Consider the following 71716-nt stretch of genomic DNA (forward strand, 5'->3'; position numbering starts at 1 on the left):
CCAATCCCTTCCTTTACCTAACTGACCCTCCTTCCCCCTCCCCTCCGTCGTCCAAAAAAAGAGAAATAACAAATACATTAGCCGTCCGTCACTGTTGATTCCTCGGCGGTCATTTAACCTCGTCCTCATTTTCCTTCTGTCAGGTGCGGTGCGGCGGCTCAGACACACACACACACACACACACACACACACACACACACACACACACACACACACACACGTTTATTTGGTTGTTGTTGCGTTTACTTTAGATGTATTTTTTTCTATATCATGAGCAAACTTTCTTTACTTTAGATATCAAATTTACTTCAGATATAATTTTTTTCTGTCATGAGCAAAATTTCGATAACCTTTCACTATTATGCGATGTGATGTGATCGTGTGTGTGTGTGTGTGTGTGTGTGTGTGTGTGTGTGTGTGTGTGCGATAAGAGAAAGACAAAAAAAAATATGCATGCTGATAATGTTTATTGTTTTACCGTTGCAACAGAATACATCGAATTAACAAAAAAACAACAACTTATTATTTACACATGTGAGAGAATGAAAGGAAATCTATTTGTTTGTTTATATATCAGAGAGAGAGAGAGAGAGAAAGAAGGAATGAAGTAGAGAAGACAAGGGTATCAAGATCTGGGCAGTTAGCGAGCATTTTTTAGAGGTGACTGGAGAAATCTGATTCCTCTTCCTCCCCCCCCCTGACCCCCCTGCCCACCCCCCTAATAGAGGCACTGAAAGACCCCCTTGTTCAGTGCCAGCAGCAGCAGCCACCGTGGGGAAGGGGGGGAGGGGGGTACGGAGCAATGGGAGGAGGAGGAATTGGAGAAGAAGAAGAAGAAGAAGAAGAAGAAGAAGAAGAAGAAAAGAATGCAGAAATAGAAAAAGGAGGAGAGGGTGAAGGAGAGGAACAAGAACAAGAGAAAGAAGAAGAAGAAGAAGAAAGAAAGAAGAGAAAAAAGAAAGAAAGAAGCAGACAAATAAACAGAGAAAGACATACATACATACAAACAGAGACAGAGACAGAGAATAATACCATACAAATATACACACATGATTTATATTTTATGCATACGTCGCTAAGCCTCATACATACAAATGAATATTCAGGACGAGTCTCTTTGGCACAGGCGGCGGCGAGCGGCTGAGGACACAAGGGGGGGGAGGGGGGGGGGCACGGGGGGCGGGCGGAGGTGAACTGGGCACTCCCGGACCTCTGCCCCGCCCGTAGGATGAGGATGGTCCCCCCCCCCACCCTCCCCCGACGACCCCCTCCTCCTCCTCCAGCCGTGGTTGGAGGAGGAAAGGGTTCATATTTTTCTAAACTATCATTTCGCCTCTCCTCCTCCTCCTCCTCCTCCTCCTCCTCCTCCTTGCCCTTCCTCGGCTCTTCCCTTCACTTCCCTTTTTCTCTTCCTTGACCCTTCCTCCGTTTTCTCTTCCTTTTTTCCTTCCCTCTCGCCACTTCTTCGACCCTCTCTCTCCCTTCTTCGACCCTCTCTCTCCCTTCTTCTTCGACCCTCTCTCTCCCCTCTTCGACCCTCTCTCTCCCTTCTTCTTCGACCCTCTCTCTCCCTTCTTCGACCCTCTCTCTCCCCTCTTCGACCCTCTCTCTCCCTTTTTCGACCCTCTCTCTCCCCTCTTCGACCCTCTCTCTCCCTTTTTCGACCCTCTCTCTCCCTTCTTCGACCCTCTCTCTCCCTTCTTCTTCGACCCTCTCTCTCCCTTCTTCGACCCTCTCTCTCCCCTCTTCTACCCTCTCTCTCCCTTCTTCTTCGACCCTCTCTCTCCCTTCTTCTTCGACCCTCTCTCACCCCTCTTCGACCCTCTCTCCCTTTTTCGACCTCTCTCTCCCTCTTCGACCTCTCTCTCCTTTTTCGACCCTCTCTCTCCTTCTTCGACCCTCTCTCCCCTCTTCGGCCCTCTCTCTCCCTTCTTCTTCGACCCTCTCTCTCCCTCTTCGACCCTCTCCCTTCTTCTTCGACCCTCTCTCTCCCCTCTTCGACCCTCTCTCTCCCTTCTTCGACCCTCTCTCTCCCTTCTTCTTCGACCCTCTCTCTCCCCTCTAAGACCCTCTCTCACCCATCTTCGACCCTCTCTCTCTTCGACCCTCTCTCCCTCTCGACCCTCTCTCTCCCTTCTTCTTCGACCCTCTCTCTCCCTTCTTCTTCGACCCTCTTCGACCCTCTCTCGCCCTTCTTCTTCGACCCTCTCTCCCCTCTTCGACCTTCTCTCCCTTCTCTCCTTCTTCGCCCTCTCTCTCTCCCTTCTTCGACACTCTCTCTACCCTCTTCGACCCTCTCTCTCCCTTCTTCGACCCTCTCTCTCCCTTCTTCGACCCTCTCTCTCCCCTCTTCGACCCTCTCTCTCCCTTCTTCGACCCTCTCTCTCCCTTCTTCTTCGACCCTCTCTCTCTCTCCCTTCTTCGACCCTCTCTCTCCCCTCTTCGACCCTCTCTCTCCCTTCTTCTTCGACCCTCTCTCTCCCCTCTTCGACCCTCTCTCTCCCTTCTTCGACCCTCTCTCGCCCCTCTTCGCCTTCTTTTTCTCGTCCCCTTTTTTTTCTCTTGCCCTTCCCCCTCGCCTCCCTTTTTCTCCCTCTCCCTTATCATCCTTTCCCTCTTCCTCGACCCTTCCTTCTCCTCCCTTTCTTTCTCACCCTTCCTCTACCCTCCTCTGATTATCCCTTCCTTTTCGCCCTTCTTTGACCTTCCCTTCTTCTCCTCTTCTTTCTTCCCTTCCTCACGTCTTTCCTTATCGCCCTTCTCTCCCTGTCTCCTTCTTCCCTCCAATTCTCCGTTCTTCTCTCCCTCTCTCCTTTCTTCTCCCCTCTTTCTCTCCCTTCTCCCCTCTACCCCCATGCCTCTCCCCTCCCTTCTTCCCCATTCTCGGTCAGCTCCCCAGCCCCCCACCCCTTCCCCTACCCCTTCACGCCCCAGTTATTTTTTTTTATTTTTTTCTTTCTTTTTTTCTTTTTTTTTGGCCAGTGGTTGCTAGATATGTGTAAACTCGCCTTTTTTTTTTTCCTCGCCTTCTTCTTCGGCTCTTGATCTTATCTCCGGGGCTCTCTGCGTCACGCCCGGCATTCCTTCGCATCCTTCATTCCCCTCTGAGCACGCGAGGACAAGGATTATGTTTTCCTTGTTGTTTTTTATATTAGTTTTTTTTATTATTTAGTTATTTTTTATATTATTTTCTTTTTTTTTTGTTATTTTATTATTTATTCACTTTTTGTTATATGCACTCGGAGTCAATAATGTCTTTTTTTATTGTTGTTATTTTTTACGTTATTTACTTTTTGGTTAATTCATTTATTATTAGTTTGTTTATCTGGTTTATCTTTATTGTCGTGTGTGTGTGTGTGTGTGTGTGTGTGTGTGTGTGTGTGTGTGTGTGTGTGTGTGTGTGTGTGTGTTATTGATACTCGTTATTCTGTCTTAAGTTTTATCACATCAAAACCTAAAAAAATAAATAAGTCCATCCCTCGTTATATTCCTCTCTCTCTCTCTCTCTCTCTCTCTCTCTCTCTCTCTCTCTCTCTCTCTCTCTCTCTCTCTCTCTCTCTCTCTTTCCTCTTACTCACCCCCCCCCCCCCAACGCCCATAAACGCCCCCTTTGCCTTTATCCCTCTATCACGCACACTGCAACCTTTTCCCTCCCCTTCCAATGCCTTCCCTCTACTATCAAACCCTTTCCTCTACTCTTATTCCTAAACCAGACAGCCTACAAACAGCCCTTGCTCCCCCCCCCGCCAGCACAATCCGCCTCACGCATACTTGGCATCAGCGTCTGCAGGGAAGGAGGAGTCGTTTCTTGGGAGCAAATAATAACTGGTTAGGTTGTGGGCTACTGTTGCGGGGAGAGGGTTCGGGGCGGGGCGGGCGGGGGAGAAAGGAGGAGGAAGAGGAGAGGGGAGATTATCGTTCCTTCTCTCTTTCCTTCTTTCGCATTTTCATCACCGTCATCATCATCGTCTTCATTTTCTTTTCCTTCTCGTTTTTCTCCTCCTCTTTTTATTCTCTACCTTCTCCTCTTGATTCTACTCCATTTTTTATCTTTTTTTGCTTACAACTATCCTTCCTTCTTTTCTTATCCTCCTCTTTCATGTTATTTTCCTTCTCCTCTTCCTTTTTTTGTATCTTCACCTCATCCGTCTATACAGTTTTACTCTTTACTCTTTTTGTACTTTCTCTTCACCCCTGCTGTATTTTCTCTTCACCCCTGCTGTATTTTCTCTTCACCCCTGCTGTATTTTCTCTTCACCCCTGCTGTATTTTCTCTTCACCACTGCTGTGTTTTCTCTTCACACCAGCTGTATTTTCTCTTCACCCCTGCTGTATTTTCTCTTCACCCCTGCTGTATTTTCTCTTCACCCCTGCTGTATTTTCTCTTCACCCCTGCTGTATTTTCTCTTCACCCCTGCTGTATTTTCTCTTCACCCCTGCTGTATTTTCTCTTCACCCCTGCTGTATTTTCTTCGCTTCACTCCTGCTGTATTTTCTCTTCACCCCTGCTGTATTTTCTCTTCACCCCTGCTGTATTTTCTCTTCACCCCTGCTGTATTTTCTCTTCACCCCTGCTGTATTTTCTCTTCACCCCTGCTGTATTTTCTCTTAACCCATGCTGTATTTTCTCTTCACCCCTGCTGTATTTTCTCTTCACCCCTGCTGTATTTTCTCTTCACCCCTGCTGTATTTTCTCTTCACCCCTGCTGTATTTTCTCTTCACCCCTGCTGTATTTTCTCTTCACCCCTGCTGTATTTTCTCTTCACCCCTGCTGTATTTTCTCCTCACCCCTGCTGTATTTTCTCTTCACCCCTGCTGTATTTTCTCTTCACCCCTGCTGTATTTTCTCCACTAATTTCACTTCTTGCCGTACGTAGCCTTGATTAACGAAAAGGAGTGAACGGAAGCGCAGGGTGGAGTGAGAAGAGATGGATGGTGAAATTTGATGGGAGCTATGGGGTTGGGATGATTGATTAAGGAGTGATGGGGGAAATGGGTGTTTTGTTGAGTAAGAGGGATAGCAATTCATGTTCAGTAATTTTGTTTTATTTATTTATCTATTTATTTAACTGTTAATTCGTTCATTCTATTTTCTCTCCTACTGTAAAAATAAAAATAAAAGAAATTAAAAAAAAACTGAAGATTAGAGTGAAGGAAGGAAAATGGATTTATTGTAGAGTAACAGAGAGCTTGTACAGACATATTTATTCATTCATTCATTCATTCATTTATTTATTTGTTGATTTATTTATTTTTGGGTTTCCTTCTCTTACCAAAAGAAAATAGAAAAAAGCAAATAATAAATGAGTCACTGGTTTTAGTTCTAAGTTTGGTTTCTTAGATTTTTTTCAGGTAATTGTTAAGACCAAAGTATTTATATGTACCTGCTTGCTTTCCTTCCACAGGTGAGCTCCCCCCCCCCCCCCCTCCTGCTGTGTGTGTTCAGGCGAGACATTTAATTCCGAAGGTGAGATATACACCTTGTTTTCCTTGTTTACGCATTTATTGTACTTGTATGCTTCCTTCCCTCTTTCCTTCCTTCCTTCTCCTCTTTATCGTCATCATCGCTTTTATTTTCCTTTTTCTTCACATTTTCTTTCTTTTTTTATCGTCCACCGTCACCTTATCCTTTTTTTTCTCATTATTTTTTTACTTTTATCCTTCCCTCTTTCCTTCCTTCCTTTTTTCTCCTCATCATCATCATCATTCTTCTTTTCCCTCTTGTGTATATTGTGAGGCACTTTTTGGACGCGTGGAATATGTTGTGAGTGCCAGTACGATAGATACATTCAAGAAAACGCTAGACAAATTCATAGATAGTGAGGGTAGGTGGGGTTACATTTACAGGAGCTGCCTTCTATAGATGTGTACCGGCCTCTTGCGCTAATGCTCTTATGTTCTTATTGTGCGACGAATTTCCGGCTCCCTCGCTACTAAGGGTTCAGGGCGTGTCATTGGGAAGAGGTTTGAGGCTCCACAGACCACGCGCCACACCAGCTTGCCTTGGCCATGTCTAGTCTCCTCCTCCTCTTATTTTCCTCCTTACTTCTCTTACTCTCTCGGTCTCCTGTCTTTTGTCTCCACTGCATGCCTATCCCCATCCTCCCTCTTTCTCTCTCTTTCTCCTTCTCTTGTCTCCACTCTGTATATCCTCCATCCTTCCCTCTCTCTCCTCTTCTGTTTCTACTTCGTATGGTCTTCCTTCCTCTCTCCTTTCTTTCTCTCTACCTCTCCCTTCTCTTCCATTTGTATATCCTTCCTCCCCTCCTCCATCTCTCTCTTTCTCTTCTTCTCTCCTGCCTCCACTCTATTATTTCCTCTCTCCCTCCAGTTCTCTCTTTCCTTCTCTTCTTTCTCCACTTTGTATACTCTCTCTCTCCCTCTCTCTCTTTCTTTCTTTCTCCTTCACTTCTTCTCTCCCCGCCTCTGTTGTTCGTCCTAACGGTGGTGATGTTGAGGGTAAGAGAAAGGTTTTATAGGCTGATGTTGATAGTGGTGGTGGTGATGGTGGTGGTGGTGGTGACTGTTTTGGTGAGGATAATGATAGTGGTAGTGGTGGTGATGGTGGTGGTGATGGTGGTGGTGGTGATGGTGGTGGTCACGACATTATGCTAACGAGACAATAATTTATACGTGTTTTCTTCGTGGTGTTCAAGGATGATGTTGGATGTTGGGTTTGCTCCCCGAACACACGTACACGATGGTTGCCGCGCCGCATATAAGTGAGACAAGTAATGTTTAGCTAGACTGGCAGAATAGGAAACACGAATAGAATAGGAAATGGATAGGATACGACAGGATAGGAAGGAAGAGAGACGACAAATCCGTACGTACGCTGGTAGAATAGCAAATAGGAATAGGATAAGAAGGATAGAAAATTGAATAGGAAATAGGTTGTACACACACACGCACGCACGTACACACAAGGAGAGAAGGGGGTGGGGAGGGGCACGTTATCAAATTATCGTACTCAGAACATTTGTTTTGGGGATTCTGACCCATAAATAAAATATAACTCCCACCCAAAAAAAACTATCAATAATTAAGTTTCAAATATAACTTTAGTTAAATATCATTATTGGCGCCGGTACGACAGTTTGGGGTCTGATTGAAGCCGATATATGCCGTGTTCTGAGTACGATAATCTGTTGGGGTTGAGTTGGAGGTTTCAAGAGGAGATAAAGAAAGATAGATAGATATATAGGTAGATAGAAAGATAGAGAGATAGGTAGGTAGATAGGTAGATAGATAGACAAATGGATAGATAGATAGATAACTAGATAGATAAAGAGAGAGAGAGAGAGAGCAATCAGTTTTTCATCGCACGTGAATAACCCAAACATAAATATAAACATGTCTTACTGCATGTTTGTGTGTATGTTTGTACTGACGCGAGGAGGAAAAAATATTAAGAAGTTTCTACGAAGAGGCGGAGGCGAGCGTCGTTCTGAAAGGTCAAGGCGAAAGGTTACTAAAAATCTTCTATAATACGCCCACACACACACACACACACACACACACACACACACACACACACACACACACCTACGCACATGTTTTTTTCGCCTCCTATTACGACAAAGTAGGAGATTGAAGCGGAAATAACAGACTAGAAAATAAAATAAAAAGACCCATACTTCTACTTTTTTTTTTTTTTTTTACAGGAAAGGAAGCATCTGAACTTCTAAAACACACACACACACACACACACACACACACACACACACACACACACACACACACACACACACACACACCTACGCACATGTTTTTTTTTCTCCTCCTATTACGACAAAGTAGGAAAGTAAAACGGAAAAAATTGCCTAGAAAATAAAATAAAATGACCAATACTTCTACTTTTTTTTTTTACAGGAAAGGAAGCATCTGAACTTCTAAAATACACACACACACACACACACACACACACACACACACACACACACACACACACACACACACACACACACACACACACACACACACACACACACACACCTACGCACATGTCTTTTTTTCTTCCTTATTACGACAAACTAGAAAAGTAAACCGCAAAAAGTAGACTAGACAATATAAAAAAGAATAGTTACTCCTTCTTCTCCAGCTTCAACTTCTAAAAAATATATTCATACACTCCTATACACACTCGTTTTTTTATATTATTATTATTACGACAAACTAGAAATGTAAAGCAGAAAAAAAGTAGACTCGAAAATTAAAAAAAAAAAACATTACTACTACTGCCACTACTGCTGCCTTCTTTATAACACGCAACAGACACGCCCACGTAACGAGAGTAGGTATAGGGCATAGAGTGTGGCGTGGCGTGGTGGGTGGACAGGTAGCTGCGTATGGCTGAGCAGGTGGGTTAAAATCATAAGCCAACCCTCACCTGTTAACTCATTAGGTATTGTTCTCGCCCCCCCCACCCCCCCACCCCCCCTCCTTCCCTTGTTTAATTGTTCTTACTTTTCTGTCATTTTTACTTTTCATATCCTTGTCTGCTCATCAAAAGGGACTGTTACTTTATTTATTTATTTATTTATTTATTTATTTTTTAAGATTGGCCTATAGTGCCGGTTGGTGGGTTTAGGTATGTTTTTATTTTCTCTTGATGTCCTTTTATGTATCTCAATAATAATAATAATAATGATAATAATAATAATAATAATAATAATAATAATAATAATAATAATAATAAGATAAAGAAGTAAGGGGAGGTTATGGGTGGATGTGTGTGTGTGTGCGTGCGTGCGTGTGTGTGTGTGGGGGGGGGGGGAGGTGGGGCTGTGGATGGGGAAGATTCAAAGCGCCACACCTTGCTTACTCTGTTCTCTTTCAAGTATTTTTTTTTATGTTCAGGCCTGGGCACACACACACACACACACACACACACACACACACACACACACACACACACACACACACACACACACACACACACACACACACCTCGTCCCTCCCCCTCCCCTCCCCACACACACACTCCGTTTTCTTCTTCGTTTTTTCTTCTCCTCGAGGGGCGTGTGTGTGATGGGCCTCATTAAGAACACTAGATGGGCTGGAACCTCTTCTCCCCACCCTCCTCCTTCCCCTCTCCGTCTCTTCTCTCTTTCTCCCCTCGCTTTGTATATACACCCTGCTATAAGCCTCCCTTCCTCCCCTTCCCTTCACTGTCACGTTTCCCATTCTTACCCTCTCTTGCCCTCTTTATCTCCCCTCGTTTTGTATATACACCCCACTAAAACCCTCCCTTCCGCCCCCTTCCCTTCCCTTTCTCTCCCTTCTCTTTCTCTCCCTTTTCATATTCTTTTTCTCTTCTTTTTATCTTTACACTTCATCCTAACCCTCCCTTTCTCTCCTCTTGCCTTCCCTTCCTTTCCTTTCTCTTCCCTTCCCTTCTTCCCTTCCCTTCCCTTTCCTTTTCTTTCCTTTCTTTTCCTTTCCTTTCCCCTCCTTTCCTTCTCTTTCCTTCCCATCCCTTTCTCTCCTCTTGCTTTCCCTTCCCTTTCCTTCCCTTCCCTTCCCTTCCCTTCCTTTCCCTCCCCTCCCCTCCCCCATTTTTTTCCTCTTTCTTCCCTTCCTTTCCCTTCCCCTTCCTTATTTCTACTCTCCCCTTAGTTTCTCTTTCTCTCCCCTTGTTTTATAACCCTCCCTTCCTCTCCATTCCCTTCCCTTCGCTGTCACATTCCCTATTCCACCGTCTCCTTCATTCTTCTCCCTCCTCCTCCTCTTCCTCCTCCTCCTCCTCCATCCCCATATCTATCTTCAGTCCTCGAGGGATCCCTTCTCCTGTGCTTCCCTTACCCTCCATCACTGTCCTCCCATCTCTCTGGTGTCCCGTCCCCTCACCCCTCCCCTCACCCCTCCCTTCACGTCTCCCCTCACCCTTCCCCTCAGCCTACCTACCTATCACCCCTTCTGTCACTCACTGGCACCTCATAGTTCACTCAGTTCCCCTCTTCCATCAAATCCACTTGCCTCGTACTCCCTTTCCCCCTCTCTTTCTCATCCCCTCTCTTTCACTCTCTCTCTCTCCCGCTCTCTGATATATAAATGGACGTCACTAAGGGGAGTAATGAAATAAAGATACGTTATTTGTTTCTACAGCGTACAGTTTTTTGGGGGAGGACCTTTTTTTTTTGTCTTTCTCTTGTATCTCTTCCTTCATTGTTGTTCCCATAATTTAGGTTAGGTTAGGTTAGGTTAGGTTAGGTTAGGTTAGGTTAGTTTTTCTCCTCCATCTCATCCTTTTTGTCCTATCCTTATTTTTTTCTTACCTATGTCATTTGCCCCCATAGTTATTTGAAATCTTAGCCTCCTCCTCCTCCTCCTCCTCCTCCTCCTCCTCTTCCTTATCCTGTTCTCATTCTTCTCCTTCGCCTATTCTTCTTGCTCCTCCTCCTATACTCCTCTTTTTCTTTGTCATTTTTTCTTCCCCATGTAGCGCCCCGGTCATTTTTCCCCTGTTCAAGATTTTATCCACTTTCCTCCTCCTCCTCCACCTCCTCCTCCTCCTTCTCCTCTTCCTCCTTCCCCTCCTTTTCCTGTTCCTCATACTTTTTTCTTCCTTTTCCCTCTCCTCCTCCTCTTTGGCATGTCTTCTACCCCTGTCATTTCCCCCTATTCAAGATTTTAGCCTCCTCCTCCTCCTCCTCCTCCTCCTCCTCCTCCTCCTCCTCTTCCTCCTTCCCCTCCTTTTGCTGTTCCTCATACTTTTTTCTTCCTTTTCCCTCTCCTCCTCCTCTTTGGCGTGTCTTCTACCCCTGTCATTTCCCCCTATTCAAGATTTTAGCCTCCTCCTCCTCCTCCTCCTCCTCCTCCTCATCCTCATCCTTATCCTCATCCTCATCCTCCTCTTCGCCACGCTGATGGGGCCCCGGGGATCGTGTGGGCAGGGCGGAGTGTGTTTGGATTGCTAGACCTCGGCCGACCCTGCTCACCCTTCCTTGCCCGCCCCTGCCTACTTGTTATTTATCCCCGTCTCCTTTCCCCTGCCACCCCTTCACCCCTTTCCCCTTCACCCCTTTCACCCCTCCCCCCTCCTGGCCACCCCTTCCCGTCACCCCCTTACCCTGGTGACCTCTCCCTCCTTCCCTCGGTTATCCTTCTTCAGTTTAACGTAATGGTGTCTTTTTCTTTTTTTCTTTTTTTGCCTTCTCGTGGTTCTTGTCATTTTGTTTTAGTTTGTTTTTGTTTTGTTTTGTTTTTTGGTGAACGTTTTTTTTTTCTCTATTACTTTATTTTCATCTCCTTTAGTTAGTGTTCATTTCCATTAGTTTTTATTCCAATGAGTTAGTTTTGATTTCCCCGAGTTATATTGTGTTTTAATTAATTACGATATGATTTTAACTTAAGAACATAAGAACGCAGGAGTCTACAAGAGGCCGGTAGGCCTGTACGAGGCAGCTCCTTTGACCCTAAGCTCCCGTGTATCTAACCCCACCTAATATCGCTGTCCATGAATTTATCTAGTCTATTTTTGAATGTGACAATTGTATTGGCACTCACCACATGACTGCTAAGCCTATTCCACTCATCCACCACCCTGTTAGTAAACCAATTTTTGCCTATGTCCCTGTTGAATCTGAATTTATCCAGTTTAAACCCATTACTTCGTGTCCTACCCGGTTCTCTTACCAACAAAACCTTATGAATGTCTCCCTTATTAAAGCCCTTCCATTCATTCCAACTTCCATTCAGTCAATCAGTCAGTGGGGGCATACGCTGGGGTGCGCGTCGCCTCGCCCACCCTACGACGCCGAATCCGGGTTGGGGGTGGGGGTGGGGGTTAAGTTTTATTTGCATTAGTTTTTGTTGTTTTTATTTCCATTTTTTTTCCATTTTTATCATTAATTTTTTTTTGGTTATTTCCATTTTGTATCTTTTTTTATTTCCATTTTTTCCATATTTTTATTTCCATTTTTTTTCTTTTTTTCCATTTTTATATTTATTATTATTTTTTTTTCCTTTTTTCCATTTTTTTGTTTTTATTTCCACTTATTCATTTTTCATTTATTTTGTTTATTTGTTTTATTTCCATTTTTTTTCTTTGCTTGTGTACCATAATTTCTCTTCCCTTTTCTTTTTTTTTCTTTTCTCGCTTTTTTGTATTGCCGATCATAAACAACCGCAGCTTCTAAACTATTCTACCTCTTTGTGAATTTCCTCATACTTCCACTTACACTCGGTCTATTTCCACCACACTATTACTAAAAAAAAAAATATGTTGAATGTAAGAGAAAAAAAGATCGGTGGTTTATAGAAAGCTTGCAGGTATTATAGGGAACGAGGTTTGGCATACTGGTGATATTGGAAGAGATGGTAAGGGAATGGGTTATAGGAAGGGAGAGCTTGTGTAATACGGGCATTAGTTAACCTGTACGTCTATCAAAGCATTATCTCTTTACCTTATTTATTTAATGGGATACTTTTTAAAATTTTCTAGGGTGTTGGTATCGATTTTCTATTGTATTTTTGTTTTGTTTATTTTTCATGTTGGTATTTTTGTTGTTTTGTTATAGTTGTTTTTGTTATAGTTGTTTTTGTATGAATCAGCTGCTTCTTTTTTTTTCTGTGTGTGTGTGTGTGTGTGTGTGTGTGTGTGTGTGTGTGTGTGTGTGTGTGTGTCCTGCTTTAACACACACACACACACACACACACACACACACACACACACACACACACGTTTACACCTTCCTACACCGGCCTACACACACGCCCACTTAAACACACTTCACCCTAACGCTGCTTCCTTCCTCCTCCTCCTCCTCCTCCTCCTCCTCCACTTCTTCATTTTAGTATCCTTATCTTTTTCTTTCACTTCCTTCACTTCCTACTCCTCTTTCACCTCCTCCTCCTCCTCCTCCTGCTCCTCCTCCTCTGCCTCTTCCTCGTGGAGAGCCACATGGCCTTAGTGGCAGTAAGCTGAGTCTCCCTCGAGGCCTCAAGGCGGTGCCAGGCCCAGCGTGGTGTTTGGGCTGCCTAGCTTGGCGGCGGCGAGGGCGGAGGTGGTGGTGGTGGTGGTGTGGTGGGATATAGGAAGAGGTCGGAAGGATAGGAAGGGGTTGAAGGGGTAAAGGAAAGGTTTGATTTCTTCGTTGGACTAGAAACAGGAAGGAAAAGAAGAGACGAAAGAAGAGGAGAGAAGAGGGGTTAAGTTAGTAAAGGAAAGGTTTGGCTTCTTCGTGGCACCAGAGAAAGAGGAAGAGAAGAAAAGAAAGAAGAGGAGAGAAGAGGGGTTAAGTTAGTAAAGGAAAGGTTTGGCTTCTTCGTGGCACCAGAGAAAGAGGAAGAGAAGAAAAGAAAGAAGAGGAGAGGAGAGAAGAGGGGTTAAGTTAGTAAAGGAAAGGTTTGATTTCTTCGTGGCACCAGAGAATAAAGAAAAGAAGAGAGGAAAGAAGAGAAATGGAGAGGAGACGAAAAGGGTTGAGGCGGTATAGGAAATCGTTTAACTCCTTCGTGGCACTAAAAATAAAAGAAGAGAGTAGAAGAAAGGATAGAAGTGAGAAAAGGAGAGAAGCAAAGTAGAGGTTCGGACTCACATCTCATCAAGTTGGCAATGGAGAGTTTGAGAAAAGAGAAAATAAGACGCAGAATTGAGCTGTGGTTCCTTAGCGTGGTTTGGTTGGCCACCGTGACTCGAATTGTCTAGGCTTTCACGAAGGTTAGATTTTTTTTTTTTCTGTTGTAATTATAGTTGTTGTTATCTGCTGCTGTTGTTACTTAGGCTTTTCGTTTGTTGTTGCTGATACTTTTACTATTGTTGTTGTTGTTGTTGTTACTGCTACAGATTTGTTTGATTTAATAGTTGACTTTTTCTTGTTTTCTTGTTTTTTTGTTTTTTTACGTCTACGCCTATCGCGTAGGCTTGCTTGAGGGGCCTGGATGGTAGTCGGCCACAGCCCGTATTGGCGCAGGCAGGTGTTTATAGTGGCGCTGTCTTCTCTTGGCTCATGCTGCCCCCCGGAACTCGTTCTTGATTCACTTGGACGGTTTCCTCTAGAGTCCGGGTTGACGGGTGGTCTTCAGGACAGCATGTGAGTAGTTTTAAGCCACTCGGCGGTAACTGAAAAATCCCAGGTGGTAGCGTGGGGATTCGAACTCGCGTCGTCCATCACGCGGTGAATGTGAGCCCAGCACGCTACCACTCAGCCACCGTCACAACTTGTTGTAGTTGTGGTTGTCGTTACTGTTGTTCTTGTTGTTGGTGGTGGTTGTGGTGTTGCTGTTGCTTTTGTTGTTATTATTATTTGATCCTGACACGACTACGGTTGATCTTGTTAATATTTTTTTGTATTAGTTACATGTTGCTGATGTTCCAGTTGTTGTCTCACTTATAATGCTGCTCTTGTTGCTTTAGTCTAGTTGTTGTCGTCGTCACTTGTTGTTGTTGTAGTTGTTGTTGTTGTTGTCGATTTTGCAGCTGATCTGGTTGTTGTTTTATATGATGTTGCTGTTGTTGTTCTAGTTATTTTGTTGTTACTGTTGTTGTTGTTGTTGTTGGTGGTGGTGGTGGTGGTGGTGCTGCTGTTGTTTTACTTGATACCACTGCTGTTGCTCTAGTTATTTTGTTGTTACAGCTGTTTTGTTTTTGTTGTTGATGTTGTTGTTGCTGCTGCTGTGTGCTACCTCTGCTGCTGTTGCTGATAATGCCATCCCGTTCATTCAGTGGCTGCTGCCTGCTCGGTGAACTGGTCCCTTGTCACTCACTCTCGGGCCACGCCACTCGTCGCGTCCCAGTCAGAGAGTCAGTGTGCGTCATGAACTCGGGGTGGAGGGAGACTTCAGGCAGGGGTAGGGGGGAGGGTGGGGGGTTGGGGAGCATCAATGGGCAGGTGACACGCACGCCCTCACGCTGTTGCTCCCCCCGCCCCCCAAACCCCCCCGTCCACGCGTCACAAGGGGGGGGGGTAGATGGAGGGGGACAGACAGACAGACAGGGGGGAGGACAGGTGCCGAAGTGCGTCCATTCATGTCCCGCCTCGCCCTCATGAATCGCTCCTTCATGCCCTGACACTGAAGCCGCGACTCGTGCCACCCCGCCCGTGTAGTGTGGCTTTCACGGGGCGGGGAGCAACAGCGGGGGAGGTTGTGCTTGCTGTGATTTGTGTTTTGGTCTGGTTCTGTTTGGTGTGAAGGACGGGGTGGGGGGTGGGGGGGGGGGGAATCAGTACGTTTATTCTATTTTTTTTTTCTGTTGTTATAATCGTAGTTGTTGTTATCGCTGCCGTTGTTACTTGGGTTTTCGACTGCCTTCATTCATGGGGCGTGAGTGCTCTACCGGCGCAGGCATATACAGTGGTGAAGGCTCTACTACAATATATAATGCATCCATCCCTTCTTGTTTTCTATTTTTTTTATACTATAGGAGGCAGCTCAAGGGAAAAGAAAAAAAAGAGCAAAAAATCGGAAGCCCGGTAGACGCTCCTCCGACAAACGACATAAGACCGAGAGCCCAGAGGAGAGGTGGAGAGTGTACATTGCATGGTTGACCGAGATTCTTATGCGCAGCGCAGTAAGAGAGTGCATGTAACAGCATAGGCACGTGGCCACCAGGGACGGTATGGCGCTCGAGATTGTGTCGCGGCTTGAGGCTGTTCAGACGGACGCGCGAGAATTGTGTTTATCAGAGCGACTTTGTTCTGTGGTGGTGCTAACGGGTTCGTGATTGCCCTTATAACGAACGCGAGTCTGATGATTTTTATATATTTTTAGTTTTTTTAGCTTTGTTTGTTTTATACGTATATATTTGTTTTTTTACTTGTTTTATTTGTTTGCTTATGATCATTTTTTTGTTTTGGCTTGTTTTATTTGTTTTATATATTGTTTTTTTATGTTTTACTTGTTTTATTTATGTTTTTCATGATTATGTTTTTGTTTTGTTTGTTTTATTTGCTTTATTTATTTATTTATTTAAATTTTTTTTTTTTTTTTGTCTTTGTTTGTTTATATGTACTTTCTGCTTCTTCTGACGATTATTATTAGGTCATGTCACGCTCCCAATGCATGCAAAGATTAGAGCACCACAGATGTCCTTCACGTATAAGATTTAGGACTTGATTTAAGGTATTCCCGTCTCAGTGTTCTATACATTACTGGGTCCTGTGTTACGTTAGTTCGGGGAAGATATGGGGGTGGGGTTACTGTACACACACACACACACACACACACACACACACACACACACACACACACACACACACACAAACATTCATAACCGTGAGAACAAGGAACTGGATACCAATTAAGTCCAGGAGGTGATGCTAACTGGCCCTTTCTCATGTGCTCTCTCTTCTTCTTTAACCTTCCTTATATTCCCACGGCTGAGGATGTCATAAATTACTGAAGTAGGTTTATTTATGACCATCCTGAAGCCACATGACCAACGTTGAGAGTAAATATTGAAGCAAAGGAAAACTGAATAAAAATAATTAAATGATGGAGATGAATATTGAAATGAACATATAAATTACATAACCTGGCATCTGAAAAAGCTCTTGTGGCCTGTAGAAGTAGACATGTTTAGGGAAGAGTGTGTACGAGAATAATGAACGGAAATGGCGAGGTGAGGAGAGTTAACATCATCATAATATAGTTTGAAGACGAAATGTTTAAAAATAGTAATACGTAATAATCGGAAAGGCAAAATATATACAAGATGAATAAAAAGGGCGAGTGCAGGAGAAATGAAGAGTTTAGTGACAAAATACAAAGTCAACGGAAATGGCAAGTGTTGGAGAACTAACATGATAAACTTTGAGGAGGAACAATTTGAATGGGGACCTTGAATGGACTATTTCATTGATATAGTTTTTTTTTTTTTTTTTTTTTTACATATTAGGAAACGGCTCAAGGGCAACAAAGAAAAGGTGTAAAAAAAAGCCCACTAATCGCTGTTCCCACAAAGACAAAAGTAATAAGTGGTGTCGTGATAAGGATAATGTTAATGATGATGATAATGATGATAATAATAATGATAATAATAATAATAATAATAATAATAATAATAATAATAATAATAATGATAATAATAATAATAATAATAATAATAATAATAATAATAATAATAATAATAATAATAATAGTGGGCTTTTTTTTGTATCCTCATTTTTTCCCTTGAGTTGCCTCCTTTACTGGAAAAGATAATCATAATAATATTGGTAATGATAACAATTAAAGATGTGTTGGTGACGGTGTGTTGTCCTGTGTTGTGTGAGTGTTTCAGGAGGTGTTCCTGCCTCCATCCTCACGGACAGTCTTGCCGCGCCGAACGGATTTTTCTCCCCAAAGACATATATTGTATAAGTGCGTAAAGTTTTATTTAAGATTTTTTTTAAATACTTCTAATATGAAGACTAAAATGCTAAAAGTACGACTCATCAGTATTGTTTTTACTTCCTTATTATTATTATTATTGTTATTATTATTATTATTATTATTATTATTGTTGTTGTTGTTGTCGTTGTTATTATTTTTTACCATAATAATAATAATAATAATAATAATAATAATAATAATAATAATAATTATTATTATTATGATTATTATTATTATTATTATTATTATTATTATTATTATTATTATTATTATTATTATTATTATTATTATTATTATTATTATTGTTATTATTACTATTATTATTATTATTATTATTATTATTATTATTATTATTATTATTATTATTATTATTATTATTATCATATTTTCTTCGCTGTTATTGTTAATTGTATATATTTTTAATTTCATAACTATTATCGTTACTGTTATTATGACTAAAATATTATGAATAAGGATAATGATAAAGTCTAATAATAGTAAAAATATTAATATTGCTAATAATAAAGATAATGATAATAATGATATTGATAATAATAAATAAATTATGAGACTGCTGTTGATACTTGTAAAAATAGTAGTAATGATGATTATAATGATAATAATTATAACAACAATAATATTAATAGTAATAATAATAATAATAATAATAATAATAATAATAATAATAATAATAATAATAATAATAATAATAATAATAATAATAATAATAATAATAATAATAATAATAATAATAATAATAATAATAATAATAATAATAATAATAATAATAATAATAATAATAATAATAATAATAATAATAATAATAATAATAGACTAATAATAATAAAATGCCACTACTTCAAAAAATTCTACTGCTACCACACTACTACTACCACAACAACAACCACAATTTCTGCCATTACACTTTTTTTTCAGAAACTTCCTGGAAACGTTGTATAGTTTTGTTGTTGCTTTACAGAGGCAGCGAAGAGTAATTTCCGTGTGTACGTATTTTTAGTTTGTGGAGTGAGTGGTCGCGCGGCGCACCGTCTTTATCGTGAATGCTTCCTTACATGTCAGGAGGTGTTGGAGGAAGGGAGGCGCGTATCCATAACACTAAGCCACGTAACAGGGCCCGTGCTGCGTCGGTTCCCCTTCCCGCCTCAGCGCCGCGATATAAGCAGCTTCGTTCATGTGCTAAAACAAAAGCCGCTTCATGTGTGAGTTTAGCGCTTGGAGGAGGTAGAAGTTCCTGAGGTGCTTTGTCTTGTCCGGTCTTGGTCTTGATTTTGATCCTGTTAAGCGATGATGTTTAGGAGACACGGGCAAACTCTTGATGACATGCGAGGAGTTGGGGACACGTACTGGGAGTGCTTGCCGATTGTGTAGGGTAAGGGAGTGACTGTTAGGAAAGGATGGCACCTGCTAGAAAGAGTCAGGGGAGGTGAGGAGTGAGAGAAGTGTTTTACCGACGTCTAGTTCGGGTTGTTTTCGCATACTGCAGAATGTGAAACACCTCCAAGTATTAACCAACACCTACTGGGAGAAAGTGCTGATTAGTTAACGAACAACACCCGCTGGAAGGGAATAGTACCTGTTAAGAGAGCTCTGCACCTGCTGCGAGGGGCCGATAAGCGTGAGGGGAGTGAAGGGGAGCCAGACGCGGCCGCCACACCAAATCACACCGCGCCAGAGCCTTCCCCTCGCGCGGCCCTACACTCCGCGGGTTTAGCGTCCCCTCTACCCTGCAGTGACACAATGGCGGAGTAAAAATAGCCGCTCGTAATAATGGCGAAGGAGGCGAGAGTGTGCTGGAGGGAGCAAATAAACAGTTTTCTCCCCGCGCGGTCGACAATTCATCGCTGGAGTGGACGGCCGTGTTTATTTGGAGAAAGCGCCGCTGTAACGCAAGCCTCGGGACGCTGTGCAACCCTCCGCGCTGTTGCTCTTATCTCAGCTTTCCTGCCTCCCTCCCTTTTTTTCCCCTGCCACCCAACTTCTTGATACTTTACGCGCCAGTGTTGTAAAAAAATAATGAAGGCTGTGGTGCGGCTCTGAAGAGGGTGCGAAAGGGTATGGTGACGGGGGCGGCGGCGGCGGGGAAGGATTACACGCTCGGCCGCTGGTTTGGAGGCGGCGGAGGTTGCGGCAGCGGCGGCGAGGGAGCGGTAGTGGCGTTGCTGAATGCGTCTCTCCAACAGCTGCCCGCGTGTTGCCTTCATGTTGCTGCTGCAGTGCTCGATTCCTCTTCCACTTGAGAGTTATTCATTCGTATTTGTTTTCACGCCGCCGCCTCGCCTCCTCCTCCGCCACGCCCGTATAGCATTGAGGTAAAACTTCATGCGTTGTGTTCGGGTGCGACAAGATGGCCGCCACAAGGTTAGGGCGCGTCAGGCACGACTCCTCCGCGTTATCTGATGGGGCGGAAATTAATTTGTTTATTTTCCCGAAGTTCTGAGCGTCGAGGGGATAAATTACGCCCTCGTTTGCGTAGGCCTAGGGTCCGCTTGGTGGCAGGTGACGGGGGGCCAGGCGTCACTACACCCCATTGGCTGCGTGATGAATTAGCGAATTTAAGAATAAACCAAAAGTCCGTCGTGAAGCATTTAGTGAGGGCGGGTGTGTCAGGAGTGCCAACCCTTGTTTACCTCCTGGCCAGCCTCCATCGACGCCCTAAGAGCATTAACTTATCGCTCCCTCTCTCTCTCCCTCTCACCCTAACACCCTCCTCAACCTCCCCTTCCTCCTCCTCCTCCTCCTCCTCCTCCTCCAGCAGCCTCTTAAGCACCCTTGGTCAACGCTTGTAAGGGGCAGGTTGGTGTGCCTGTCGGGGAGGCTCTGTTGGCAGCCCTGCTCGCTCAAGGCTTTATTTATTTGTGGATCCTTCTAATATTTGATCGGCGTTTTCTTGTTGTTGTTGTTGTTGTTGATTTCTTCGTCGTCGTTAATTGTTTGTGCTTAATGTATAAATAATTTGTGTGTGTTGTTTAGTTGTTTTGCTTTAATCCTTTATAGTCAAGCTTTTTATTGTAGTGTTTTTTATGTATATTTTATCTTGTTTTAAATTATTATCCCCGCCTTGAGGTTTTTATTTTTATTTTTTGTTTGTTTTTTTGCTTCTCTCCTCTGCTCGTCCTCAACCTCCTCTTCCCTTTTCTCCTCTAGCCTCTCCATCACCCTTCCTCCTCCTCCTCCTCCTCCTCCTCCTCCTTCTCCTCACTCTCCATCATCCTCTTGAATCCGTCGGTCCCTGCTTGTGGTGCCTCCTCTTGAGCCTCGTGTAATGTCCGCGGTTCTCTCTCTCTCTCTCTCTCTCTCTCTCTCTCTCTCTCTCTCTCTCTCTCTCTCTCTCTCTCTCTCTGTGTGTGTGTGTGTGGGGGGGGGAATAATATAAAAAGAATGTTCTTCACTTTATTTTTTTCCTCCTTGAACTATCTATGCTCGGGTCCTCACCATTTTTTTTTTTTTTCATTTATTTGGCTTCTTTGTGGGCGCTGGTCCGTGCGTTGCAGCTCGCGCTACACGCCGGCAGCGGGAGCGACGCGGGGACTCAAGTGGTGCGGTGGGAGCAAGGGAAATAAACAGTTGTAGCACGCGCTGAGAGTCCATTGTCGGGCGAACACAAGAAGTCGCTTAGTCGCTCCTTGTCTCTAGGCGCGCCGCTCTCGTGACCACTTCGGACGCGGGTCACTCACTTTGTATACGAAAGTCTCACGCACTTTGCTGCATTAGCCTCGCCAGCCACTTGCCCTTGCGTCACCGCTGAACACTTGAGCCCGGCGCTGCCATGAGTCCTGAGCTCTGCGTCGCCGCCAGCGCCGCGCCATCAAGATCAAGAACTCGAGCTGTGAAAGACAAAGTGCGCGGCGCGGGGCTGTGCTGCTCAAGGAGTGTTTTTGAACTTTGATCTGAACATCATACTGACCAAGTACAGATACTATGATAAACTTACAAACTATATATAAACTTGAAAGAAAATACAAACAGGAAAATTATCAAAGGAAACTTAAATAAATACATTATAAGATATGCTGCGGGGAGGGGTGCCACCAGCCTGCTCTTGCTGCTGCTGCTGGGCGGGTGCAGGCGGGGCACAGGGGCGGGGACACTCAGCTGCCTCAGAAGGACTCGACTGGCTCACTACCAACACACTCCTTAACCGTAGAGTCCAGGTTACATAACAGCGCCACAGCGTCCGCCGTGGCGCTGCAGGGAGCATTGTTTTCATATATACAAAACACCGATGCGTCAATCAGTGTTCCCGTCAACGTCGTGGCCGCGTCGGATGGCTAGCCCAGCCGCCCTCGAGCCTAGGAGCCTCGCTGGGCGCTTCGCCGGGCGCTGACCGAGGCCACCGCTGCCTTAGTCAGACGCTTCCCTCACAACCGACGCGGCCTCAGACGCTGACTTCGATAATACTGTATAAAAGGGGAGACGGTCGCCGACGGGGAATCACGGAGAAATATCACTTGTGTATGCATTTACGTTCCTTTGAGATATGAAAATAAAACTTCTCACGATCTCAGTTGCTGATCCGCGATTCCTCTTAATATGTAAGTGATCCATGCACGAACAGTTTCAGTTCTCCGGCGTTTTATGAAAAAATATTCCTCAGCCACAAACAACTTTCCTAAGAAACGTTGTGACATGAGTGCGCGGCGCCTCCAGAGTGAACGTCCGGCCTCGCGCGTCTCCTGCCCCGGACGGCAAGACGCGGCGCTCCTCGTCCCGTGCACTCCGACGACACCTTAGTGGCGTGAATGGCCTCAGTTAAGAGGGAAAAAAAAGGACGTAATAACTTATGTGAAGATCATAAAAGTACACAGAAGTCTCCATGGACCGCACCACCACACGAACCACCGCCTCGGCACCGCGCCGCCACAGGTGGCCGCCAGCACCTTTGCCACCTGTTGGCACTCACTGACAGGGTTGTGGCGAGGCCCAAGCGGCGGCGACTGTCACCACTGTGCTGTTTTGGCCTCGGCAAGACTTGCGTGCGGCCACTCGACGCCCTTACTCTTGAACTGTGAACTGTGTTGAGGCACGCGAGGGGACGGGCATGTGTCGCCGCTGCCGTGTGGCTTCCCGTCCATCCCCGGCCGGAAAGATGCTCGGCGGTGAGCTGTGTTGAGTGTCCCTCAGTGCCACATAGGGGCGTAGGGGTAGGAGTACTGGAAGGCGTAGGGCTGGGTGGAGTAACACAGGTTCTGGGGCAGGAAGGGGCTCACGTTGGCCTTGGGCATCGTGAGGGACGGCAGCGGCTCCTCCTTCAGGGGGCGAGGCGGCTGCAGCTCAACATACTCTTGTGACGGTGACCCCGGTGACCCCCCGGGGGACACGCCGCCCCCTCCGGAGGTCCCCAGCTCGGTGGGTAGGTCTGGAGAGCCGTGTCCTGCGGGCTGGGGGGAGGTGCCCCCCGTGTAGTAAGGGGAGCCGGGGCCGCCGTACACCGGGGCAGGCGGCAGGAGGCGGGAGCCGATGGGCGGCAGGCTGGTGAGGGAAGCGGCGGTGGCAGTGCAGGGGCTGCCGCCGCCCGTGGTTGTCATTGGGTTCATTGGGTTCATGGTGGTGATGGTGTTCATGGTGGCCATGGTGGTGGTCATGGTGGTCATTGGGTGGAGGCTGCCGTGGCTGGGCGTGGCTCCGTAGGGCGTGGGCGTCCCCTGGTCGGGCAGGAGGTACTTGTTCATCTCGGCGCGGTCGATGCTCTCCAGCGAGTCCGCCAAACAGTCCGACACGAAGGCTGTGTCGGGTACGTGGCCCTCCGGGTGGCCCCGCCCCGCCCCGCCAGGCCCCGAGGGCGAGTGTGGCGGGGAAAGCGGGTGCAGCCCCACGCCGAAGGTGCCGCCCTTAGCCGAACTGTTGCGGGAGGAAGGAAAACTGTTAGCACTTACCACCACCACCACACCACCACACCACCGATACCACCACCATTATCATCAACAACAACAACACTATATCTACCACAAGAACCTGAACCCCAGCCCGCCACACACAACTCGCCCCCCTTATCACACACCCCTGTCACACCTCCCAGCCTCAGGTTCCTTCACCCCGCCCGCCTCACCACACACACCATATATGTCCAGCTGTACCCTTCCCTCTAGACCAGGCACACTCCCACCTGCACCCACCCACCACACCCCACACCACACACCTTCCACAACACTTTCATCACCCCGCCACGCACACCTTCATCTCCCTCCCTCCTTCACGCACCTCACACGCACCTCCACAACACTGACTTATGAACTTTGACAAAACACGTGTGAGTGGGTGTGGACGGAGAGGGCGGGAGGGCGTGAGGGTGCTGGCCGCGGAGGTGTGAGCGGGCGGGCGGGCGGGCGGGCGGCAGGGGAGGGAGGGAGGGAGGGAAAGTTGGGGCGAGATTATTATCCCAACACAAGGCAAATAAACAGACACGTGGAGAAAAATAGATATAACCTTCGCTGACCAGTAGAAGCGGACGGATTGGGGTCAACTGGATAAGGAAGGATTGGGGGAGTGTTAGGGGAGAAGGGGTTGTGGTGGTAGTGACTGTAGGGGGTGGTTGGGGTGCTAGGATATAGTGGTGGTGGATGTGGGAGGAGGTTGGTGTTGTCAGGGTGGGTGATGTGGAGGAGGTGGATGTGGAGGTGGAGGCTGTGGAGGTGTAGAGATGCGGTGTTGTGGGTGGAATAAGCTTGAAAATGATAAAGTACCTTCGAAAATAACACACACAACCCCCCCCCCACACACACACAATCCCCCCCACACACTCAGCTCCCCTCACACACACACTCACTCCCCCCTTCCCCCCCACACACACACAATCCCCCCCACACACTCAGCTCCCCTCACACACACACACACACACTCCCTCCCCCCTTCCCCCCCACACACAAAAACACAACACACTCCTTCCCCCCTTCCCCCCACACACAAAAACACAACACAATCCCTCCCCCCTTCCCCCACACACACAAAAACACAACACAATCCCTCCCCTTCCCCACACACAAAAACACAACACAACCTCTCCCCCCTTTCCCCCCACACACAAAAACACAACACAATCCCTCCCCCTTTCTCCTCCCACACAAAAACACAACACAATCCCTCCCCCTTTCCCCCCCCACACACAAACACACAATACACACCTGACGTAGTGATGCGGGGGGGGAAGGTCCTGTAGGCTGACGTGGTTCGGCTTGCCCACCGTCTTCACGTTCTCCTTCCTGCGGCGGGGCTGGTACTTGTAGTCCGGGTACTCCTGCTTGTGTTTGCGGCGGAGGTGGTCAGCCCGCTCCATGAAGGGACGTTTCTGGTCCTCCGTCATGCCCCTGCGGAGGAGAAAGGAAGGACGTGAGTTGTTTGTTGCTGGGCGTATTCATAGAGCAGCGCATGAGAGTTGTGTGTCATAATTAGGGCACAGAGGAGCGCGTCGAGGAGTTTTAAAGGAGAACAGAGGAAATTTTACACTTAAGGATACGTATAGAAAAAAGAAAATGCATTGCAGAGAAGCTATATAATGGTGGCTGAGTGGTTAGCGTGCCGGCGCCGCGTCCAGGAGTGACCCAAGACTACTCACATGCTGTTTTGAGGGCCACCTATCAACCCGGACTCTAGATTCTCTTTCGAGTCTAAAGAGAGGATCAAAGATGAGCTCCGGGGGGTCAGCATGAGCCAAGCAAGATGGCGCCCCTATAAACACTTGACTGCGCCACAACGGGCTGTCGACCCCACCAAGAAAACCTACCGAACGAAAAAAAAAAATTACTCGTACTTTTATGTTCTTCCTTTCTTTGTTACTCGTATTAGTTTCTTTCTTGCTTGCACTCAATGTTCTCTTGCGCATCAGGGGAAATAGTCAACCATATATATATCTTTTTTACTTGCACACGTAAAACTTTCTTTCTACACTCTCTTACTCGTAATATTATCTTCCTTACTTTCTTACTCGCAACGCTCTCTTTTGACTTGTATTGTTCTGAGGTGGCCAGACAGAAATATAAATACTTTGTTCTTAGGTGATTTTCTACGATAAAACTTTCCACGAATTTATTTATTTTAGGAGTAGCATAAAGTTCACACACTCACCACCGCTAGTACCACCACCACCACCACTACCAGCACTACCACCATCACTACAACAACTACCACCACCACCACTACCAGCACTACCACCATCACTACAACCACTACCACCACTGCCATTGCCACTAACCTCCCGTCCGAGCGCTGACCTTCACGATCACTGTTTTTCTTCACTTCACCGCGGAGAGTGTCTGTCACCCGCCACCAACACCACCACCACCACCGACCCGACCCCGACCCTCCCGCCATGGCCACTATCTATCTAGCACTGCCACACTATCACCACCACCACCACTATCACCACTGCAACTGCCACGATCTCTACTATCACCAATCTCACCACCACCCAGTGCAACTACTCTCCCCCCCCCCCCCCCCCACACCACCACCACCACCACCATTTTCACTACCACTGTTGTCATCACCATTATTCTACTTCTACCACCACCACCAGTAATCATGCATATAGTGAAAATCCATAACCACCATCACCACCATCATCACCATCAGTAGGTACCCCCTTATACCATCACCACCACCACCACATCACCACCACTTCACCACTACCACCACAACCACCAGAGGAATGCATTGGTGTTCCTCGGCTTTCCCACGCTTCCTCTCAATCCTCCTCCTCCTCCTCCTCCTCCTCCTTCTCCTCCTCTCACTCCTCACATCATCAAAAAGTTACCTCTCCACTTGACTTCACGCCTCCTCTCACCACCATAACCTCCTCCTCCTCCTCCTCCTCCTGCATCTCCATCTCCCGTTCTTATCAGCTTGTGGATTTCCAAGAAGAGATTAGAGAGAGAGAGAGAGAGAGAGAGAGAGAGAGAGAGAGAGAGAGAGAGAGAGAGAGAGAGAGAGAGAGAGAGAGAGAGAGAGAGCACACGTATATTAGTAATCCCGAATGATCTTGTGTTGTAATTTTTTTTCTCTTTCTCTCCCTCTCCTGTTTCCTTTTTTTTTCTTCATCTCGTTCTCCAAATCTTCCTCCTCCTCTTCCTCCTCCTCATCATCATCATCATAATCATCAGCTAAATCCTTTAATCCTATATTCTTCATTTTGTTCCATTCACTTTTTTTTCTCTCTCCTTCACTTCTCTCCCTTTGATTTTTTTTTATCTCACATACCTTTCCTCCTCCCTCTCTCCCTCTCTCCCTCCCTCCTCCAACTCCTCTCCATCACCTCATCTTCCTCCTCACATTACCCTCCTCGTCCTCGTCCTCCTCCTCCTCCGCCATCTCGTCCCTATTATCTCCTTTCTTCCTCCGCATCTCCCCTTCTTCTTTCCCATCTCCCCTTCTTCCTCCCCTTCATCATTACTTCTTCCTCCATCGTCCTCCTTTTCCTCTTCGTCGTTCTCCACACGTCACCTACTAATTCCTCCTCCTCCTCCTCCTCCTCCTTCGCAGTATCACTCTCCTTCCTATCACCTTCCCTTCTTCTTCCTCCTCCTCTTCCTCTTCCTCATTACCTCAACTTCCTCACCCCCACCCCCCTGTTTCTCCTCCTCTTCCTCCTCCTCTTCGTCTTCTTAAAAACAATTTACACACTCTCTCTCTCTCTCTCTCTCTCTCTCTCTCTCTCTCTCTCTCTCTCTCTCTCTCTCTCCCCACCCCCATGGCTCTCTAGCATAAAAAAAACGGCGGCAGTGCGCACCAAAAACAGCGGACAATCGTAATGCGTGTCCTCCCCCGCGGCGGCCCTGACCCCTTGGCTGACACGGGGACACGGGGAGGACACGCCGCGGACACCTGTGGCCTGGACGTGGGAAGAGAGAAAGGGGGAAGGGGGAGGAAGGAGTGTGAGAGGGAGGGGGAAAGAGGCGTGAGAGGGAGTGGTATAATATGGTGAGGGAAAATGGTGATATGCCGTGGGTGGGTGTGAGCGAGGGAGAGAGTGAGCGAGCGAATGTGAGGGAGAAAATGAGAGAAAGTTAGAGAGAAAGAAAAGAATAGAGGAAGTGGGATGATATGAATGGAAGAGTGATGATATGCTGCGTGTTTGTGTTAGCGAGTGAAAGAAAGTGCATGAGAAAAAGTAAGAAAGAGATAAAAAGGATACTGTATTGTAAGAGAAAGGACATTGTAGTGTTAGAAGGGAGGAATGAAGGGAAAGAGGAGAGGGAGAGAGGGAATGGGGATTGAGGGCACTGTGAGATTTAGAATGACATTGTAGAGAAGGAAGGGAGGGAGGGAAGGAGGGAAAGAGGGAGGGAATGGGAGGGAGGAGGAATGATTGAGGATTAAAAAAAAAAAAAAATATGGTGTGTGTGTAAGTGCATGAGATGAGAAAAAGTGAGAAAGAGAAAAAAAGGATACTGTATTATAAGAGAAAGGACATTGTAGTGTTAGAAGGGAGGAATGGAGGGAAAGATGGGAGGGAGAGAGGGAATGGGGATTGAGGGTGTGGGTTAATATGCTGGGAAAAAAGGATACTGTATTATTAGAGAAAAGACATTGTAGTGTGGAAAGGGAGGAAGGGAGGGTAAAAGAAGGGAAGAAGGGAGGGAGGAAATGGAAGTAGAGGGCGTGGATTAATATGCTGGAAAAAAATATATATGATGTGTGTGTTAGCGAGTGCATGAGAAAGAGAGTAAGAAAGAGAAAAAAAGGATACTCTGTTATAAGAAAAAGGACATTGTAGTGTGGGAAGGGAGGAAGGGAGGGAAAGAGGGGAAGAAGGGAGGGAATGGGAGTTGAGGGTGTGGGTTAATATGCTGGGGAAAAAATTATACTGTATTGTTAGAGAAAGGACATTGTAGTGTGGAAAGAAAGGAAGGTAGGGTAAAAGAAGGGAAGAAGGGAGGGAGGAAATGGAAGTAGAGGGCGTGGATTAATATGCTGGAAAAAAAATATATGATGTGTGTGTTCGTGAGTGAGTGAGTAAGAAAGAGAAGAAATAGGACCCTGTATAATAAGAAAAGGGACATTGTAGTATACTGTTAGGCTCCAAGTGTTAAGTAAATATTGGTATGGAACTGTTTAAAATCCCTGACTCGTTTAAAACACGTTCCGAAGACTAACTAAAAATTAAAGTCGTGTTTTCAAGGAAGTTCAACATCTAAGTTAAGTTTAAGGCAAGGTTTTCCAGCGATAACATAGAACATAATAGCCAGTAACCAACCAGCAACCAGGAAGCACCATACGCCGAAACATAAGCACCATACACTAACATACCCACCATATAGACTGTAACATAACCACCATACATAACATACGCATCATAGACTAACATACGCACCACATACTGTACCATACGCATCATACACTGTACCATACGCACCATACACTGTACCATACGCATCATACACTTCACCATACGCACCATACACTGTACCATACGCACCATACACTGTACCATACGCACCATACACTGTACCATACGCATCATACACTGTACCATACGCATCATACACTGTACCATACGCACCATACGCACCATACACTGTACCATACGCATCATACACTGTACCATACGCACCATACACTGTACCATACGCATCATACACTGTACCATACGCATCATACACTGTACCATACGCACCATACTGTACCATACGCACCATACACTGTACCATACGCACCATACACTGTACCATACGCACCATACAGTATACCATAACGCACCATAGACTGAAACACACACACCATACACTAGTAACACTATCATAAGCACCATACAGCAAGCCGAGACAAGCCTTTCTACCAAGCTATAAGCAGCATACTCTACCGTGGAGCACAATCTTGATGCGAATATTTTTTTTTTCTTATCAGTTGATGGATGAGGATAGAATGTAGGGCACAGAGAGAGAGAGAGAGAGAGAGAGAGAGAGAAGGAGATTAAGAGCCGCCGTAAGTATGCACTATCTTTGGTGAGCGCCCTCTCTCTCTCTCTCTCTCTCTCTCTCTCTCTCTCTCTCCACCTCTGACTCTCCCATTATTCCTATTGCCATTCAGACTGGCTATAACACTTTCTTCTTAACTTCATTATCCTCCTCCTCCTCCTCCTCCTCTTCCTCCTCCTCCTCCTCCTCCTCCTAATTAATCTTGCGGGCCGGCGTGACGTCAACCATTGCTCACCGCAGCTTACACAGGGGAGGGAGGAAGGGCCGCGCCAACCCCTGGGACGCCGGCGGGAAGGTAGGATAGATGGAGGATAGGTAAGGGAATAAGGGAGGGAGATGATAGATGGGAAGGTAAGGATGGTGGATAGGTAAATCACACTTTTTCACTTTCCTCCGACCTCCCTAGGACTCCGATTTTCCTCCGGGGTACCGCCGACACCTGCCTGACACCTCCTTGTTTACCATCCTACCTCCCTCCAGCTCAGCAAGCATGGCCAACCTAGGCAGCCTGCCTCCAACTCCAACTCGAGGCACATTGTCGTCGCGTATATTAGCGACGATTTCATTTTCCATTCAAAGAAGAAGAAGAAAACAGGTGGAGCAGGCAGTGCTTGTAGAGAGAGAGAAACCTGGGGGCTAGCAGACTCCTACAAACAGCTTGCGTTGAAGACACCGAAGGCTACAGGCAGTGGTTGTGTTTTAATGTAATACTGTCTATTTATGTATTCCATATGTTACTCCAAAAAATAAATACATTAACCATGGCAAAAAGTTTATTTTTTTCAGTAATGTTTACAGGATGTAGTGAATAGGGGTGGTAGATGGAAGATGGGAAGGTAGGAAGGGTGGATAGATGAGGGAGTAAGTTGTCGGAAGGGTGGATAAGTAGGTAGGAGGATAAGGGAAGGACGGGAGAGGGGAAGGTAGGAAAGGGGGATAGATAACGATTAGGTAAGGGAATAGAGGAAGGTGGATAGGTAGACGGGAAGGAAATAAGGATGAATAGGTAAGCGGATAATGGAGGTGGATGGTAAGCGAGAAGGAAGCAGGAATAGACAATCAAATGGATAGATAGATAGATTAAACAGACATAATTAAGGTGATTGATTTAGGTAATGATAAATGGTATACAGATAGATTGGTTGACTAAAGAAGAAAACAAATAGAAATACCTTGACAAATAGAAGAAAGACTGTCTTGGAAAAAGTAAGGTACACAGTATTGAATAGAAAAAGATATTCGATACAGTTTTAATAGACTTGAATCCATTGTTGCTTGAAACCTAGACCTATTGAATTACTTTTTTATCATCGTATGTCTTCTTCCTTTTCTCTTTTATCCCTCCTTCTCTTTCCTTTCCCTCCCATCCTCCCTCCCTGCCTCCTTGCTTCCTCTAATCCCATTGCGTTTTTAATCCATTTTCATTTTACTTTCTTTCTTTCTGCTCTTTCTTCTCTTTTCCTTTCCATAACTGCCATTCCTTTCCTCCTCCTCTTCTATATATTCCATTCTTTTATCCTCCCTTTCCCTTCCTTTCACCTTCCTTTTCACACCTCCCCCTCCCTCCCTTCTCACTCCCTTCCTTCCGTTTTTTATACATATTTATTCATCTTCTTCTTATTGTTTCCTTTCTTTTTCACGCTTCTTTTCCATGTCTTTTTTTTATTCATCCTTTCCTAGTCACGTCCCTTTTCACGTCTTTCTCTCCCTCACACTCTCCCTCCCTTTCCCCCTCTCTCCCTCCCTCCCTCCTTTCCTTCCGTCATCTCCGCCCTGCTCCCAATATTTGATGATGAGTCTGGTCTGTTGACGCGGCGGGCAGGACACGTATTGACAGAGCCGCTACCAATTCCAGGCCACAGGTAATCTCTCCCTTCCCCCTTCCCCCTCCTCCCCCTTAGGCAAACCTCCATTAAGTTATACAAAAGGAGGTGAAGGGGTAACTTATGATGAATGGGAGGGAAAGAGAAAGGAAGATGAAGAAAAGTAGAGAGGCCTAGGAAGAAGAGAGGAAGAGTAAATGAATGAAATATTAAAGGAGTAGAAAAAGAATGGAAGGGAAAGTGTAGGGAAAAAGTAGGGAAGGGAAGAGAAACGCAGGAAAAGAAGGGGAAAGGAAGGGTAGGGAAGGGGAAGGGTAAGGAATGATAGGAAAAGAGAGGGAAAGAATGAAAAAAAAGGAAAGAAAATAAGAATGAATGAAGAGAAAGGAAAAGGAAAGACAGACATGGAAGATGAAAAATAAAACGTAAGAAGGAAAATAAAGGAAAGATGAATAAACGAATAAAAAAAGATAAGAAAATAAAAAAGAAAGTCAGATATGGAAAAGAGGAACTTGAATAATATCAGGATAATTGATGAACGTGAGAAGAAAAGGAAGATAAAAAAAGAGGTCACGGAAAAAAATGAAAATAAGAAAGTAAACAAGAAAGAAATGAACTAAGGAATGGAAAATGAAGAGGGGGAAAAAAGGAAGACAGATGGAAAACTAGGAAATAATGAAGGGAAGAAAAGAAGGATGGAAGAAAGAAAGAAAATGACAAGAAAAAAATAGGAAAGAAAACAAAAATTTACCTTGAAACTTTATATACAAAACAACGCAAGAATTTCCTTATAAAAAGATGATTGTTGCAAGGTGTGTGAACGTTAATAGAAGGGAAAAAAGTGAAAATCTGTGAGGAGAAAGTTAATAATCGAAGAAAGAACAGTAAAATAAATGAAGAAAAATACGTGAAAACAAAGGAAGAAAAAGAATACAGGACAAACGAAGAAAATACGAAACGAAGGAAAAATACAGGATAACAAAAGAAGAAGAAATAGAAACAAACGAGGGAAGAAAAATACGAAGCAAACAAAACACGGAGAAGAAAATAGAGGACAACAAACGGAAAAGAAAACAAGAATACAAATGAAGAAAACAAAAAATGCAGAAAAAAACAAAGGAAGAAAAAATAATACGAGAAAACAAACAAGAAAAAAAACATTAGAACAAACGAAGAAAAGAATATAAAAAAACAAACAATGGATGAAGTAAATGAAGAAGAAATGAAGAAAAATAGATAAAAATGAGCGGAAAAGAAAATATAAAAGGAGAAAAACACAAAAAAGAAACGAAGAGAAATAAAAATAAGGGAGAAAAATATATACAAAAAAAAAAATAGAGAAAAACATACCAAGAAAAATATCACCCATCACCACCACCACCACCACCACAACAACAACAACAACAACAACAACAGTAGCGGCGGCGGACATTGCAGCCCCGACGCAACCATTTCCTACACAATGCAAGGGAGTGTCCACGTCCCCGCGCCCTGACCTGGATGTAGCGTGCGTGCGTTCGTTGGTTAGTTCCAGGTCGCGTTAGAGAGAGAGAGAGAGAGAGAGAGAGAGAGAGAGAGAGAGGGAGGGTAAGAAGATTGTAGTGTTTGTCTTACGTGTATAATAAGCAAGAGAAAAAAAAGATTAACATGATGTCCTCCACCCCTTTGTGTGTGTGTGTGTGTGTGTGTGTGTGTGTGTGTGTGTGTGTGTGTGTGTGTGTGTGTGTGTAAGTTTATGATTGCCTGATTGATCCGTCTATACATGTTTATACATAGGTGTGTGTGTGTGTGTGTGTGTGTGTGTGTGTGTGTGTGTGTGTGTGTGTGTGTTACAAGGCCTCTAAAAACTAACGAAACCAACAAAACTATCATTGCAAAATAAATTAGTGTACCCATGGAAAAATGAAAAAAAATAAAGTAATAATAATAAATCGATCGATAACATAAACCACACTAAAGGAAAAATAGAAGTGGAGTAAACATAATTTTCGGAGGTATGATAACAATGATAATACAGTAATAATGATAATAATGATAATAACAATAACAATAATAATAATAATAATAATAACAATAACAATAACAACAAAAACACCATCGAAAAACACTGTACGACAACTTATACGATCCTTTTCCATCCTCAGTAAACCCTTCCTTGATAATAATAACAATAACCATAATAACGTACGACAATCTCTCCGATCCTTTCCACAACAATCCCTTCTTGGCGTCGCCGCTGCCGGACACACGATTAATGTCAACACGCGGCCGCTCCTTCCTTTACCCGCAGACCGAGAGAGAGAGAGAGAGAGAGAGAGAGAGAGAGAGAGAGAGAGAGAGAGGGGGGGGGGGAGTATCATGGTGGGTGGGAGGGACAGGCAGGCAGACAGTGAGAGAAAAAAAGAAGGAAAAAAATGTGTTCTGTCTCCTTACCCTTTTTCTCTCCCTTCCTCCTCCTCCCCTTTCCTCTCCTCTCCTCCCCTTCCCTCCCTCTCTCCCTCCCTCGATTATTCATTAGACTCCTTTATCTAATTCTTTATGTTTTCCTCTCGTTTCCTTTTTTCATTTAGTATCTTATCTTTTTTTATTATTTCTGTTATCTCGTGTTTCTTATTCTCTATCCATCCTCACTCACTCACTCACTCACTCAAGAAAACCCTATAAACTACATCTCAACACACACACACACACACACACACCAGAGCGGCAATACGTGTATGTAGGAAGGACCTCGAAACACACACACACACACACACACACACACACACACACACACACACACACACACACACACACACACACACACACACACACACACACACACACACACACACACACACACACACACACACACACACAGCAGAGCGGGACACGCCCCTCCTACACCCCTCCGATACACCCTGATACACCTTGGTCATCACCGGACGAGTGTTTGAGGAGCTAACAAAAGGGGGGACAGACAAACTAACCCCCCCATCCCCTCTCTCTCTCTCTCTCTCTCTCTCTCTCTCTCTCTCCCGCGGTAAAGGGAACTAATCATGTGTGTAAAATGTGTGTTTAGTGAAAGCCGTTCGCAGCGTCAAGGCAAGAGTTACATTTTTCTTTCTTTGTTTTTCTTTTTCTTTTTTCTTTTTCCTTCTTTGGTTGAACTGTTTTGGGTTATTCGCTTGTACGTTGTGGTTCGGTAAATTTGCTGTGCGCCTCTTACGGTATATAAGTCTGATGATGCAAGGGAGGAGATATGAAGGGACGGGAAGGGAAGGGAATGTTGCGGAAAGAGAGGAAAGGAAAGGATGGGAAGGGAAAGGAAGGGAAGGATGGGAAGGGAAAGGCAGGAAAGGAATGGAAAGGGTTAGAGAGAGAGAGAGAGAGAGAGTATGGAAATGGAAGGGAAAAGAACGGAAAGGAAAGGAAGGGAAAAGAATGGTAGGGAAAGAGATGGAAGGAAAGGTAGGGAAGGAAGAGAAGGGAAGGAAAGGATGGGAAGGGAAAGGAAGGGAAAAGAATGGTAGGGAAAGAGATGGAAGGAAAGGTAAGGAAGGAAGAGAAGGGAAGGAAAGGATGGGAAGGGAAAGGAAGGGAAGGATGGGAAGGGAAAGGCAGGAAAAGAAGGGAGAGAAAGGAAATGGAAGGGAAAAGAACGGAAAGGAAAGGAAGGGAAAAGAATGGTAGGGAAAGAGATGGAAGGAAAGGTAGGGAAGGAAGAGAAGGGAAGGAAAGGATGGGAAGGGAAAGGAAGGGAAGGATGGGAAGGGAAAGGCAGGAAAGGAAAGGAAAAGCTAAGGGAGAGAGAGTAAGGAAATGGAGGGGAAAAGAACGGAAAGGAAAGGAAGGGAAAAGAATGGTAGGGAAAGAGATGGAAGGAAAGGTAGGGAAGGAAAACGAAGGGCATAGAAGGGAAGGGAAGGGAAGGTTAGAGAAAGAAAATGAAGGATGGGGAAAGGAGTGGAATGAAACGGGAAGAAAAAGAAGAATAGAGAAATGAAGGAAAGTGAGGGGAAACGATGGGTAAGGAAAACAAGGAATGAAAGGGAGGGACAAGAAAGGAAAGGTAAAGGAAGGGGAGGAAAGGGCACAGAAAGGGTTAGGAAGGGTAAGAAAATAAAGATAAAAGAAGGGAAGGAAATGGTACAGGAAGAAAAAGGAAGGGAAGAAAGAGGTATAGGAATTAAGGGCAAGGAAAAAAAGGTAAAGGAAGGGGAGGAAAGGGCACAGGAAGGGTAAGGAAGGGTATAGGAAGGGTAAGAAAATAAAGATAAAAGAAGGGAAGGAAATGGTACAGGAAGAAAAAGGAAGGGAAGAAAGAGGTATAGGAATTAAGGGCAAGGAAAAAAAGGTAAAGGAAGGGGAGGAAAGGGCACAGGAAGGGTAAGGAAGGGTATAGGAAGGGTAAGAAATTAAAGATAAAAGAAGGGAAGGAAATGGTACAGGAAGAAAAAGGAAGGGAAGGAAGAGGTATAGGAATTAAGGGCAAGGAAGGAAAGGTAAAGGAAGGGAAGGAAAGGGCACAGAAAGGGTAAGGAAGGGAAGGGAAGGGTATAGGAAGGGTAAGAAAATAAAGATGAAGGAAGGGAAGGAAATGGTACAGGAAGAATAAGGAAGGGAAGGAAGAGGTATAGGAATTAAGGGCAAGGAAAAAAAGGTAAAGGAAGGGGAGGAAAGGGCACAGAAAGGGTAAGGAAGGGAAGGGAAGTGTATAGGAAGGGTAAGAAAATAAATATAAAGGAAGGGAAGGAAATGGTACAGGAAGGGAAGAAAGAGGTATAGGAATTAAGGGCAAGGAAGAAAAGATAAAGGAATGGGAGGAAAGGGCACAGAAAGGGTAAGGAAGGGTATAGGAAGGGTAAGAAAATAAAGATGAAGAAAGGGAAGGAAATGGTACAGGAAGAATAAGGAAGGGAAGGAAGAGGTATAGGAATTAAGGGCAAAAAAGGGTAAAGGAAGGGGAGGAAAGGGCACAGAAAGGGTAAGGAAGGGTATAGGAAGGGTAAGAAAATAAAGATAAAAGAAGGGAAGGAAATGGTACAGGAAGAATAAGGAAGGGAAGGAAGAGGTATAGGAATTAAGGGCAAGGAAAAAAAGATAAAGGAAGGGGAGGAAAGGGCACAGAAAGGGTAAGGAAGGGTATAGGAAGGGTAAGAAAATAAATATAAAGGAAGGGAAGGAAATGGTACAGGAAGAATAAGGAAGGGAAGGAAGAGGTATAGGAATTAAGGGCAAGGAAAAAAAGGTAAAGGAAGGGAAGGAAAGGGCACAGAAAGGGTAAGGAAGGGTATAGGAAGGGTAAGAAAATAAAGATGAAGGAAGGGAAGGAAATGGTACAGGAAGAATAAGGAAGGGAAGGAAGAGGTATAGGAATTAAGGGCAAGGAAGAAAAGATAAAGGAAGGGAAGGAAAGGGCACAGAAAGGGTAAGGAAGGGAAGGGAAGTGTATAGGAAGGGTAAGAAAATAAATATAAAGGAAGGGAAGGAAATGGTACAGGAAGGAAAGAAAGAGGTATAGGAATTAAGGGCAAGGAAGAAAAGATAAAGGAAGGGGAGGAAAGGGCACAGAAAGGGTAAGGTGGGAAAGGCAAGGCGGTGCAAGACGAAAGAAAATGTTACACCTTCTTATCAGCGAATTGAGATAAAGAAAGTTACTAGATTACCTTTAAAGTCGCTACTGTGCACATGTATGAACCACGTATACGATTTATTTATGTGTATAGGTCTATTTTCACGTATTTTCCTTCCTCCCTCCCTCTCCCCTTCTCTCCCTCCATTCCTCCCTTCCTCCCTCTCCCCCTCCCTTCCTTTGATTCTATTTATGTATTTATTTCTATTTTCATGTCTTTCCCTTCCTCCCTCTCTCTCCCCCTCTCTCCCTATATCCCTCCCTTCCTCCCTCTCTCCCTCCCTCCCTTCCTTTGATTCTATGTATTTGTTTGTCGTTTATATGTAGTCGTTGTTTAATTTTGTTTATTTTATCTATTTCTTCATTTCTTCATTTGTCTGTTCATGTATTTATTTATTTATTCATTCATTTATTCATTTCTATTTCCATTTGCACTTTTATTTCTTTGTTAATATGTTTTTTACGTTCGTAGTTATTTTTTTATCCTTGAATTCGCTCGCATTTCATTCTCATCATAATATCTAAAGCCTTTAATCTGCCTCCTTTTAACACACACACACACACACACACACACACACACTGGTACCGGATTCCTGGGCCCGCTACTCTCACACACACACACACACACACACACACACACACACACACACACACACAAGCCCTCCCTCCCCACACATATCCCCACCTTCCCCCCCCCACCCCAAACATATCCTCCCCAACCCCCCAATCCCCCAACACACATATCAACAAAACCTTGCCTTTTTAACCCTTCATTTCCCTTCAAACACATAGTACACATAGTAACTAACTTTGGAGGATGCTGCTACAGAGGTTGTCGGAAGGACGGAACGGGAAGGAGGAATGAGGGGCGAAGGAGGTGTTGTATATCTATTAATAGCGTGTGTGTCAGTGTGTGTGTGTTAGTACGTGTGTGAGTCAGTAGCGGGCCCAGGAATCCGATATCGGTGTTTTAATCTCCCGGATCAACTGATAGGCGCGTCGTGTCGGGGAGCGGAACTGTTAGCGCGGTGACGGAGGTGTGAAGCCCCGGTGACGCCTGACGTGGGGTGATGGGGAGAAGGGGGGGCGATATGGGGGAGGGAGGGGGTATGTGTGTGGGGAGGGGTGGGGGAAGGGTATGGATCTGTGTGTGGGGGGGGGGGTATGTGTATGTGTGTGTGGGGAGGGGAGGGATGTGTGTGTGGGGGGAGGGTATGAGTGTGTGTAAGGGGGGGGTGATTGTGTGTGTGTGTGGGGGGGGGATGGGGAGTGTGTGTTTGTGTGTGTGTGTGTGTGTGTGTGTGTGTGTGTGTGTGTGTGTGTGTGTGTGTCTTTATGGTTTTCTATCTTTCTGTCTGTCTGTGTTCTTATCTGTCTGTCTGTCTACCTGTCTTCAGTTCTCTCTTCCCGTCTGCTCTTCTATCTGTCTCTGTCTTTGTGTTATTCTCTCCTGTCTATCTCTGTCTATTTACCTATATCCATCTCTCTTCCTGTCTGCTCTTCTCTCTGTCTCTGTCTCTGTGTTATTCTCTCCTGTCTATCTCTATCTATCCACCTATATCCATCTCTCTTCCTGTCTGTTCTTCTCTCTGTCTCTGTCTTTGTGTTATTCTCTCCTGTCTATCTCTGTCTATCTATCTATATCCATCTCTCTTCCTGTCTGCTCTTCTATCTATCTCTGTCTTTGTGTTAATCTCTCCTGTCTATCTCTATCTATCCACCTATATCCATCTCTCTTCCTGTCTGCTCTTCTCTCTGTCTCTGTCTTTGTGTTATTCTCTCCTGTCTATCTCTATCTATCTACCTATATCCATCTCTCTTTCTCTCTCCTTCCAACCCACTTCAATTTACGAAAACCTCATTCCTGCCTTCCTCTTATAAGGACCCTCCAACCTTCCACGCTGCCTCCCTTCCCTTCCCCCCATCCTTACCCTCACCTTTAACCTCTGCCCTCTCCCCCCCCCCCGTCACGGCAGGTTATTGGCCCGCCCCGTGACCCCGAAATATACAACGACGTGCAGGTCATGTCGCCCGGCTGTGAATTTCTGTTAAAGGTGACGTGTGTTTAGGTCTGAATGTGTGTGTGTGTGTGTGTGTGTGTGTGTGTGTGTGTGTGTGTGTGTGGAGAGGGGAGAGAGGGGAGAAAAGGTGAGGGGTTAAGAGGAAGGGTAAGGAAAGTAAAGGAGGAGGAGGAGGGAAGAGAGGAAAGAAAAGGTAGGAAGGGACTGTTAAAGAAGAAAAGGGAAGGAAAGGAAGGGAAAGGGTAGGAAAGAGTAAAGAACGAAAGGATTGGGAAGGGAACATGGAGTAAGGAAAGGAAGGAAAAGTTTTGGGAGTTGAAAAGAAGATAAAATTAGGGAAGAGAATGAAAGAGAAGAGAAAGGAAAAGAGGGAAAGGCAGGAGAGGAAGTGAAACGAAGATGAGAGAGAAATAAAAAAAAAGAATTGGGAAAAAAAGGTAAAGGAAGAAAAAGGAAGAAAAAGGAAGGGAAAAGAAAAAAAAGTTAAGATATGAGAAACAAAAGAGAAAGGCAGAGACTGAAAAATAGTAATACAAATAAGAAAAGGGAATGGAAGAACAACTCGAGACAAACAAATAAACAAAGCAATGCAAAAAAAAGAAGAGAAAAAAGAAAAGAGAAAGGAAATGGAAAAGGAATGCGAAGAGAAGGGAAGGGAAGAGAAGAGAGGAAGGGAAAGAAGGAGGGCAGGTGGTTAGTGGTGATGGTGGTGCAGGTGTGTGTGTGTGTGTGTGTGTGTGTGTGTGTGTGTGTGTGTGTGTGTGTGTTACAGAAGGTGGTTTCGAGAGCAATAAATAACAAACAAAATAATAAAAAAAGAAATATTAGGGTGTTTGGTGACGCATAATCGTAAATCTTGAGAATCTGACCCGTATTTATTGTCCTGAGAGAGAGAGAGAGACTACTTACCTCCCTTCTCTCTCCATCCCACTCTTCTACTTACCTCCTTTCTCTCTCCCTCTCTCTCTCTCTCACCGTGCCCTCCATCCTACCCTCCCTTCTCTCTCTCTCTCTCCCTCTCTCTCTCCCTCTCTTCCTGACTCAGCGAAATGTGAAACTCCCTGACCTGATTCTCGCTACATTATTTTTTTTTCTCTCCCTTCTCATCATATCCTTCATTATGGTCTCATCGTGGCTAACACCTGACCAACATACACACACACACACACACACACACACACACACACACACAGGTTCCTTCTCTATCTTTCTCGCTTCCTACATTTTTTTCCTTATATTCTCTCCTCTCGTTTTCTCTTTTTTTTCCGTCTTTCTTCATCGCCCCCTTTGTTTTCTTTCTTTTTTGTTGTTTATCTCCATTCCTTCCATACTTTATTTTCTTTTTCCGCCCCTCACTCTTTTGACTTTGCCTCTCTCTCTCTCTCTCTCTCTCTTTCTATCTCTATCCATCTATCTGTCTATCTGTTTATCTATCCATCTCAATTCCACTACACTTCACATTCTCTTCGTCCTCACTAACTCCTCTTTCTCTCCCTCTTTCTCCTCTCTTACTCCTCTCTACCTCTCTCCCTCTTCCTCTTTATCCTCCACCTACGCTTCATTCTTCTCCATCTTCTTTCTATTCACACTTTCACCTCTTCTTCACTCTGCACTTAGTAACTTACAATCTTAACGCCACTTGTCTTATCTACTCTTCTCTCTCTCTCTCTCTCTCTCTCTCTCTCTCTCTCTCTCTCTCTCTCTCTCTCTCTCTCTCTCTCTCTCTCTCTCTCTCTCTCTCTCTCTCTCTCGTCTACGTAATCTCACTTTAGGCCTCCGAGACAGGTGATTGTAGGCAGCCCATCAAGGATTGTTTTTATTTTCTTTATTTTTAGAGAGAAAGAGAGAGAGAAAGAAAGGGAAGAGGATGGAAGGGGGTACTCTAACGCTACTCTCTCGCTTTCTCTCTCCTTCTCTTTCTTCTTTTTTTCTTCCTTTGTTTTTCCTTCCTCATCCTCCGTAGAATTTCTTTTTCAACTTTTATTACATCATGGCGTATAGATCCACATTGTTGTTGTTGTTGTTGTTGTTGTTGTTGTTGTTGTTGATTCGTAATTTGCGCTTTAGACGAAAATTTAGCCCCTTCGTGGTGTGTGTGTGTGTGTGTGTGTGTGTGTGTGTGTGTGTGTGTGTGTGTATATACCAATTGGCTCTCTCGCGTACTTTCAACAACATCCGGTCCATAAACGGAAGGAGGCAGTGACTGAGGGGGGGGGACGGCGGCCAGTGTGTGTGTGTCTTTGCTGCAGCTGTTGTTTGTCTGTCCGTCCGTCCGTGTGAGTGAGCGAGTTTATGGCACCCAGAAGCTCAGACCCCGGGACCTGTCTTTGGCACTGCTGGCACTGGCTGGCTGGCACTTGATTAACCCTGACTCTTCGCCGATAGAGTGGACTGGCACTCCCTGGCACTCAGCTGACCGACCTGCCGACCCATGCACTGCCGGCCTTCACGCAGATCATGGCACTCAATAGAAATATGGCACCTTTACAATTGGCACTTGATCAACGGCTTAGAAATGAGGAAACACGAAAATACCAAAGAATTAAGAAATGGAAAGGAATGAAAGGATGAAAACACAAATCGTTAACTTTTGCATTTGAGAACAAAAAAAGTTGAAGGTTTAAAAATGAGGAAACAAAAAGAAAGCAAATAATTAACAACTGGAAAGGGATGGAAGAATGAAGACACTGATTAAAAAAAAAAGTTGAAAGTTTAGAAATAAGGAATCAGGAAAAAAGAAAGAGTTAAGAGCTGAAAAGGGATGAAAGAATTAAGACCCTGTTGAACTCTTGCAATAGAAAAGTGGATAACACGAAAATCACAGTGCCGGAGAGAGAAGCAACTTAAAACTCGAAGGGAAGAAGAAAGTAAGGCAGCCTGGCACCACGTAGGAGGAGGAAGAGGAGGAGAAGAAGAAGAGGAGGAGGAGGAGGAGGAGGAGGAGGAGGAAAAGACCCCTGGCGCTGGTCTAACACTCTGGGGTCAAGGCTCTTCACCTGAACACTGGGAGGGCGTACAGAAATTAGTGGCCAGTAAATTAAGGGGAACAAGTCGGGTGTTTTGAGGCGGGGGATGAGGAGGGGAAAGAGGGCGAGAGGCGGCGGCGGCGGGGCGGTGTTGTAGAGGGTGGCAGGAAGGGATGGAGAGGGCTATGGTGGGGGTGGGAGGAAGAGGGCTATAGTGGTATGGTGGGCTGGCGTGAAGTATGGTGTCGTATGTCTGGCGGCGATACTATAGGGCTCAGGTTACAGCGGGAAAGAAAGGGAAAGAAGGAGGGTAAGAAAGAATGGACGGTAGGACGGAGTGAGGGAAAGAAGGAAGGAAGGAAGGAAGAACGACAGGAAGGAGCGAGGGGAGGAAGGATGGAAAGAGAATGGAAGGAAGTTGAAGGTTTGTTTTTTTATGTGAGGAAATTGTTCAGAGTGAGAGAAAAAGAGAAAAGAAAGAGATAGAAGACAAGATGGAAGGATGGAAAGAAGATAGAAGGAAGTTGAAGGTTTGTTTTTTTATGTGAGGAAATTATTCAGAGTGAGAGAAAAAGAAGAAAAGAAAGATAGAAGAAAGGATGGAAGGATGGAAAGAGGATGGAAGGGTGAGAGAAAAAAGAAGAAAAGAAGAAAAGGGGAAAGAAGGGAAGGGAGAAAAGACCCAGTTAGCGAGGGAGGATGGGATGGAAAGAAGAAAGTCGAAAGTATGTAGATGAAGAAAAGGAAGAAAAAAGAAAAGAAAAGGAGGGGAAAGAGAGGTGAGTAGAAAGTTGCTATATATAGAAGAAAAGAAGGAAGAAAAAAGGAAGGAAGGAGGGAGGGAGGGAGGGACGTAGGAAGAAAGAAAGTCGAAGATTGGAAGAAAGAGAAGCAAAAAAAAAAAAAAAGAGAAAGAGAGAAAGAGAGAGAGAGAGAGAGAGAGAGAGAGAGAGAGAGAGAGAGAGAGAGAGAGAGAGAGAGAGAGAGAGAGAGAGAGAGTCCTGTTCTGCGCAACTTCACCTGTCAAGACACTGCCCCTCCCCCCCTCTTTCTTCCCCTCCCCTTCCCCTCCCTTCCTCTCCCCTTCCCCTCCCTTCCTCTCCCTTCCCCTCCCTGACAGAGCCTCCCTTCCCATCACCCTATTCTTTTTCACCCTTCCATCATCTTCACCATCCACCCCATCCACTAATGTTACATCCACCTTCTTCTCTCTCTCTTCTTCCTTCTCTCTCTCCTCTCTCTCTCTCTCTCTCCTTCTCTCTCATACTCTCTCTCTCTCTCTCTCTCTCTCTCTCTCTCTCTCTCTCTCTCTCTCTCTCTCTCTCTCAAAAGATAAAGAAAAACAGGTGGAAAAAACGAGAGAGAGAGAGTGTTTGCTCCCTCCCCTCTCTCACTCTCTCTCTCTCTCCCTTTCTCTCTCTCCCTTTCTCTTTGCCAGCCACTTCAAACCACTAGGAAAGGTTACGACTTGGAGAACATTTAACCACCACCACCACCACCACCACCACCACCGCCACCACCACCACCATTCACCTCCATAATCTTAATTGGCACAACACCTGGCCGAGGGGAACCTGCTCTTGGGGGTGATTAAACCTGGTCTGGCATTTTCTTTAACGAGAATTTATTCCCGCCATTAAATTCTTTCCTCCTGTCCCTCCTTTCCTCCTCCCTCTCTCCTCCTTTCTCTCTTTATTTCTCTTTTTTTCCTTTCTATTTTTTTCTCTCTATCCATCTGTCTGTCTATCTAGCTATCTGTCTCGTAGTTGTAATAGTAGTAGTAGTAGTAGTAGTAGTAGTAGTATAGTAATAGTAGTAGTAGTAGCAGTAGTAGTAGTAGTAGCAGTAGTAGTAGTAGTATATAGTAGTTTCTTGTTTGCATAATCCTTTTCCTTCCCTTCTCTTCCCTATCTCCTCTTCTCTTTCTTCCCTTTCACTTCATTCCCTTCTTTTTCCTCCACACTTCATTCTCCTTCTTTTTCCTCCACTTTCTTCTCCTCGCTCCACCTCCCTTCCATTCTTCTCTCGCCCACATACCTCCTCTTCCTCCTCTCTCTCCCCCTTTCCGCCTCTCTTTCTCTCCCCACCCTTATCCCATTACCCTGTAGCAAATATGTTGTTTACACACACACACACACACACACACACACACACATGGGGGGGGTGGGGGGGTGGAGGCGGCCATCTTGGGTCGTCCCCCCGGCAGACTGCGGCAGTAAATCTGACAAGTGCCACTCAATTTACGGTGCCAATCCAACCCCGGCTCCGAGGTGCCACCCGACGCTAGGGCTCACGAGTATGTGTGTGTGTCCCTTCCCTCCCTCCCTCCCCTTCTTCCTCCCTCCTCCTCCTCCATTAATCCCCTCTTCTTCTTGCTCCTCCTCCTCCTTCGAGTGTGTCCCATTTCTCCTCTTTCTCCTCCCCATTAATCCCTCTCTTCTTCCCCCTCTTGCTTCCTCTTCCTTTTCGTCCTTATTCGAGTGTGTCCCCTTTCCTCCCTCTCCTTCCGCCTCTTCTCCCCCACATTAATCCCTCTCTTCTTCTTCCCCCTTCTCCTTTCTCCTCCATTTTCGTCCTTCTTCGAGTGTGTCCCTTTTCCTCCCTCTCCTTCATCCTCTTCTCCCCCACATTAATCCCCTTTTCTTCCTCCTCCTTAATTCTTCCTTCTCTTTTCTTCCTTCTCTTTGTTTTTGCGGTCTTTGTGTTTCGAGTGACAGGGATTTTACTGTGGACGTTCTTTTGTTTCTGTTCTTCCTGTTCATCCTTTTCCCCTTTTCTCCTCCTCTTTTCCTCCTTCTTCTCTTTGATTTTGCGATCTTTGTGTTTTCCTCCTACCATCCTCCTCCATCTTACTGGCTTGCTTCCGTCATCTCTTACTATTGCTTTTCCTCTTCTTCCTCACCTTCATTCTCCCTATCGTTTTCCTTTTGCCCCGTTCTCCTTCTTTTCTTCCTCCTGCTATTTCTATATACTGTCCCACTCTCTTCCATCCCTTCCTACTGTCCCGCTTTCATCCTCCCCCTTCTTCTCCTCCTACTTCCCTCCTCCTCCTCATCATCATCATCATCCTCTGTCTTCACTCACCTCCATATCCTGCCGAGGGACTTGGAGAGCTCGGCGTTGTGGACCTGTCGGTTGGTGCAGGATAGCTTGCGCCGCGCCTCCTGGGCCCAGACCATGAAGGCGTTCATCGGCCGCTTCACGTGAACCTTCCGCCGCTCGCTGCCGCCCGCCGCATCCCTGTTGGTGCGGGGAACTGTACTACGGCAAGGGCCCGAAGGCTGGAGGCGAGGGCAGGGGGGACTTAGGGGTGAATAGGCTATGGGAGGATATAGAATAGGAGGATTTTAATGGGTTTTTAATAGGTTTTCTATGGGGATAATGGCAAGGGCGCAGCATAGAGGCAAATAGGCTATGTGGTAGTCTATGGATGACACTGTAAGGGGTAAGATAATAGATAGCTCTGAAGGGAAGGAATAATAATATGACTGAATGTTTTGGAATAATATAAGAATAGAGGGAATAATAATATTGTTCCAGAATATTGAGGAATAATATTTGACTGACTGAGAGGAATAATCTTTGGATCTGAAACCAGGGGAATAAAATCTGGCAGGGTAGGGGAATAATAAATGGGTCTAAATGTATAGGGGATAATATATGACATGATATTAGAAGTCTAGGGGGGCGGGGGGGGAGTGTATGTATGTATGTCTGTTTTATGGCCATGTGAAGAGGACTTATGAAGTGTCGTATATAAAGGGGGAATTTTGAAGGGTAGGAAGTATGAGGGGACTTAGAACATGTGTTGCGTTTATACTAGTGTGACATTATGAGGTACTTGTTGTTGTTGTTGTTGTTGTTGAGAGAGGTTCTGGATTGTGTTAAGGTATGTAGGTGTTTGTGGAACTTGACTAGACTGGACGTGTTTGTGTCTTTCTTGTTGTTGTGTTGCTGTTGTTGTTGTCGTTGTTGTTGTTGAGAGAGGTTCTGGATTGTGTTTAGGTATGAAGGTGTTTGTGGAACTTGACTAGACTGGACGTGTTTATGTCTTTCTTGTTGTTGTTTTGTGTTGTTGTTGTCGTTGTTGTTGTTGAGAGAGGTTCTGGATTGTGTTTAGGTATGAAGGTGTTTGTGGAATTTCATAAGACTGGACGTGTTTATGTCTTGCTTGTTATTGTTTTGTGTTGTTGTTTTTTGTTGTTGTTGTTGTTGTTGAGAGAGGCTCTGGGTTGTGTTCGTGAGTTAATAAGGCTGGGTACGAATGTTCACTTCGTCGTTGTTGTTGTGGTGGTGTTTTCGGCTGTTTCTTTTGCAGTTAATTAAGAAAGGTTCTGGTCTAAGTTAATCCAGTTTGTTGTTAGTGGATTATTAAGACTGAAGAGAAGACGAGGGAAGAGTGAGAGGGAATAGATGGTTTGACGGGACACCAAAGCATTCTCGGTGTGTAGCTATGTATAATAAGACTCTTCGTGCGTGATTGCTTAGTTCTTATAGTAACGTTATAGGTTAGATCAGGTTCTGGTTGGGTTTAAGGTTCTGAGGTTCAAAAGATTATAATAAACCTTTAGTGAGTGTATAGTAGCAGAGCGTATAATTCATTGTTATCTAGATTATAATTGCAATAGTCTGGAAAAGCATTCAACTCCACTATAAGGTTTGAAAAATTACGAACAAACTGCCCTTGAATAGCGTAAATAGCATGCATAAGTGAGAGGGAATAGACGGTTTGACGGGACTCCAAAGCATCATCGGTGTGTATTACAAGACTCCTCGTGCATGATTCTTTAACTCTTATAGTAACGTTATAGGTTAGCTCAGGTTCTGGTTGGGTTTAAAGTTCTGAGGTTTAAAAGGCTATAATAGACCTTGAGTGAGTGTATAGGAGCATAGCGTAGCATTGTTATCTAGGTTACAATTGCAATATAGTCTGCATGGAAAAGAATTCAACTCCACTATACCGTATGAAGTTCTGAGTTGTTGTTTTTTACAGCAGAGGAGACAGTGCAAGGGCGTAAAAAAAAAATAATAATGAAAAAAAAAAAAAGAGCCCAATACTTACTGCTCCTAAATAGAGTAGAGTGAATCTAAGGTTTGAGAAATTACGAACAAACCGACCTTGAATAGAGTATAAAGAGCATGCATGCATAGAATACCCAAACAGCTTAATTACATACATATATCTTAGGGGTGACTGCTGATGTTAACTTTTGGATGAATCTAGAGTTGGAGAAGCTAAGAATGAGCAGACGTTGGATAGTGTAAACATTATATCGAAGAACAGGATATATTTGATTTTAGATTTCGATTTTAGATACTGACCTCTCTTTTCCCTATTCTTTACTATATTGTCTGTTATGGGAGCGGCGAGTAGTGGGCTTTTTTTTTTTTTTTTTTTCACTCTTTGTTGCCCTTGAGCCGTCTCCTTTGTTGTAAAAAATATATATATTGTTTGTTGCGGTGGTTCTGTGTGCGCGGCCTTGGGTGGTGTGAGGAGGTTACATCACGAGGGGCGCCGAAGGGATTAGAAGCTCTGGTGATAGTTGGGGCAGAAGCGTGTGTTGCTGTCTCCCCCGCCGCTGTGGTAGACGTATTGCTGTGCGTGTGTTCTCTCTCTCTCTCTCTCTCTCTCTCTCTCTCTCTCTCTCTCTCTCTCTCTCTCTCTCTCTCTCTCTCTCTCTCTCTCTCTCTCTCTCTCTCTCTCTCCCTGGTGGCTGTGTTCTCTCTCTCTCTCTGTCTCTCTTTCTCTCCCTGGTGGCTGTGTTCTCTCTCTCACTCTGTCTCTCTTTCTCTCCCTGGTGGCTGTGTTCTCTCTCTCTCTATCTCTCTTTCTCTCTCTAGTGGCTGTGTTCTCTCTCTCTCTCTCTCTCTCTCTCTCTCTCTCTCTCTCTCTCTCTCTCTCTCTCTAGTGGCTGTGTTCTCTCTCTCACTCTCTCTCTGTCTCTCTTTCTCTCTCTAGTGGCTGTGTTCTCTCTCTCACTCTCTGTCTCTCTTTCTCTCCCTGGTGGCTGTGTTCTCTCTCTCACTCTCTGTCTCTCTTTCTCTCCTTGGTGGCTGTGTTCTCTCTCTCTCTGTCTCTCTTTCTCTCTCTAGTGGCTGTGTTCTCTCTCTCCTTGTCTCTCTCTCCCTGGTGGCTGTGTTCTCTCTGTCTCTCTTTCTCTCTCTAGTGGCTGTGTTCTCTCTCTCTCTGTCTCTCTTTCTCTCCCTGGTGGCTGTGTTCTCTCTCTCACTCTCTGTCTCTCTTTCTCTCCCTGGTGGCTGTGTTCTCTCTCTGTCTGTCTCTCTTTCTCTCCCTGGTGGCTGTGTTCTCTCTCTCTATCGCTCTTTCTCTCCCTGGTGGTTCTCTCACTCTCTGTCTCTCTGTCTCACCCTGGTGGCTGTGTTCTCTCTCTCTCTCTATCTATCTCTCTCTGGTGGCTGTGTTCTCTCTCTCTCTGTCTCTCTTTCTCTCCCTGGTGGCTGTGTTCTCTCTCTCTCTGTCTCTCTTTCTCTCCCTGGTGGCTGTGTTCTCTCTCTCTCTCTCTCTCTCTCTCTCTCTCTCTCTCTCTCTCTCTCTCTCTCTCTCTCTCTCTCTCTCTCTCTCTCTCTCTCTCTCTCTCTCTCTCTCTCTCTCTCTCTCTCTCTCTCTCTCTCTCTCTCTCTCTTTCTCTCCCTGGTGGCTGTGTTTTCTTTCTCTCTGTCTCTCTTTCTCTGGTGGCTGTGTTCTCTTTCTCTCTGTCTCTCTTTCTCTCTCTAGTGGCTGTGTTCTCTCTCTCTGTCTCTGTCTCTCTTTCTCTCCCTGGTGGCTGTGTTCTCTCTCTCTCTATCTCTCTCTCTCTCTAGTGGCTGTGTTCTCTCTCTCTCTCTATCTCTCTATCTCTCTTTCTCTCTCTAGTGGCTGTGTTCTCTCTCTCTCTCTCTCTCTCTCTCTCTCTCTCTCTCTCTCTCTCTCTCTCTCTCTCTCTCTCTCTCTCTCTCTCTCTCTCTCTCTCTCTCTCTCTCTCTCTCTCTCTCTCTCTCTCTCTCTCTCTCTCTCACGCAACAACAACAACAACAACAACAACAACAACAACACTAGAGAAAGATATGAAATTGATGTATGGTGCGTTGCTGTGGTGTATATATTCCTGTGGCGCTCGCTCGCTCTCTCTCTCTCTCTTTCTCTGGTGGCTGTGTTTCTTTCTTCGCCACAGCCCTAACGCAACAACAACAATGACCCAGACAGTAACAACAGTAAGCAATATTGAACAGCTGTGTGAAGTGTTGCAATGGCTGGCCGTGATGGTGATGGCGGTTGTGTTCTATAACTCATTCAATACATCATTATACACAGAAAGGAACAGTTGAGTCAGTGGAGTGTTGCTGTATTGCTTCTGTGGCGGTTAGGTATTTTTTTTTTTTTTTTTTTTTAGCTTTTTCGTCGCAGCAATATTTATCATTATCTGTATATATCTATGTATTTATCCGTGTCTATGTATCTATCTATCTATCAGTCTATCCATATATCTATCTATCTTTTAACCTGGTAAGTGCGGGGATCATGTTTATTAAAGGCCCCTCTAAGCGAGAAAAAGGAGAAAAAATCATGACTCACGCAAACCATTTCATAGTATACATTAACGCATTTGTGATCAGTTTATGCATCATCTATTTTTTTTTGGGGGGGGGCAAAAATTTGGACCATCGCTGCTACCGTTAAGGAGCTTCCGGATGATAGTAAAAGTGCATTCCAGGGATAATAACTTTTTTGGTCTAACATATGTACCGCGACACGCACACCCCGCGATGCTCACACCTCGGCACCTGATTATTCCGGCAGGTAACACCCAGCACAAACACATATAGACAATAGGTACCTCCCTCCCCCCTCCCTCCCTCCCCTTCCTTCCCTTTCCCTTTCATCCATCTATCCTTCGTTTCTTATTCTGTCTTTTTCACTCTTCTGTCCCTCCTACTTTTTCTTCTCTTCTACAGGACATCATCATATCTTCCTATCCTCCTCCTCCTTCTTCTCCTTCCTTGCTTCCTTCCTTCACTAGCTTCTCCCCATCTCCCCTTCTCATCCTCTCCTTCATAAGCATATTCACTCTCTCTCTCTCTCTCTCTCTCTCTCTCTCTCTCTCTCTCTCTCTCTCTCTCTCTCTCTCTCTCTCTCTCTCTCTCTCTCTCTCTCTCTCTCTCTCTCTCTCTCTCTCTCTCTCTCTCTCTCTCTCTCTCTCTCTCTCTCTCTCTCTCTCTCTCTCTCTCTCTCTCTCTCTCTCTCTCTCTCTCTCTCTCTCTCTCTCTCTCTCTCTCTCTCTCTCTCTCTCTCTCTCTCTCTCTCTCTCTCTCTCTCTCTCTCTCTCTCTCTCTCTCTCTCTCTCTCTCTCTCGTCTGCCATAGTAATCTGTCTACCTTTGTCACGATGAGCACTTCGACCATTGACTCTCTCGTAAAAACCTTATCTCTTGAACACCCCCTACCCCCATACCCCCCAGACACCCCCCTTACCCTCCCACTCCTCCCACACACACCTCCGCCTCCACACATCTTACCGCCGCCGCCGCCGCCACCCCCGCCAGGTAGAGATATAGACAGGTGGTAGTGGTGGTGGTGTCGGCAACATATGTAGGCATCACGCTGCACATCTTTTACCTGTCGCCATGAGGATCAGACAACCCCTCCCCCCCAGCCTTCTTCCCCTCTCCTCTCCCCCCCTTCCCCAGCGCTTCCATGATAACGGATATCGGTGCATGAGGGGGAGGAGGGGGGAGAAGAGCGGTTATCGTGGGGTCGGGGCGTCAACGTAATATCTCACACAGGACGCCGACAAACGCGCCGACGCCACCGACACACAAGAGCCAAGCCCGTGTGGGTGATTAACCGGAGCCGCGCGTCGGGCTGGCGTCAGGCTGTGCGGGGTGCAGCATCGGGCCCTCCCAGCCACCGAGCCGCCCAGCCAGCCAGTCGCCCAGCCGCCGACCTCTACCTTTGTCCACGCCTATCTCGCTCCTTCTCATCGCACTCTGCACCCTCGCTCGTGTCCACTCTCGCCTCATTTTACCTTACCTAACCTTTTCCTTCTACCTCACCGGATGTTACCTTACCCTTACCTTGCCTTGCCTAACCTTACCTTACGTTGCCTTGCCCTAACTTACCTAACCTTTTCTTACTACCTCACCTTACCTTGCCTTACCTAACCTTACCTTACGTTACCTTGCCCTACCTTACCTAACCTTTTCTTACTACCTCACCTTACCTTGCCTTACCTAACCTTACCTTACGTTGCCTTGCCCTACCTTACCTAACCTCTTTCTACTACCTAACTTCACCTGACGTCACCTTACCCTCACCTTGCCTAACCTAACCTTACCTTACCTGACCTCTTTCTACTGCCTAACCTCACCTGACGTCACCTTACCTTACCTTGCCTTACATTATCTAACCTTACCCTACCCTACCATAACTCACTGTGCATTACCTATAGCCTTACCTTGTTTTTCCTTACCTCTCTTACCCCATCCACTGTACCTTCGTTTGTCTTACCTTACATCACTTTTCTTATCCTGACCCTCCCTCCCTCGCTTACCTAACCTGACCCAGCCTTACACCACATTTAATATTTTTTTCCCTGCCTCACCTAACCCGAGCCTAGCATGACCTAATCTTACCTAACTTAACCTTACCTAACGTCACCTCTCCATGCCTCATCACGCCTCCTTTGCATATACTATCTACATAACCTTCTTTCTCTGTACATTTCTTTCCGTTATCCTCACCTTGCTTTACCTGTTTCATACCTGTCATAATCTCATACACCTTAACGCCTCTTCAGTATCCTCCCTATATCACCTTGCACCTCCAGTTATGCTTTCCTTTCTTTCTCTTGTGTTCTTTCTATATTCGCAACACGTTTCTTTTTTTTTCCCACGAGACTTTCATCCATCTTTATATATAGCTAGTCATTCTTGCTCCTCCCCTTCCCTCTTTCGTCCTTCCCTACAGGTTTGATTGTTCTGATTGGTCTGTCATCCATCTCTTTCGGACACCTCTTTGGATTTTTTTTAGAAGCAGCGAGCAGCGGGCTTTTTTTATATTATTGCTTCCTTTTTTTGTACCCTTGAACTGTCTCCTTGGTTCTAAAAAAAAAAAAGTTAGCCAACCTTGCACCTCCACCACCACCACCACCACCACATGTATTCAAACTTCTATCTACCTTTCTTTCCTTTCCTTTCTCCCTCACTAAACTTTCTATCATCCATGCACTCTCCCTCTCCCACTCCCTCCTCTCTCCTCCTCAGTGCATTCCTGTCTCCTCCTCCTCCTCCTCCTCCTCCTCCTCCTCCTCCATGCACCCAAGACAAGCAAGCTCACCACCTGTCCTGCATTCCTTTCTTATCGATCTATTGCCTTCACCGTATCGGGAACTTAATACTCTTATCGGGGCATTACTTTCACCGTGGTCACTTCCTCTCTCTCTCTCTCTCTCTCTCTCTCTCTCTCTCTCTCTCTCTCTCTCTCTCTCTCTCTCTCTCTCTCTCTCTCTCTCTCTCTCTCTCTCTCTCTCTCTCTCTCTCTCTCTCTCTCTGCCCCCTTCACCTTTTCACCTTTCCCCTCCTTTCCTCATCAATTATATTTATGTACTCTCCTCCTCCTCCTCCTCCTCCTCCTCCTCCTCCTCCTCCTCCTCCTCCTTCTTCTCTCCCTCTTTTCCTCTCTCCGTGTGTACATAACCTGTCCCATGTCTTCTCTTCCCCTCTCATCTCCCCTTTTTCCCCTCCTTACCTCCCTCCCTCCCTTCCCTCCTTTGCTCCCTCTTCTCCTTTCCTACTTTGCCCTCATCTCTCCCCTTCCGAAGTGCTCCGGTTATCAGTTCGACAAGTCCACCCTTCCCCCCTCCCTCCCTCCCTCCCTCCTGGTTTGCCTCGATCCCTCCTCATCTCTCTCTCTCTCTCTTCCCTCGGCGGCGGCGTTTTCGTGCTCGATGGAGAATATTTTTTACGGTGTTTTTGTTTGTGTTTTTATTCGTGATCGTCCGGTTTATCATTATTGTGGTTGTTGTTGTTCTTCATTTGTTGTTTTGCTGCTTTCTAGGTTCGTAGTAGTAGTAGTAGTAGTAGTAGTAGTAGAAGTAAAAGGCGTAGCTATAGTAGTAGTAGTGGTGGTGGTAAGTAGTAGTAGTAGAAGTAAGGAGTAGCTTTAGTATACATAGAAGTCGTAGTAGTAGTAGAAGCAGTAGCAGTAGTAGTAGTAGTAGTGGTAGTATCAGTAGTAGCAGCAATAGTAGCGGCGATAACAGTATTAGGAATAAAACACACGTATTAAACTTTTTCTGGGGCTGTCGGTTTTTTTTTCTCCCTCTTTTTTTTACTGCCGCTATTACGTCTCTTTACCCTCGCCGCCGCCGCCGCCGCAGATAAAAGCTTAAGATTACTGTCACTCACGCCACGCTCTCCTGACGGCGGCTGACACTTGCGGCGACGAACTGGCGGCACCTGCTGACGCGCTGCCGCCTTTACGACACCCCCGCCGCTGCCGCCGCTGCCCACACTTCACGCTGACGCCGCCACTTCCGCCGCGAGCGACGCCTCAATCTTCCCCCCTGACGCCTATACACGAGGACGCCTGCTACCGACTCTGCTGCGACTATTACTGCTTATTACTACTACTACTACTACTACTACTACTTCTACCATTGTTTTTTCTTACTCCAAACGCAACGTGGAGAAGGAAAGATGATAAGAAGAAGGAGGTGAAGGAGAGATAAGAGAAAGAATGAGGAGGAGGAGAAGGTTAAGAAGAAGAAGAAGAAGAAGAAGAAGAAGGTGTCGCCCGCCTCTTGACTCCAACCTTACGTTCATCGAAGGTTATCTCGCCTGTTGATGACCTGTGCTGCGCGTTATCTCTCTCTCTCTCTCTCTCTCTCTCTCTCTCTCTCTCTCTATCTATCTATCTATCTATCTATATCTATCTATCTATCTATCTATCTATCTATCTATCTACTCTTTTCCCCTCTATCTCCTTTTTCCCAGATGAAAGATTTAGGAAGCAGTAGAAACATTGACAACAAGAACTACTACTACTACTACTACTTCAGTATAAACAAGACAATAAAACTTCGAATAATAACTAATGATAATAATAATAATAATAATAATAGCAGCATTTAAACATGGTATTCGTATAGACTGGACACTTTCATCTGTACAATTATTATTATTTCATTTATTAAGTTACTTTTTATTCTATTTCTTTCAGCGGGCGGGCGCGTTTCTGTCGGCGGCACTGATGACTCGCAAGGCTCAAGACGCCGGCGAGGGTGGCGACAGGGCGGCGGCGGGACCCTCGCGGCGCGGCAGACGAAAAGGTGAGAGGAATGAACGTCTTGCGAGATAAAAAATAATAACTGTGACAACGAAAACGGATGCCATACCACTGAATCGAGAGGCAGCATAAACACACACTAACAATAAGAGCAAACAGCGAAGGATATGGTCACAAAATAGAACACAACCGAAGAACAGCAGTGAGTAGTTGTTAGTAGGAATTAGATGCTGTTCTGCTTTTCTTTTTTGGGGGGTAGTGGGGGGGGAATTAAACCGTTGCAAACAGCGAAGGATATGATCACAAAATAGAACACAACCGAAGAACAGCAGTGAATAGTTGTTAGTATGGAAATTAGTTGCTGTTCTATTTTTTTTTTTTTTTTTTTTGGGGGGGGGAGGTAGGGGGTGATTAAAGCGTTGAGGAAAACAAAAGAAAGAGGAAGCAGTTAAGGAAATAAACATCGAAGTAGGAAACAATGAAAAAGCAGCAATTGGTTGGTACATCGAATTTGTTGTTATTCTTCTGCTTTTCTTCATTTTCGTGGTAAGAATAACGTTGAGGAAAACAAAACTAAGAGGAAGCAGGAAAGGAACTAATCACGAAATAAGAAATAACGAAAAAACAGCAATTGGTACACCGAATTAGTTGTTATTCTGTTGCATTTCTGTTTTTGTGTGTGGAAGTAAAGCGTTGAGAAAAAAGAAAAGAAAGAGGAAGCAGCGATTGAAATAAACACGAATTGGAAAACAACGAAGAAAACAGCAATTAGTATACCGAATTATATGCCATGCTTTTTTTTTAAGTAAAGCGTTGAGGAAAACAAAAGAAAAAGGAAGTAGCGAAAGAAAAAAAGACTAAATATAAAAAAAAAATAGTAGTATATCCATTTACTGACTATTTTACTATTACTTATTTTTGGAAGCAAAGCGTTAAGGAAATCCACTTCTCATAACAAACACGTGATATGCAGGTACAGAAGCCGAGGGAGGTGGGTGGGGGGGGTGGATGAGGAGGGGTGAGGGAGGGAGTGACAGGTGTGTGACGAACTGACAGGTACGGGAAGCAGGTGCAACAGGTGTTCGTGGAGGGCGATGAGCGAGGAAGGGCTGCAACAGGTGTGTGGGAGGGGAGGGAGAAGAGTTTATATATAGGACACGAGAGGAAGCAACAGGTGTGGGTGTGGAGGGGAAGGGGGGGAGCAGAAGGGGAGAAGGGGAGTGATGAGAGGGATAACGAGGGTATGGTGATGATGAAGGTGGTGGTTAGGGTCGAGTGGTGAAGATGGCGGTGGTGATATGTATGTGTGGGAGGGTGATGAGGAGGGTGATGCAGGCGGTGGTGCGTGGGTGATGGGATGAAGATGCGTGGTGGTGAGGATGGTGATAGAGGTGATAGTTCATGGGTGGTGAGAATGGTGACCAGTATAGGTGATGAGAGGCTTCGTGTGACAGAAAGAGAGAGATGACACGGAAAGGACGTTACACTTGTTTATTTATAGTAACGAATGTCTTTTGGAGAGTGTTATGGTTACCTAAGATGACAGCGAAGACGTGTGTGTATGTATGTGTGTCTGGAGGAGTAAGGGACATAAAGGGCGTCGCTAGGAGCCTGTAGGGGGCGCTGGGACCTACTTGTTAGCCAGGGGGATCTTGGACCAGTCGTAGTCCTCCAGAATCTTGGTCACCGCGTCGCTAATCTCCCCGGAAAAGTTGACGGTGGAGTGACCCGGCAGCAGCTCCCCGTCAGGACCCACGCTCACGCCCACGCCGTTCAGCTCCTCCACGATCCGCCCCGCGCCGCCACCCGTAGAGGAGGGGACGGAGGTGATGACGGTGGGCAGCGGGGGCGACGAGTGGGCGGTGGTCTGTGGCGGCTGTGGCTGTGGTGGCTGCGGTGGAGGCTGCTGCTGCGGTACGGGTTGCTGAGGGTGGTAGACTTTGATGTTTGGCTTGAGGTCGAGGGTGTTCTGCGCGGACGAGGCCGCCACGGAGGTGATACAAGTCCTGGTGGAGGGGTCGTAGCTCCCGCCTCCTTCCCCGAGTAGCGGCGACACGCGTTCCTTTTTCACAGGATCCATTTTTATATCTATTTTCCTTTCCGGTTCGTGTTTACTCGCCGCCGTGGAGCTCCGGACACGCCGCGAAGACGAGCGAGCGAGTAACAGCCGTGCGTCACCTCAGGCTCAGGCGCGGCTCATCTCTCGCGCCTCGCTCACCGTATAAACAAGCCAGAAAAGAAGAGGAGGAAGAGTTCGCCGTCGCCGTCCCTCAAGCAGGTACACAAAAACGCTGGAGGCAAGTGTTCAAGAGTCACGTGCGGGCGTCTCACTCCTTACACTCTCCCTCGCTCAATCTCACGGGGCGCACTGAGGCTCGCCTTGTCCATGCCCAATAGATTAGTCTTAGTTGACTGAGTGCCGCGCGCCGCCTCACAGTCCCCGCCTTGTGTCCCGCGCGAGAGATGCAGAATCCGCGGCATCGCTCCTCCCACCTTGGCCAATGGGGAGCCTCGTCGCGCCTCATTGGTCCGCGGGGGATTCCGGTGGGCGTGGCTTAGCGCTGTCTTGTTTACGGTTTTCCACTTTTCCTTTCTCGCTGTTTTTCTTCCTTCCCTTCTTGTTTTCTCTCTCTCGCGTCTTTCTCTTCTCCTCCGACTCACACCTGTAGGGTTAATTAAGAGGGATTTCGCTACCTGTGTTACCTGTGGATGTCTTACCTGTGCGTCGTGCTCTGGTTTGGGGGAGGTGATGGGGAGTTGGGGATGGAATGGGGAGGGAAGGGGGGAGGAATAAGGAGGGAAGGAGACAGTATTATGAAGATTGGAAAGCACTTTATCGTGGATTTAAAGAGATAGATAGATAGATAGATAGACAGACAGAGAGAGAGAGAGAGAGAGAGAGAGAGAGAGAGAGAGAGAGAGAGAGAGAGAGAGAGAGAGAGAGAGATTATAACATGGGTTTGGCAGACAGGCGAAAATGAGGTCATGGGAAGTGGTCATCCCTCTCTCGCCGTCTGTCTGTCTGTTTGTCTGTATGCTGTCCGTCTATCTGCTTGTGTGTCTGTCCGTCAGCCCGTCTGGTCGCGCCTGTCTGTCTGGTCTGCAGGCAAGTATCGTTTATCATTTGAGGATTTGCAAATTAGGATTCTCGGAAAATGAAAATAAAAAGAAATATTTATGTGTGTGTGTATCTCTCTCTCTCTCTCTCTCTCTCTCTCTCTCTCTCTCTCTCTCTCTCTCTCTCTCTCTCTCTCGTTGGGTATCTAAATGCACAAATATGTAAACTGTTTATGGATTTCTGTCTGTCTTTCTGTCTGTCGATCTGTCCGTCACATCACTATTTATTTATTCATCTTTAACTTTCGGCCTGTGTTGTTTGTTGCTATTCTGGAGTGTGAACTGCAACAAAAGTACTACGTAAACGCGCGACAAGAAACACATTGAATCGTCATCACATTCGCAACCTAGGACGATCATCATAATCCTGACACCCAGTCCACGAACTAGTCACTTTCTCCCGGCCAAGGCATATTCTCGTACACTAATAAACGCGAGCATCATATATAAACCAGTACAGATAAACCAGTTCTTTTTAGGGATGTGTTCTCTCTCGCAGGCGTAAATATGCGTTCTATAAGGCCCGAATTCTTAGACGCTTTTGGCTCCCTCAACAAATACTTCCATCAAATTCCACAACAAAGGAGTTTAGCCGAGTTCTCGTTAGTGTTCATGGTGCAGAAGAAGCCTTAAGGGTCAAACTATCACAAGCCACATAAAACTAAATATACCCATGAAAAAAATACCCACAACCTCTATACGAAAGCCTTATCAAATGTGGGTGCGCATGTAAGCCCCGAGATTATTCAAGATATAGGTTGATAATCAGTTTCTTGTATGTGGCATCATCACGCGTGCTTGCCAAGACGTACTGTGATGTCGTGATGATAACGGAGTGCCACAAAGCTTATCGTGGGCGAGGTTGGGGTGCAAGAAGCCGGATCCAAAAGGTTATACGTACGCCGGGCATTTCCTGTAGGTAGTGAAAGTTGGCACACCTTGATGACTGCTACTTCCTGATATACCTCCCGTGTGAGAGAGAGAGAGAGAGAGAGAGAGAGAGAGAAAAGGAGAGATAGATGGGTGGATATATACCAACACAGAGAGAGAGAGAGAGAGAGAGAGAGGGGGGGGTGGGGAGCGTCGTTAAGGGCGTGGGTTGCCTGCTAATTTGGCTTGACGAGAGACTACTGCTTGCCCACGCGCTTGAGATTAATCCTGCCTCCAAACAACCCGGCTCGTCCACACACACACACACACACACACACACACACACACACACACACACACACGGGCACGGTCGAACATGTGAGCCATCTTCAGCGTGACCCGCCTGGCTGACCCGACCCATTCAAATTACAGACAGACAAACAGACAAATAAGTAATTGAGGGAGGAGGGCTGAAGGGATAATATAGATAGATAGATAGATAGATGGATAGATTGAAGGGGGACAATAGATAGGGGGCGCAGAATGGGATGCTGATGATGGGGAGGACCTTCACTGATATAAACAAAATCATCATCAGCAGCAGGAAAGCCTTCCCTCCCCCAACCTCAGCCGTGTCCCCTCGCGCCAGGCACACGCCCCGGCCACGCCTTGCCCTTGTCCGCATGTCCTACTGCCCGGGTGTCGCTCCCCTCTTCCCCTCACCCTCCTTCTGTGTGTGTGTGTGTGTGTGTGTGTGTGTTTGCGGCGAGAAGGGTATACACAGGGCGGTGATCTAAGCTGGGAGGGTCAGGGAAATGGATACACCCTATAACTCTCAGCTCTTCCTCCCTTCTCTCCCTTCTTCCTTCCTTCCCTCAATCTCCTTCTGCCCTCCTTCCCTCCGTCCACATGTCCGTCGCTGGGGAGGCGGTGGCCGAGTAGTCAGCGGGCGGATGTGGTGAGACTTAGGTTCAAGGGCCTTATTTTTAAACATTTCTGCGCCCAAGAACACGTAATTTACTAGTCTTTCGTGGGAATTTAGGGCATTTCCAGGGGTACTTTTATGACCCTGGTGGTGGTCTGAGCCTTCTTCTGTATCGTGAACCTAAAAGAACACTCCTCAGAACTCGATTAACCTCCATTTTGGCCTTTGGAAATAGTTGGTGTGAGGGACGGGAGCATCTCACAATACCAACCCAAGTCCCACCGAAACATACTGATTGTTCAAACCATCGCCGGAGGATTACCCACATGCTGCCCAGATATTCAATGTACACTAATCTCAGCGACTTAGTTCTATCTGGCTGGGGTCGTCCCTCCTCCCCCTCTATCAGGCCAAAAAAAAAAAAAAAAAAATGTTATTGTTGTTGTTGTTGTTGTTAATTTTCTTTTTCTTTTTTTCTTTTTTCTTCTTCGTCTTCTTCTTTTTTCTTTTTCTTCTCTTTCTTCTTCTTCTTCTTCTTCTTCTTCTTCTTCTTCTTCTTTTTCCTCTCCTTCCTCTTCTTCTTTTCTTCTTTTAATTTCCCTCTTCTTCTTCTTCTTCTTTTTCTTCATCTTCTATTTTCTTTCTTCTTCTTCTTCTTCTTCTTCTTCTTCTTCTTCTTCTTCTACTTTCCTTCTTCTTCTACTTTCCTTCTTCTTCTACTTTCCCTCGTCTTGTTCTTGTTCGTCTTTTTCTTCTTTTTCTTCTTCTTCTTCTTCTCCATCTTGTTCTTCTTTTTCTTCTTGTTCTTCTTCTTCTTCTTCTTCTTCTTCTTCTTCTTCTTCTTCTTCTGACAGTTGCTGTAGTATCGTGTTCTGTTATATAAGGAATCTTTTCTTTTTTTTTTTGCTCTCAATATACATACAAACATATAAATAAAAAAGTACGTGCGTTTGTTTGTTGGTTGGTTACTTGGTGTGTGTGTGTGTGTAATTCACCACGGCCTGATCACGAGTTGGACGCGCATTCGCCAGCACAGTGGATAGAGTGAGCAAGTGCTCATTATTTTCGATCTCTGGGTACTGCCAGGACCTCACACACCACACCCCCCACCCCCCTTGCCCAAGGGGGGACAGTAACCACTTCTAGTCAACGGAAAGAATCCGGCCTGAGCGGGGCTCGAACCGCCGCCTGTTTGGCCGTGAAGCCTTGCAGCGCTGCGCTCTAACCGATTGAGCTACAGGAGCGGTGTATGTGTGTGTGTGCGTGTGCGTGTGTGTGTGTATATTATCACATGCTTTCTTGTTTGTTTGTTTGCAAATATTTATAAACAATTTTTTTTTAGATCCTTATTATCGCAATATTTTATTTCGCACGACCCCACACACGCGCGCGCGCGCACACACACACACACACACACACACACACACACACACACACACACACACACACACACACACACACACACACACACACACACACACACACACACACACCGTTCCCTCGCTAAATATGATTGCCATGCAAACCAAGTTAGAAGTTAAGATAATAGTCAAATTAGAGGTAAAATCACTCCAAAGAAAATCGTAATGAGGTGTTTCGAAGTCAGGTAAGGAAGACAACAACAACAACAACAACAACAACAACAACAACAACAACAACAACAACAACAACAGCAACAACAACAACAGCAAAAACAAAACATCAATCAGATAAAAGAAAAGTCAAGTAAATCTTAATAAGAACATACACCACATCATTGAGAGAGAGAGAGAGAGAGAGAGAGAGAGAGAGAGAGAGAGAGAGAGAGAGAGAGAGAGAGAGAGAGAGAGAGAGAGAGAGTGTGTGTGTGTGTGTGTGTGTGTGTGTGTGTCCACAACGAGACGAAGTGGCGTGTTTGTGTGTATGTGTGTGTGTGTGTGTGTGTGTGTGTGTGTGTGTGTGTTCGGGTTAAGAGGGGTCGTTGAGGAGAAGGCTTGACACAGCGGTATTTTACGATTCTTTTCGATACTTTAAGATGTTTATGTTATGTTATTGCCCCGTGTGAACCTCAAGCCTTAGAACTGTCGTCAATGTTGCCTCAATTTGTACTGTGCTCGTACCTGCATCGTCTCTCTTATATGTGTCGTGTTCATTGTAGGGCGGAACGAAATAACTTGAACCATGTTTGCGTGAGTATCTATCATATCGCCGATGTTATGTGTTTACTGTAGATTTTTTTTTTTTTTTACAGCAAAGGAGACAGCACAAGGGCACACACAAAAAAAAGAAAACAATAAAGAAAGCCCGCTACTCGCTGCTCCTGTAAAGAATCCGAAGAGGTGGCCGAAAGAGTAGTCAATTACATGAGAAGAGGTGTCCTGATAGAACAGAAAGAAATGTCAGAATGTACACCATAGTCCGACATAAGGGTGAAGTCAGGTCGGGTGGGGCCCCAACCACAGCTCTGTCGCATCACTCTTTCCCTCATATGTCATCTACGTACTATTTGCGATTGTGCATCAGATATCCTGTATACATATAATAATATTTGACAGCGCAATGCCCAGGGAACTTCCCGAGCGAGCCCCGCCCAAAATGACTTCATAGTTGAGTGGGACTGTTTTATGGTAAGGAAGAGGAACGCACAGACCATATGCTTGACCCAGTAGCTGCGGTGATCATGTTTCTTAAGACCCCTCTAAGCGAATTAATGAGAAAAAATCATCACTCACGCCAACCATTATATTATATGTATTAATGCATTTGTGATCAGTTTATGTATCCTCTATTTTTAGTTTTTTTTGTCAAGGCAAAAATTTGGCCCGTTGCTGGTATACTGTAAAGCCACATATTTGGCCCGTCGCTGATACCGGGTTAAAGGAACGGACACAGAGCCACCCAGTCAGTAAGCTTCACAATGCATCCACAAAACCTTCCAACTTCAGATAGATATTAGGTTTGCAACACATTAAAGGTCAGCCAGAAATTTATTGCAAGAAAGTGAGATTATATTACGAAACCAGGAGATAAAACTCATCTATAATAACGTCTTTGAGCTTGTCTTTGTATGTGTTTTTATGTTTCGTATTGCATTATGTATTTCGTGGTGGAGGAGAATAACTGAATCTGTCCGTCTGATCTTCACGTCTTCATCTATTAGAATTTTCACGTCACTTTTTTTTTTTTTTTTGGCTTGGTTGTTACTTCATGCGGGAGCTGTTTGAAGTCTACGGGAGATCTACGTCTTCTTTGGTGTTCCTCCTCGCGCCGTCCACCCACCAACGCGCGAACCGAACGAAGAATACACGGAGGAAGAAAGAACTTAAGTATAGGCGTATGATGTGTCCATAGGCGTGACTAACACAGATTGAAATGAGAAGAAAGAGAGACTGAAGAAAGGCTTTTATGTAGCGAGGATGAAATGAGAAAGAAGAATGAGACGAGTAGAGAAATAAAAGAATAACGAGTAAAGTGGTTTAGGGAAGAGCAAAGGAGGAGAAAAGAAAGGAAATGGGAATGAACAGGTTGTAGATGTTGAGAGGAGGGAAGATGAGGGAAAAGGAGAGGGAGACAGCCTTCCCATCAACACCCTCATCACAGAACCTCATGTCTTGTTGAGGACACGTGCCTGTGTGTGTGTGTGTGTGTGTGTGTGTGTGTGTGTGTGTGTGTGTGTGTGTGTGTGTGTGTGTGTGTGTGTTATTTCTTAATAGCCGCGAGGAGCACCGTATTTCTGTGGCCGGCGTCCGTCAATTAAGAGACGTATTTCTCCCTTCATAATTAAGGAACGTAACCCCATCCTCTCCCCGCCCTCCGATTCTTCGCCCATGGCCACGACTTCGGCGAGTGTTCAGCTCCGCCAAGTGAAACCTTTAGAGCGGGAGAACGTGCTTCATTTTGTTTTCCAGCAACATCATTATTCACATTCGAGAGAAACACGATGGCTATTGATACCTGTGTATTTTGTTTTATTGTTTCAGGTCTCGGCGCCGTGTTTTCTTTCCGTATCAGCGTGTCAGCCTTGATCCGCTCACCCCGCCTCGCGCCGCCCACTCCACTGCGTTTATTTGTATCTTGCCCAACATTTCGTAAGGAAACCTGACACCCTTCCGATCTTGCTGCCATATATATATATATATATATATATATATATATATATATATATATATATATATATATATATATATATATATATATATATATATATATATATATATATATATATATATATATATATATATCGTTCTTTTCATTCATTCATTTTCTTACATATATCCACACTCGAGCACGCGCTCTCCCGCACACTCTTTATCCCGCCACGTATGGTGGACTTGTTTTCTTAGTCATGTGGAGTTCTGGTGATTTTTTAAAGCGATAAAAAAGTAAAAATGCATTGTCCTCACAGTTTGGATATGGGACTGGTTTCAACGATGGTAACTCCGCCTTCACTCAGCTGTTGTTTTAGCCGGAATATATGTCTAAAGTATGCCCATAACATATCTATTCTGATGATGTATCGAAGGCCTAATACATTTCCGTACCATAGTCGATGACTTATAACCATATTTAAGTTTAACCTCTTGATGGTTACAAACAAACGGTCACGGCAGCGTTGTAAGGCAGCAGTTGTTGTCGTCGTCGTGATGACATGAATTGCAGTGTAATCAGTCGTTTAGCGGCGCCTCCAGTGCCGCTGATAAAGTCTTGAAAGTCGCCGCCTTATCAGCCGCGCTGGGGGTGGACCTGGGCATTCCGCGGGCGGCGCGGCTCACGGCTTCCTGTCATATACCGACAAGGCACTCCACGCCCTTGTAGAGCAAACCGATTATGGATGATATCTTATAATCGATCACTACATCTTAGATTCTTTTTATATGTATTTGTATTTCACGAAGGACTGGTTCTTTATGTTAAATTTTCACCCACGCCTCCTTAGCAGCTGAGATGAAAGCGTTCTTCCCTCCCATGCATTGTTGATTGATCACCGAATATTTGATCTACGTTGTTGGCGGCAAGGAATGAGGACAGTGAATGGCACAAAGTATGGAGGGTGGAATGTCTGGCAGGGCGATGCGGAACATGCTGGATGAGAGGAACAACTTATGAGGAGGTGATGGGAACAAAGTAAGGAGATGAACAAAGAGACAAAACATGCAGATGAACAAAACAGATGAACAAAAAGAAAACAACAAAAACAAAGAGAAGAAAAAAAGATAAATAAACAAATGAACAAATACAAAACAGATGAACAAAAAGAAAACAACAAAAACAAAGATAACTAAACAAATGAACAAATACAAAACAGATGAACAAAAAGAAAACAACAAAAACAAAGATAACTAAACAAATGAACAAATACAAAACAGATGAACCGAAACAAACTCAAACAAAACAAAGATGAATAAAGGGAACAAAGGCGGTGAATTCAACCAAGTAAGGAGGATGGAGGGCTTCGCAAGACGAGGCGCAACAAGCAATGTGAAAGGAGCGGAGTCTAGAAGCACGGGAGGCGGCCATACCAAGGGTGATCGTGCAGCAAGATTGGCTGTTTTCTGTCTATAGTGAATGGCTCAAATCTCCATCGTGTAATCTCTTGGCACTCTTGACGATCATTATAATACGACTTTTAGAAATGAAGCGTCTCGAAAAAACAACGTGGAGCTCGGAAAAACAGCGTAAACCCACGAAAACACCGTGAATCTCAAGAAAAACAGCGTAAGCCTAAGAAAAACAGCGGAAACCTTAAGAAAAACAGCGTAAACCTAAGAAAAACAGCGGAAACCTTAAGAAAAACAGCGTAAACCGAAGAAAAACAGCGTAAACCGAAGAAAAACATCGTAAACCGAAGAAAAACAGCGTAAACCTAAAGGAAAACAGAGTAAACCTAAAGGAAAACAGCGTAAACCTAAGAAAAACAGCGTAAACCTAAGAAAAACAGCGTAAACCTAAGAAAAAACAGCGTAATCCTAAGAAAAACAGCGTAAACCTAAGAAAAACAGCGTAAACCTAAGAAAAACAGCGTAAACCTAAGAAAAACAGCGTAAACCTAAGAAAAACAGCGTAAACCTAAGAAAAACAGCGTAAACCTGAGAAAAACAGCGTAAACCTAAGAAAAACAGCGTAAACCTAAGAAAAAACAGCGTAAACCTAAGAAAAACAGCGTAAACCTAAGAAAAACAGCGTAAACCTAAGAAAAACAGCGTAAACCTAAGAAAAACAGCGTAAACCTAAGAAAAACAGCGTAAACCTAAGAAAAACAGCGTAAACCTAAGAAAAACAGCGTAAACCTAAGAAAAACAGCGTAAACCTAAGAAAAACAGCGTAAACCTAAGAAAAACAGCGTAAACCTAAGAAAAACAGCGGAAACCTTAAGAAAAACAGCGGAAACCTAAGAAAAACAGCGGAAACCTAAGAAAAACAGCGTAAACCTAAGAAAAACAGCGGAAACCTAAGAAAAACAGCGGAAACCTAAGAAAAACAGCGGAAACCTAAGAAAACAGCGGAAACCTAAGAAAACAGCGTAAACCTAAGAAAACAGCGTAAACCTAAGAAAAACAGCGTAAACCTTAATAAAAATAGCATAAACCTAAGAAAAACAGCGTAAACTTAAGAAAAACAGCGTAAACCTAAGAAAACAGCGTAAACCTTAAGAAAAACAGCGTAAACCTAAGAAAAACAGCGTAAACCTAAGAAAAACAGCGTAAACCTAAGAAAAACAGCGTAAACCTAAGAAAAACAGCGTAAACCTAAGAAAAACAGCGTAAACCTAAGAAAAACAGCGTAAACCTAAGAAAAACAGCGGAAACCCACGAAAACACCGTGAATCTCAAGAAAAACAGCGTAAGCCTAAGAAAAACAGCGGAAACCTTAAGAAAAACAGCGTAAACCGAAGAAAAACAGCGTAAACCGAAGAAAAACAGCGTAAACCGAAGAAAAACAGCGTAAACCGAAGAAAAACATCGTAAACTGAAGAAAAACAGCGTAAACCTAAAGGAAAACAGAGTAAACCTAAAGGAAAACAGCGTAAACCTAAGAAAAACAGCGTAAACCTAAGAAAAACAGCGTAAACCTAAGAAAAACAGCGTAATCCTAAGAAAAACAGCGTAAACCTAAGAAAAACAGCGTAAACCTAAGAAAAACAGCGTAAACCTAAGAAAAACAGCGTAAACCTAAGAAAAACAGCGTAAACCTAAGAAAAACAGCGTAAACCTAAGAAAAACAGCGTAAACCTAAGAAAAACAGCGTAAACCTAAGAAAACAGCGTAAACCTAAGAAAACAGCGTAAACCTTAAGAAAAACAGCGTAAACCTAAGAAAAACAGCGTAAACCTAAGAAAAACAGCGGAAACCTTAAGAAAAACAGCGTAAACCTAAGAAAAACAGCGTAAACCTAAGAAAAACAGCGTAAACCTTAAGAAAAACAGCATAAACCTAAGAAAAACAGCGTAAACTTAAGAAAAACAGCGTAAACCTAAGAAAACAGCGTAAACCTTAAGAAAAACAGCGTAAACCTAAGAAAAACAGCGTAAACCTAAGAAAAACAGCGTAAACCTAAGAAAAACAGCGTAAACCTAAGAAAAACAGCGTAAACCTAAGAAAAACAGCGTAAACCGAAGAAAAACAGCGAAAACCTATGAGAAAAACAGCGTAAACCTAAGAAAAACAGCGTATACCTTAGAAAAACAGCGTAAACCGAAGAAAAACAGCGTAAACCTAAGAAAAACAGCGTAAACCTAAGAAAAACAGCGTAAACCGAAGAAAAACAGCGTAAACCTAAGAAAAACAGCGTAAACCTAAGAAAAACAGCGTAAACCTAAGAAAAACAGCGTAAACCTTAGAAAAACAGCGGAAACCTTAAAAAAACAGCGTATAGCTTAAGAAAAACAGCGTAAACCTAAGAAAAACAGCGTAAACCTAAGAAAAACAGCGTAAACCTAAGAAAAACAGCGTAAACCGAAGAAAAACAGCGTAAACCTTAAGAAAAGCAGCGTAAGCCTAAGGAAAACAGCGGAAACCGAAGAAAAACAGCGTAAACTTAATAAAAAAACAGCGTAAACCTAAAACACACACACACACACACACACACACAGTCATAATTTTTTGTTACACGCATAATCTCATAGAAGAATGACATCATCAGCGTGGGATTAAAGGCTATTGCCATAATCTTGAAACAACAACCAGACTCTTTCACGCCGCATAACTTCCTCCCTCTTTTTTTTTTTTATTAAACCTTTAGGTGTGAGTGATGACGCAATATGGAAATAGATAAGTATACCGTAATTTTACTATTTTGGGATCTGATTAAGTGCCTTGACTCATTTCGGTGGTCCAACACGTTTTAATTCATGTATTTATTTATTTATTTATGTATTTTATTTATTTGCTTATTTATCTATTGTATTCGTGATGATTCGGTGGCTTTAAATCACCTATTATTGTTTATATTTATTTATTATCATTAAGTCTCATTCGGTGATCCAACACGATTTTTTTTATATTTATTTACATTATTATTATTATTATTTTTTTTTTATTCCAGATGATTTGGTGACATTAACTCAGCCCTTTGTTATATTACATACTATCATTATTTATCTATGGTTAAGGGAGCATACGCTTTAGCTGCGCGTGGTCTCAGTGCTCATCTCCGTAGCGTCACCACAGGCTCAAGGGACAATTATTACTTCCATCGGCATCCATTGATAAGTCCTTTGCCGTTCACATGTATTAAGTAGCAGTAGGACTTTTTTCTTGGGCGAGTTTGTATTAACGTAATGTGTTGATGAAGGATTATATCTCTACTGCCAGGGAAATCACTCCACTGAAATGCTTTTTTTTCTTCTTTTTTTTACAATAAAGGAGATGGCTCAGGGGCAACAAAATGAGTGTAGAAAAAAAAAGGTCCGCTACTCACCGCTCCTTTGCCAACACCCACCATTTTTTTTTTTTTTTTACTTAAATGTCACTGTCTTTTTTTTCTATCCATGTTTGCTCATCGAGGGGTTTCTCTTTGGGTCTGTATATTTTCTTCTTGATGCCCCTCCATGGAGCTCAATAATAATAATAATAATAATAATAATAATAATAATAATAATAATAATGATAATGCCGCTTACATAAATAGCTCGGGTAGGAGAACGTAAGGTTTGTATATTACATCACAAGAGAAAGAAAATAGGAAGAAAAAAAAAAAGGAGTATAAAAATAAAGAAAACTGAAAGATAAAATAAAAATAAGATGTGTCAGAAAGAAAGATGGAAAGAAAATATGAAAAAACGAAGAAAAAAAACGAAATAGTAAACTAGAAAAAGAAAAAAATGTGTCTAAAAGAAAGATAGAATGGAAATTAAGAAAACATGAAAAGAGAAAGAAGTGAAATATAAAAGGAAAAAAAAGGAAAACAGGAAAAATAAGTGAGAAAATAGTGGAAAGGGAGAGAATGGAGGAATGTATATCTAGAGTTCATTTTCCTTTGCAGCCTCAGCGTAAGAAAGGACTTACGCATCATAATCTCATCCACCGGTGACTCATAAACTCCCCCCCCCCCCTTCCCCCTCACACATCATTTTAAGTGGGAAGGTGGTGTTGGTAATGGTGGTGTGGTGGTGGTGATGGTGATGTCTATGGAGTTTATGATGGTGGTGGTTGTGGCGATAGTGGTGAATTTGGTAATGTTGATTGTGGTGGTGGTAGTGGTGGTGGAAGTAGTGATAGTGGTGGTGGTGGTGGTGTGGTGGTGATGGTGATGTCTATGGAGTTTATGATGGTGGCGGTTGTGGCGATAGTGGTGAATTTGGTAATGTTGACAGTGGTGGTGGTAGTGGTGGTGGAAGTAGTGATAGTGGTGGTGGTGGTGGTGGTGTGGTGGTAGTGATGGTAAAGGTAATGGTGGTGGGGGTGGTAGTGGTGGTGGAAGTAGTGATAGTGGTGGTGGTGGTGGTGGTGTGGTGGTAGTGATGGTAAAGGTAATGGTGGTGGTGGTTGTGGTGGTGGTGACCATGGTGGTGACAGGAAATGTTAATGTTGTAGAATTTCTCTGTCCTGTCGAAAGGTAACTAGAACGTAAAGCCGCGTGTCAGTTTAGTCTTCGATGTATCAGATCCACTTCACGTTTTCTCCGGAGCCTCGCGTCACGTTAGAAAATGTAAACCTTTTGGGGAAACTGACTACTTATTCCCATTCACACGCCTCGCCATTCGGCTCCCAACACCTTTATTATTGTTATTATTCAGGGCCGTAATTTCTGGGGGGGGATGAGGGGGCTATAGCCCCCAATGTTTTCTATATCGGCCTCAAAATGCCCATAAAAATACTTTTTTTTTTTTTTTCTCTCACCTGCACATGCTCCCTTCGCTTCCCCCCAACTCAGGACTCCATGATGCCCGCTAGGCCTCCCAAAACCTGCCAGAATTACGGGCTTGTTGTTATTATTATTATTATTATTATTATTATTATTATTATTATTATTATTATTATTATTATTATTATTGTTGTTGTTGTTGTTGTTCAGGTCCATAAAAGGGTGTGAATATATATATACATATATATATATATATATATATATATATATATATATATATATATATATATATATATATATATGAGCAGACATGGATATGAGAACTAAATACAGTGACAGTATAGTTAGGAGAAGAATAAAATCAGGTGGGGTCAAACAAATATACATCACCACATCACCACGCCGGCCCCTCTTCTAGCACCACATGCACCACCACAAACACCATCATCACCACCACCTCCACCAAACACACGGGGCCCTAAGCGGGATTGTCGTCTTAGGCCTGTATCTTTTTTTTTCCATCAGAAGAAGTGTTCAAGGCCAAACAAAAAGGGAACCATCCACAAAACTGCTGCTCCACAAATAGAAAACTTAGAGAATTTGTTGGATCCCTGTACTGGTGGCGTGGCAATCAGAGCTGTTATATGCTCTTGGTGAACATCCACTAGCAGAGGATTCACTATCGAACATATTTTTGTAGCAGTAGTTAACTATTTTGGGGGTGGAGGGCTGGGGGCCAATAAAGAGAAAGGGATTCAAATTGCATCCTTGTCTCGCTTGTAACTCACCAAGAACCGACCCCGCCGAGCACCACGCCTTTATTAGTGATTCATATCCAGCACATCGCCTTCCAAATGTTTCTTTTTTTTTCTTTGAGACTTTTGTTATGTAGATCTTTATGCCACGGACTAGTGTGACTTCCCTTCAAACTTTTCTTTCTGCAGTCTCTCTCTCTCTCTCTCTCTCTCTCTCTCTCTCTCTCTCTCTCTCTCTCTCTCTCTCTCTCTCTCACACACACACACACACACACACACACACACACACACACACACACACACACACACACACACACACACACACGAGACACGCCCTCCATTCTTCTAGTCATGAAAAATATTAAACTTGATGTCAATATTGCCTCCGCTCGCCTTAGACTCGTCCGGAGGAGGAGGAGGAGGAAGGAGGGAGAGGTCCTATATTCCTATTGTGTGTGTGACCCTAGACTGTGTTAGCTAAAGGAGGAGCAAGGATGAGAGAGAGAGAGAGAGAGAGAGAGAGAGAGAGAGAGAGAGAGAGAGAGAGAGAGGGAGAGGGAGAGATTTCCTTAGTCCTCCCTCGCATAAAGTCAGACTCTTTGTATAAGCGAACCAGCAGCTTATTATTATGCCAATGATGACCTTCTATGCAGCAGCTCCTTGAGGCTTATAAATGCTAATGCCGGTGAGGAATATTTCTCTCTCTCTCTCTCTCTCTCTCTCTCTCTCTCTCTCTCTCTCTCTCTCTCATTGTACTCTGCATCTTATTAGCTTCCCGTCACCACCGTCATCACTTTCACCACCACACCTATAGGGAGGAGGAGGAGGAGGAGGAGGAGAGGAAGAATAATGAGGATAAAAGTTAAGGAAAAAGAAAGTGAAAAATATACACAAGAAATGGGAATAGAAGAAGGTGGAGGAGGAGGAGGAGATGAAGAAGAATATGAAGCAAGCAAAAAGTTGTTGAGGAAAAAGAAAACGAGTAATATAAAGAGGAGAGAGGAATAGAAAGAGGAGTAGGAGGAGGAAGAGGAGGGAAAGACAAAACTAAAAGAGAAAGAAGGAAAACAAAGAAGGAAAGGTGTGTTGTGTATACAGGTACAGGTAAAGAAGGCAAAGGTACACTGAAAGGAATTAATTAAAGGGGAAGGACATCACACCTTTCCCTCTTCTCCTTCTCTTTCTTCATCCATTCTTCCTTCCCTTAATCTCCTTTTATTCGCCATTATTATCTCGACTTTTCTTCCTTCCCCTTCCCTATCATTATCACTCTTTCATTCCCCTTCACCTACCATGCAAAGCTACCCTCCTCTCCCTTTCTCTTCCTTTCCCTTCATCCTTTACCATCACCATCCCTTCCCTTCTTCACCCTCATTGTCCCCCTTCCCTTCCCTTCCCTTATCTTCACTTACTATTATCTAACCCTTAACAGCTCCTTCCTTTCACCCACCCCATCACCACCTTTTCCTTGTCCCCTTCACCTATCACCATTACCTTACCTCCTTTCCCTTCATTTCCCCTATCATCATCATCATCATTATCATCATCATCACTATCATCATCATCATCATTATCATCTCCCACACATCCCCTTAACACGAACATGATCTTAAGCCCTTCACACACCCTCATCATCTTCCCCTTCTCCTCTTCCCCCATTCTCTTCAATACTCGGGGCAGCCTCATTAGTATGGGCTGGGGTGTGGGTGTGAGTGTGGGCGGGGCGGGGCGGGGCGGGTGACGGAACGGGGCGTGGGGGAGCTGGACAGGGGTTGGCTGGGACGGGAGGGGGTGGGGGTGGGGTGGGGCACATATCCT

The 71716-nt window shown here is 44.7% G+C and overlaps 1 protein-coding gene across 2 annotated transcripts; it reads right to left on the reverse strand.

Moving 5' to 3' along the window:
* Positions 1-20715: 20715 nt before the first annotated feature.
* On the reverse strand, positions 20716-56640 carry LOC126998493 (transcription factor SOX-8-like). 2 transcript variants are annotated; one of them, XM_050860227.1, is made up of 4 exons: positions 55585-56640; positions 44753-44908; positions 24457-24639; positions 20716-23176 (listed from the first exon to the last, which is right to left on the reverse strand). In XM_050860227.1, the coding sequence occupies exons 1-4, from the start codon at positions 56028-56030 to the stop codon at positions 22456-22458; spliced, it is 1506 nt and encodes a 501-aa protein (XP_050716184.1). In that variant the 5' UTR covers positions 56031-56640; the 3' UTR covers positions 20716-22455. The 2 variants fall into 2 exon arrangements, with proteins under 2 accessions (XP_050716184.1, XP_050716185.1); XM_050860228.1 differs by having other exon boundaries at positions 44753-44890; positions 55585-56639.
* Between the last annotated feature and the right edge of the window lie 15076 nt (positions 56641-71716).

The sequence above is a fragment of the Eriocheir sinensis genome, chromosome 14 (assembly GCF_024679095.1).
Source record: "Eriocheir sinensis breed Jianghai 21 chromosome 14, ASM2467909v1, whole genome shotgun sequence".
Lineage (NCBI taxonomy): Eukaryota > Metazoa > Arthropoda > Malacostraca > Decapoda > Varunidae > Eriocheir > Eriocheir sinensis.

What these genes read in the sequence shown, in the direction of transcription:
- LOC126998493 (XM_050860227.1), bottom strand. Translation starts at nt 56,030, where the DNA reads ATGGATCCTGTGAAAAAGGAACGCGTGTCGCCGCTACTCGGGGAAGGA. An exon ending in AAGATCCCCCTGGCTAACAA is followed by an intron (nt 44,909 to 55,584) that starts GTAGGTCCCAGC and finishes CCGCACCAACAG; the next exon opens with GGATGCGGCGGGCGGCAGCG. An exon ending in TCCCTCGGCAGGATATGGAG is followed by an intron (nt 24,640 to 44,752) that starts GTGAGTGAAGAC and finishes TCTCCTCCGCAG; the next exon opens with GGGCATGACGGAGGACCAGA.